At 45.1% G+C, this 62,049-nt stretch overlaps 4 protein-coding genes and 1 pseudogene across 4 annotated transcripts; 1 reads left to right on the forward strand and 4 right to left on the reverse strand.

Annotated features, from left to right (window-relative positions):
• Positions 1 to 18,401: 18,401 nt before the first annotated feature.
• LOC125550280 (protein NRT1/ PTR FAMILY 8.3-like) lies at positions 18,402 to 21,689 on the reverse strand. The gene is made up of 5 exons (XM_048713243.1): positions 21,363 to 21,689; positions 21,150 to 21,252; positions 20,843 to 21,060; positions 20,231 to 20,760; positions 18,402 to 19,553 (listed from the first exon to the last, which is right to left on the reverse strand). The coding sequence occupies exons 1-5, from the start codon at positions 21,420 to 21,422 to the stop codon at positions 18,725 to 18,727; spliced, it is 1,740 nt and encodes a 579-aa protein (XP_048569200.1). The 5' UTR covers positions 21,423 to 21,689; the 3' UTR covers positions 18,402 to 18,724.
• A 4,346-nt stretch (positions 21,690 to 26,035) lies between these two features.
• On the forward strand, positions 26,036 to 27,370 carry LOC125554520 (agmatine coumaroyltransferase-2-like). Its single transcript, XM_048718051.1, has one exon. The coding sequence runs from the start codon at positions 26,036 to 26,038 to the stop codon at positions 27,368 to 27,370; it is 1,335 nt and encodes a 444-aa protein (XP_048574008.1).
• Positions 27,371 to 30,128: 2,758 nt separating this feature from the next.
• On the reverse strand, positions 30,129 to 32,589 carry LOC125554521 (annotated as a pseudogene).
• A 7,368-nt stretch (positions 32,590 to 39,957) lies between these two features.
• Positions 39,958 to 40,754, reverse strand: LOC125553417. Its single transcript, XM_048717202.1, has 2 exons — positions 40,613 to 40,754; positions 39,958 to 40,521 (listed from the first exon to the last, which is right to left on the reverse strand). The coding sequence occupies exons 1-2, from the start codon at positions 40,738 to 40,740 to the stop codon at positions 40,221 to 40,223; spliced, it is 429 nt and encodes a 142-aa protein (XP_048573159.1). The 5' UTR covers positions 40,741 to 40,754; the 3' UTR covers positions 39,958 to 40,220.
• A 13,461-nt stretch (positions 40,755 to 54,215) lies between these two features.
• On the reverse strand, positions 54,216 to 60,700 carry LOC125554523. Its single transcript, XM_048718052.1, has 5 exons — positions 60,593 to 60,700; positions 57,503 to 58,068; positions 57,141 to 57,192; positions 56,272 to 56,351; positions 54,216 to 55,255 (listed from the first exon to the last, which is right to left on the reverse strand). The coding sequence occupies exons 1-5, from the start codon at positions 60,698 to 60,700 to the stop codon at positions 55,150 to 55,152; spliced, it is 912 nt and encodes a 303-aa protein (XP_048574009.1). The 3' UTR covers positions 54,216 to 55,149.
• Positions 60,701 to 62,049: the final 1,349 nt, after the last annotated feature.

Below are 62,049 nucleotides of genomic sequence, written 5' to 3' on the forward strand. Positions count from 1 at the left end.
AAGTATTTCCCTCAGTTTTGAGAACCAAGGTATCAATCCAGTAGGAGGCTACACGCGAGTCCCTCGTACCTGCACAAAACAAATAAATCCTCGCAACCAACGCGATAAGGGGTTGTCAATCCCTACACGGCCACTTACGAGAGTGAGATCTGATAGATATGATAAGATAATATTTTTGGTATTTTTATGATAAAGATGCAAAGTAAAATAAAAGCAAAGTAAAAAGCAAAGGAAATAACTAAGTATTGGAAGATTAATATGATGAAGATAGACCCGGGGGCCATAGGTTTCACTAGTGGCTTCTCTCAAGAGCATAAGTATTCTACGGTGGGTGAACGAATTACTGTTGAGAAATTGACAGAATTGAGCATAATTATGAGAATATCTAGGCATGATCATGTATATAGGCATCACGTCCGAGACAAGTAGACCGACTCCTGCCTGCATCTACTACTATTACTCCACTCGTCGACCGCTATCCAGCATGCATCTAAAGTATTAAGTTTATGAAAACAGAGTAATGCCTTAAGCAAGATGACATGATGTAGAGGGATAAACTCATGCAATATGATGAAAACCACATCTTGTTATCCTCGATGGCAACAATACAATACGTGCCTTGCCGCCCCTACTGTCACTGGGAAAGGACACCGCAAGATTGAACCCAAAGCTAAGGACTTCTCCCAATGCAAGAAAGATCAATCTAGTAGGACAAACCAAACTGATAATTCGAAGAGACTTGCAAAGATAACTAATCATACATAAAAGAATTCAAAGAAGATTCAAAGAAGACTCAACAAACACACCGCAAAAAGAAGATTACATTGAATAGTTCTCCACAAGAGAGGGGGAGAACATTGTATTGAGATCCAAAAAGAGAGAAGAAGCCATCTAGCTAATAACTATGGACCCGTAGGTCTGAGGTAAACTACTCACACTTCATCGGAGGGGCTATGGTGATGATGTAGAAGCCCTCTGTGACGGATACGCCCTCCGACGGAGCTCCAGAACAGGCCCCAAGATGGGATCTCGTGGATACAGAAAGTTGCGGCGGTGGAATTAGGGTTTTGGCTCCGTATCTGATCGTTTGGGGGTACGTAGGTATATATAGGAGGAAGGAGTACGTCGATGGAGCAACAGGGGGCCCACGAGGGTGGAGGGCGCACCTGGGGGGGTAGGCGTGCCCCCCTACCTCGTGGCCTCCTCCTTTGTGTCTTGACGTAGGGTCCAAGTCTCCTGGATCATGTTCGGTGAGAAAATCACGTTCCCGAAGGTTTCATTCCGTTTGGACTCCGTTTGATATTCCTTTTCTCCGAAACCCTAAAATAGGCAAAAAAACAGCAATTCTGGGTTGGGCCTCCGGTTAATAGGTTAGTCCCAAAAATAATATAAAAGTGGATAATAAAGCCCAATAATGTCCAAAACAATAGATAATATAGCATGGAGCAATCAAAAATTATAGATACGTTGGAGACGTATCAATCTGCATAATTGTTGATCTGACAAAAGAGCCCATATTGCCTTGTCTTCTCCTGTTTATTGAATGCTTGCAGATTCCAGCTTAGTCCAATGCACGCGCACTATTATTATTATTCACATCATTCGGTCGTGCAAGTGAAAGGAAATTATGACGATATATGATGGACTGACTGAGATGAGAAAAGATGGTATGAACTCGACCTCTCTTGTTTTTGTAAATATGATTAGTTCATCGTTCCTGATTCGGCCTATTATGAATAAACATGTTTACAATGACAACTAGAGATCATAGTTTCTTGTGCCATGCTTGATTAGCTAGGAGCTTATAATGGTTTACCTTGCGTGCCAGCATGCTATTAAAATGGTTGTGATGTGGTATGATAGGGTGGTATCCTCCTCTGAATGATTTAAGTGACTTGACTTGGCGCATGTTCACGCATGTAGTTGAAACAAAATCAACATAGCCTTCACGATATTTATGTTCATGGTGGATTATATCCTACTCATGCTTGCATTCAGTGTTGATTAATTTTAATGCATGTTCATAACTATTGTCGCTCTCTAGCTGGTCGCTTCCCACTCTTTTGCTAGCCTTCACCTGTACTAAGCGGGAATACTGCTTGTGCATCCAACTCCATAAACCCCAACGTTGTTCCATATGAGTCCACCATACCTACATATATATGGTATCTACCTGCCGTTCCAAGTAAATTTGTATGTGCCAAACTCTAAACCTTCGAATAAATCCTGTTTTGTATGCTCGGATAGCTCATGTATCAACTAGGGCTGTCCGTATCTTCCATATTAGGTGGGTTATTCTCAAGAGGAGTGGACTCCTCTCCTCACTCACGAGAAAAGGGCTGGTCACCGGGATGCCCAGTCCCATGCTTTATGGAAATCAAATCAAAATAATTGCAAACAAAACTCCCCTTGAGACTCTTGTTAGTTGGAGGCACTCGTTGTTTCGAGCAAGCCATGGATTGATGCTTGTTGGTGGAGGGGGAGTGTAAACTTTACCATTCTGTTTGGGAACTGCATATAATGTGTGTAGCAAGGAAGATATCGCCATCTCTTGGTTGTTATGTTGACAATGAAAGTATACCGTTCAAAATATTATTCACCTCTATTTCAAAACCGAGCTAGCTCTGGCACCTCTACAAATCCATGTTTCCCTCTGAGAAGGGCCTATCTATTTACTTTCATGTTGAGTCATCATCCTCTTATTAAAAAGCACCAGTTGGAGAGCACCGCTGTCATTTGCATTCATTATTGTTAGTTTACATTGAGTATGACTTGACTGGATCTCTTTTACCATGAATTACAATGTCTAGTCAGTCCTTGATCTTTAAAGTGTTGGGTTTCGTAGTAATTTCAAAAAAATTCCTACGCTCACGCAAGATCATGTGATGCATAGCAACGAGAGGGGAGAGTGTTGTCTACGTACCCACGCAGACCGACTGCGGAAGCGTTGACGCAACGTAGAGGAAGTAGTCATACGTCTTCTCGATCCGACCGATCCAAGTACCGTTACTCCGGCACCTCCGAGTTCTTAGCACACGTACAGCTCGATGACGATCCCCGGGCTCCGATCCAGCAAAGCGTCGGGGAAGAGTTCCGTCAGCACGACGTCGTGGTGACGATCTTGATGTTCTATCGTCGCAGGGCTTCGCCTAAGCACCGCTACAATATGATCGAGGTGGAATATGGTGGCAGGGGGCACCGCACACGGCTAAGGAACGATCTCAATGATCAACTTGTCTGTCTAGAGGTGCCCCCTGCCTCCGCATATAAAGGAGCCAAGGGGGAGGGTGCCGCCGGCCAGGAGGAGGGCGCAGGAGGAGTCCTACTCCTACCGGGAGTAGGACTCCCCCCCCCAATCCTAGTTGGACTAGGATTCCCCGAGGGGGAAAGAGAGAGAGGGGGGCCGGCCACCTCTCCTAGTCCTAATAGGACTAGGGGAGGGGGGAGGCACGTGGCCACCTTGGGCTGCCCCTTTCTCCTTTCCACTAAAGCCCATTAAGGCCCATATGGCTCCCGGGGGGTTCCGGTAACCTCCCGGTACTCCGGTAAAATCCCAATTTCACCCGGAACACTTCCGATGTCCAAATATAGGCTACCAATATATCAATCTTTATGTCTCGACCATTTCGAGACTCCTCGTCATGTCCGTGATCACATCCGGGACTCTGAACTAACTTCGGTACATCAAAAAGCATAAACTCATAATAACTGTCATCGTAACGTTAAGCGTGCGGACCCTACGGTTCGAGAATAATGCAGACATGACTGAGACACATCTCTGGTCAATAACCAATAGCGGGACCTGGATGCCCATATTGGCTCCTACATATTCTACGAAGATCTTTATCGATCAGACCGCATAACAACATACGTTGTTCCCTTTGTCATCGGTATGTTACTTGCCCGAGATTCGATCGTCGGTATTCCAATACCTAGTTCAATCTCGTTACTGGCAAGTCTCTTTACTCGTTCTGTAATACATCATCCCGCAACTAACTCATTTAGTTGCAATGCTTGCAAGGCTTAAGTGATGTGCATTACCGAGAGGGCCCAGAGATACCTCTCCGACAATCGGAGTGACAAAACCTAATCTCGAAATACGCCAACCCAACATGTACCTTTGGAGACACCTGTAGTACTCCTTTATAATCACCCAGTTACGTTGTGACGTTTGGTAGTACCCAAAGTGTTCCTCCGGTAAACGGGAGTTGCATAATCTCATAGTCATAGGAACATGTATAAGTCATGAAGAAAGCAACAGCAACATACTAAACGATCGGGTGCTAAGCTAATGGAATGGGTCATGTCAATCAGATCATTCGACTAATGATGTGATCCCGTTAATCAAATAACAACTCTTTGTCAATGGTTAGGAAACATAACCATCTTTGATTAACGAGCTAGTCAAGTAGAGGCATACTAGCGACACTTTGTTTGTCTATGTATTCACACAAGTATTATGTTTCCGGTTAATACAATTCTAGCATGAATAATAAACATTTATCATGATATAAGGAAATAAATAATAACTTTATGATTGCCTCTAGGGCATATTTCCTTCAGTCTCCCACTTGCACTAGAGTCAATAATCTAGTTCACATCACTATGTGATTTAACAGCAATAGTTCGCATCACCATGTGATTAACACCCATAGTTCACATCGATATGTGATCAACACCCAAAGGGTTTACTAGAGTCAGTAATCTAGTTCACATCGCTATGTGATTAAATCCCAAAGAGTACTAAGGTGTGATCATGTTTTGCTTGTGAGATAATTTTAGTCAACGGGTCTGTCACATTCAGATCCGTAAGTATTTTGCGAATTTCTATGTCAACAATGCTCTGCACGGAGCTACTCTAGCTTATTGCTCCCACTTTCAATATGTATCTAGATCGAGACTTAGAGTCATCCAGATCTGTGTCAAAACTTGCATCGACGTAACTTTTTACGACGAACCTTTTTGTCACCTCCATAATTGAGAAATATTTCCTTATTCCACTAAGGATAATTTTGACCGTTGTCCAGTGATCTACTCTTAGATCACTATTGTACTCCCTTGCTTAACACAGTGTAGGGTTTACAATAGATCTGGTACACAGCATGGCATACTTTATAGAACCTATGGCTGAGGCATAGGGAATGACTTTCATTCTATTTCTATCTTCTGCCGTGGTCGGGCTTTGAGTCTTACTCAATTTCACACCTTGCAACACAGGTAAGAACTCTTTCTTTGACTGTTCCATTTTGAACTACTTCAAAATCTTGTCAAGGTATGTACTCACTGAAAAAACTTATCAAGCGTCTTAATCTATCTCTATAGATCTTGATGCTCAATATGTAAACAGCTTTACCGAGGTCTTTCTTTGAAAAACTCCTTTCAAACACTCCTTTATGCTTTGTAGAATAATTCTACATTATTTCCGATCAACAATATGTCATTCACATATACTTATCAGAAATGCTGTAGTGCTCCCACTCACTTTCTTGTAAATACAGGCTTCACCGCAAGTCTGTATAAAACTATATGCTTTGATCAACTTATCAAAGCGTATATTCCAACTCTGAGATGCTTACACCAGTCCATAGATGGATCGCTGGAGTTTGCATATTTTGTTAACACCTTTAGGATTGACAAAAACTTCTGGTTGCATCATATACAACTCTTCTTTAAGAAATCCATTAAGGATTGCAGTTTTGTTATCCATTTGCTGGATTTCATAAAATGCGGCAATTGCTAACATTATTCGGACGGATTTAAGCATAGATACGAGTGAGAAACTCTCATCGTAGTCAACACTTTGAACTTGTCGAAAACCTTTTGCGACAATTCTAGCTTTGTAGATAGTAACACTACTATCAGCGTCCGTCTTCCTCTTGAAGATCCATTTAATCTCAATGGCTTGCCGATCATTGGCAAGTCAATCAAAGTCCATACTTTGTTCTCATATATGGATCTCATCTCAGATTTCATGGCTTCAAGCCATTTTGTGGAATCTGGGCTCATCATCGCTTCCTCATAGTTCGCAAGTTCGTCATGGTCTAGTAACATGACTTCCAGAACAGGATTACCGTACCACTCTGGTGCGGATCTCACTCTGGTTTACCTACGAGATTTGGTAGTAACTTGATCTGAAGTTACATGATCATCATCATTAGCTTCCTCACTAATTGGTGTAGTAGTCACAGGAACAGATTTCTGTGATGAACTACTTTCCAATAAGGGAGCAGGTACAGTTACCTCATCAAGTTCTACTTTCCTCCCACTCACTTCTTTCGAGAGAAACTCCTTCTCTAGAAAAACTCCGAATATAGCAACAAAAGTCTTGCCTTCGGATCTGTGATAGAAGGTGTATCCAATAGTTTCCTTTGGATATCCTATGAAGATTTACTTCTCCAATCTGGGTTCGAGCGTATCATGTTGAAACTTTTTCACATAAGCATCGCAGTCCCAAACTTTAAGAAACGACAACTTTGGTTTCTTGCCAAACCATAGTTCAGATTGTGTCGTCTCAACGGACTTAGATGGTGCCCTATTTAACGTGAATGCAGCTGTCTCTAATGCATAACCCTAAAACGATAGTGGTAGATCGGTAAGAGACATCATAGATCGCACTATATCCAATAAAGTACGGTTATGACATTCGGACACACCATTACACTATGGTGTTCCAGGTGGCGTGAGTAGTGAAACTATTTCACATTGTTTTAAACTGAAGGCCAAACTCGTAACTCAAATACTCTTCTCTACGATCAGATCGTAGAAACTTTATTTCCCTTTTACGATGATTTTTCACTTCACTCTGAAATTCTTTGAACTTTTCAAATGTTTCAGACTTATGTTTCATCAAGTAGATATACTCATATCTGCTCAAATCATCTGTGAAGTTCAGAAAATAATGATACTTGCCGTGAGCCTTAACACTCATCGGACCGCATACATCAGTATGTATTATTTCCAATAAGTCAGTTGCTCGCTCCGGAGAACGGAGTCTTAGTCATCTTGCCCATGAGGCATGGTTCGCAATCATCAAGTGATTCATAATCAAGTGATTCCAAAATCCCATCAGCATGGAGTTTCTTCATGCGCTTTACACCAATATGACCTAAACGGCAGTGCCACAAATAAGTTGCACTATCATTATTAACTTTGCATCTTTTGGTTTCAATATTATGATTATGTGTATCACTACGATCGAGATCCAACAAACTATTTTCATTGGGTGTGTAACCATATTAGGTGTTATTCATGTAAACAGAACAACAATTTATTCTCTTACTTAAATGAATAACCGTATTACAATAAACATGATCAAATCATATTCATGCTCAACGCAAACACCAAATAACACTTATTCAGGTTCAACACTAATCCCGAAAGTATAGGGAGTGTGCGATGATGATCATATCAATCTTGGAACCACTTCCAACACACATCGTCACTTCACCCTTAACTAGTCTCTGTTTATTCTGCAACTCCCGTTTCGAGTTACTAATCTTAGCAACTGAACTAGTATCAAATACTGAGGGGTTGCTATAAACACTAGTAAAGTACACATCAATAACATGTATATCAAATATACTTATGTTCACTTTGCCATCCTTCTTATCTGCCAATCACTTGGGGTAGTTCCGCTTCCAGTGACCAGTCCCTTTGCAGTAGAAACACTTAGTCTCAGGCTTAGGACCAGACTTGGGCTTCTTCACTTGAGCAGCAACTTGCTTGCTGTTCTTCTTGAAGTTCCCCTTCTTCCCTCTGCCCTTTTCTTGAAACTAGTGGTCTTGTCTACCATCAACACTTGATGTTTTTCTCGATTTCTACCTTCGTCAATTTCCGCATTACGAAGAGCTTGGGAATCATTTCCGTTATCCCTTGCATATCATAGTTCATCACGAAGTTCTACTAACTTGGTGATGGTGACTAGAGAATTCTGTCAATCACTATCTTATCTGGAAGATTAACTCCCACTTGATTCAAGCGATTGTAGTACTCAGACAATCTGAGCACATGCTCACTAGTTGAGCGATTCTCCTCCATCTTTTAGCTATAGAACTTGTTGGAGACTTCATATCTCTCAACTCGGGTATTTGCATGAAATATTAACTCCTGGAACGTCTCATATGCTCCATGACGTTCAAAAACGTCTTTGAAGTCCCGATTCTAAGCCATTAAGCATGGTGCACTAAACTATCAAGTAGTCATCATATTGAGCTAGCCAAACGTTCATAATGTCTGCATCTGCTCCTGCAATAGGTCTGTCACCTAGCGGTGCATCAAGGACATAATTCTTCTATGCAGCAATGAGGATAAACCTCATATCACGGATCCAATCCGCATCATTGCTACTAACATCTTTCAACACAATTTTCTTTAGGAACATGTCAAAATAAACACAGGGAAGCAACAACGCGAGCTATTGATCTACAACATGATTTGCAAAATACTACCAGGACTAAGTTCATGATAAATTTAAGTTCAATTAATCATATTACTTAAGAACTCCCACTTAGATAGACATCCCTCTAATCCTCTAAGTGATCACGTGATCCAAATCAACTAAACCATGTCCGATCATCACGTGAGATGGAGTAGTTTCATTGGTGAACATCACTATGTTGATCATATCTACTATATGATTCACGCTCGACCTTTCGGTCTCCGTGTTCCGAGGCCATATCTGTATATGCTTGGCTCATCAAGTATAACCTGAGTATTCCGCGTGTGCAACTGTTTTGCAACCGTTGTATTTGAACGTAGAGCCTATCACACCCGATCATCACGTGGTGTCTCAGCACGAAGAACTTTCGCAACGGTGCATACTCAGGGAGAACACTTCTTGATAATTAGTGAGAGATCATCTTAAAATGCTACCGTCAAACTAAGCAAAATAAGATGTATAAAAGATAAACATCATATGCAATCAAAATATGTGACATGATATGGCCATCATTATCTTGCGCCTTTGATCTCCATCTCCAAAGTACTGTCATGATCTCTATCGTCACAGGCATGACACCATGATCTCCATCATCTTGATCTATATCAATGTGTCATCACACGGTCGTCTCGCCAACTATTGCTCTTGCAACTATTGCTATCGCATAGCGATAAAGTAAAGCAATTATTTGGCGCTTGCATCTTATGCAATAAAGAGACAACCATAAGGCTTTTGCCAGTTGCCGATAACTTTAACAAAACATGGTCATCTCATACAACAACTTATATCTCATCACGTTTTGACCATATCACATCACAACATGCCCTGCAAAAACAAGTTAGACATCCTCTACTTTGTTGTTACAAGTTTTACGTGGCTGCTACGGGCTTAAGCAAGAACCAATCTCACCTACGCATCAAAACCACAACGATAGTTTGTCAATTTGACTCCGTTTTAACCTTCGCAAGGACCGGGCGTAGTCACACTTGGTTCAACTAAAGTTGGAGAAACTGTCACCCACAAGCCACCTCTGTGCAAAGCACGTCGGGAGAACCGGTCTCGCGTAAGCGTACGCGTAATGTCGGTCTGGGCCGCTTCATCCAACAATACCGCTGAACCAAAGTATGACATACTGGTAGGAAGTATGACTTATATCGCCCACAACTCACTTGTGTTCTACTCGTGCATATAACATCAACATATAAAACCTAGGCTCGGATGCCACTGTTGGGTTTCGTAGTAATTTCAAAAAAATTCCTACGCTCACGCAAGATCATGTGATGCATAGCAACGAGAGGGGAGAGTGTTGTCTATGTACCCACGCAGACCGACTGCGGAAGCGTTGACGCAACATAGAGGAAGTAGTCGTACGTCTTCTCGATCCGACCGATCCAAGTACCGTTACTCCGGCACCTCCGAGTTCTTAGCACACGTACATCTCGATGACGATCCCCGGGATCCGATCCAGCAAAGCATCGGGGAGGAGTTTCGTCAGCACGACGGCGTGGTGACGATCTTGATGTTCTATCGTCGCAGGGCTTCGCCTAAGCACCGCTACAATATGATCGAGGTGGAATATGGTGGCAGGGGGCACCGCACACGGCTAAGGAACGATCTCAATGATCAACTTGTCTGTCTAGAGGTGCCCCCTGCCTCCGTATAAAAAGGAGCCAAGGGGGAGGGTGCCGCCGGCCAGGAGGAGGGCGCAGGAGGAGTCCTACTCCTACCGGGAGTAGGACTCCCCCCCCAATCCTAGTTGGACTAGGATTCCCCGAGGGGGAAAGAGAGAGAGGGGGGCCGGCCACCTCTCCTAGTCCTAATAGGACTAGGGGAGGGGGGAGGCGCGCGGCCACCTTGGGCTGCCCCTTTCTCCTTTCCACTAAAGCCCATTAAGGCCCATATGGCTCCCGGGGGGGGTTCCGGTAACCTCCCGGTACTCCGGTAAAATCCTAATTTCACCCGGAACACTTCCGATGTCCAAATATAGGCTTCCAATATATCAATCTTTATGTCTCGACCATTTCGAGACTCCTCGTCATGTCCTTGATCACATCCGGGACTCCGAACTAACTTCGGTACATCAAAAAGCATAAACTCATAATAACTGTCATCGTAACGTTAAGCGTGCGGACCCTACGGTTCGAGAATAATGCAGACATGACTGAGACACATCTCTGGTCAATAACCAATAGCGGGACTTGGATGCCCATATTGGCTCGTACATATTCTACGAAGATCTTTATCGGTCAGACCGCATAACAACATACGTTGTTCCCTTTGTCATCGATATGTTACTTGCCCGAGATTCGATCGTCGGTATTCCAATACCTAGTTCAATCTCGTTACTGGCAAGTCTCTTTACTCGTTCTGTAATACATCATCCCGCAACTAACTCATTTAGTTGCAATGCTTGCAAGGATTAAGTGATGTGCATTACCGAGAGGGCCCGGAGATACCTCTCCGACAATCGGAGTGACAAAACCTAATCTCGAAATACGCCAACCCAACATGTACCTTTGGAGACACCTGTAGTACTCCTTTATAATCACCCAGTTACGTTGTGACGTTTGGTAGTACCCAAAGTGTTCCTCCGGTAAACGGGAGTTGCATAATCTCATAGTCATAGGAACATGTATAAGTCATGAAGAAAGCAACAGCAACATACTAAACGATCGGGTGCTAAGCTAATGGAATGGGTCATGTCAATCAGATCATTCGACTAATGATGTGATCCCGTTAATCAAATAACAACTCTTTGTCAATGGTTAGGAAACATAACCATCTTTGATTAACGAGCTAGTCAAGTAGAGGCATACTAGTGACACTTTGTTTGTCTATGTATTCACACAAGTATTATGTTTCCGGTTAATACAATTCTAGCATGAATAATAAACATTTATCATGATATAAGGAAATAAATAATAACTTTATTATTGCCTCTAGGGCATATTTCCTTCATAAAGGTGCTCTGCATTTATGTTTTGCGGTCTCAGAAAGGGCTAGCGAGATACCATCTTGTTATATCATATTATGATTGTTTTGAGAAAGTGTTGTCATCCGAAATTTATTATTATTGCTCGCTAGTTGATTATGCCATTGATATGAGTAAACATGAGACCTATGCGTTGTTGTGAATATGGTTAGTTCATAATCTTTGCTGAAAACTTGAATGCTGGCTTTACATATTTACAACAACAAGAGCAAACAGAGTTTGTAAAAGTTTTTCTTTATCACTTTCAGTTTATCAACTGAATTGTTTGAGGACAAGCAAAGGTTTAAACTTGGGGAAGTTGATACGTCTCTGTCGTATCTACTTTTCCAAACACTTTTGCCCTTGTTTTGGACTCTAACTTGCATGATTTGAATGGAACTAACCCGGACTGACGCTGTTTTCAGCAGAATTACCATGGTGTTATTTATGTGCAGAAACAAAAGTTCTCGGAATGACCTGAAACTTCACGGAACGTCTTTTTTGAAATAATAAAAAATCCTTACATAAGATGAAGACCAGGGGGCCCACACCCTAGCCACGAGGGTGGGGGCGCGCCCCCTACCTCGTGGGCCCCCTGGAGCTCCTCCGACCTCGACTCCAACTCTATATATTTGCTTTCAGGGGAAAATAAAGGAGAAGGATCCATCGCGTTTTACGATACGGAGGCGCCGCCAAGCCCTAAAACCTCTCGGGAGGGCTGATTTGGAGTCCGTTCGGGGCTCCGGAGAGGGGAATCTGTCGCCATCGTCATCATCAACCATCCTCCATCACCAATTTCATGATGCTCACCACCGTGCGTAGTAGTTCCATCGTAGGCTTGCTGGACGGTGATGGGTTGGATCATATTTATCATGTAATCGAGTTAGTTTTGTTAGGGTTTGATCCCTAGTATCCACTATGTTTTGAGATTGATATTGCTATGTCTTTGCTATGCTTAATGCTTGTCACTAGAGCCCGGGTGCCATGATTTCAGATCTGAACCTATTATGTTTTCATCAATATATGAGAGTTCTTGATCCTATCTTGCAAGTCTATAGTCACCTATTATGTGTTATGATCCGTTAACCCCGAAGTGACAATAATCGGGATACTTACCGGTGATGACCGTAGTTTTAGGAGTTCATGTATTCACTATGTGTTAATGCTTTGGTCTGGTACTCTATTAAAAGGAGCCCTTAATATCCCTTAGTTTCCGTTAGGACCCCACTGCCACGAGAGGGTAGGACAAAAGATGTCATGCAAGTTCTTTTCCATAAGCACGTATGACTATATTCGGAATACATGCCTACATTACAGTGATGAATTGGAGCTAGTTCTGTGTCACCCTAGGTTATGACTGTTACATGATGAACCGCATCCGGCATAATTCTCCATCACTGATTCATTGCCTACGAGCTTTCCATATATTGTTCTTCGCTTATTTACTTTTCCGTTGCTATTGCTATCTGAAGGAAATATGCCCTAGAGGCAATAATAAAGTTATTATTTATTTCCTTACATCATGATAAATGTTTATTATTCATGCTAGAATTGTATTAACCGGAAACATAATACATACATAGACAAACAGAGTGTCACTAGTATGCCTCTACTAGACTAGCTCGTTAATCAAAGATGGTTATGTTTCCTAACCATGAACAATGTGTTCTTATTTGATTAACGAGGTCACATCATTAGTTGAATGATCTGATTGACATGACCCATTCCATTAGCTTGGCACCCGATCGTTTAGTATGTTGCTATTGCTTTCTTCATGACTTATACATGTTCCTGTGACTATGAGATTATGCAACTCCCGTTTACCGGAGGAACACTTTGGGTACTACCAAACGTCACAACGTAACTGGGTGATTATAAAGGAGTACTACAGGTGTTTCCAATGGTAGATGTTGGGTTGGCGTATTTCGAGATTAGGATTTGTCACTCCGATTGTCGGAGAGGTATCTCTGGGCCCTCTCGGTAATACACATCACATAAGCCTTGCAAGCATTATAACTAAGATGTTAGTTGTGAGATGATGTATTACGGAACGAGTAAAGAGACTTGCCAGTAACGAGATTGAACTAGGTATTGGATACCGACGATCGAATCTCGGGCAAGTAACATACCGATGACAAAGGGAACAACGTATGTTGTTATGCGGTCTGACCGATAAAGATCTTCGTAGAATATGTAGGAGCCAATATGGGCATCCAGGTCCCGCTATTGGTTATTGACCGGAGACGTGTCTCGGTCATGTCTACATTGTTCTTGAACCGTAGGGTCCGCACGCTTAACGTTACGATGACAGTTATTATGAGTTTATGCATGTTGATGTACCGAAGGTTGTTCGGAGTCCCGGATGTGATCACGGACATGACGATGAGTCTCGAAATGGTCGAGACGTAAAGATTAATATATTGGAAGCCTATGTTTGGACATCGGAAGTGTTCCGGGTGAAATCGGGATTTTACCGGAATACCGGGAGGGTTACCGGAACCCCCCGGGAGCTATATGGGCCATAATGGGCCTTAGTGGAAAAGAGAAGGGGCTGCCCTAGATGGGCTGCGCGCCTCCCCCTTCCCCTAGTCCTATTAGGACTAGGAGAGGTGGCCGGCCACCTCCTCCTCTTTTCCCCTCCGAGGAATCCTAGTTGGACTAGGATTGGAGGGGGAATCCTACTCCCAGAGGGAGTAGGACTCTCCTGCGCCTCCCTCCTTGGCCGGCCAGCCCTCCCCCTGGCAACCTTTATATACGGGGGCAGGGGCACCTCTAGACACACAAGTTGATCCTTGAGATCGTTCCTTAGCCGTGTGCGGTGCCCCTGCCACCAAATTCCACCTCGATCACACCGTTGTAGTGCTTAGGCGAAGCCCTGCGTCGGTAGTACATCAAGATCGTCACCACGCCGTCGTGCTGACGGAACTCTTCCTCGACGCTTTGCTGGATCGGAGCCCGAGGATCGTCATCGAGCTGAACGTGTGCTAAGAACTCGGAGGTGCCGGAGTAACGGTGCTTGGATCGGTCGGATCGGGAAGAAGACGTACGACTACTTCCTCTACGTTGTGTCAACGCTTCCGTTGCGATCTACAAGGGTACGTAGATCAGACTCTCCCCCTCGTTGCTATGCATCACCATGATCTTGCGTGTGCGTAGGAAATTTTTTGAAATTACTACGTTCCCCAACAACTATCATCACTATAAAATACCAAAAACACTACTTTTGCTACTATTATCTTTTGCTAGCATTACCACTACTATCATATTACTTCGCTACTAAATACTTTGCTGCAGATATTAAGTTTCCAGGTGTGGTTGAATTGATAGCTCAGCTGCTAATACTTGAGAATATTCTTTGGCTCCCCTCATGTCGAATCAATAAATTTGGGTTGAATACTCTACCCTCGAAAACTGTTGCGATCCCCTATACTTGTGGGTTATCAGTGAGCCTCAAGCTAGACGTCCTTTTCACGTTTTTCTTCTTCTTTCTGCTCCGCTTCTTCTTCCTCTCGCCTCCTGCTGATTCCATCTCGTCTCCTGTGCTACGAGTTCGCCAGCGTTAAGGGTGTGCCCCCTTGCTGCTTGCACAAGCACCTCCTCCCCCTCCGCTGCAAGCATCTCCTCTCCCCCATGAAACCTAAAAGCTACCCCTCCATGGTGCTGCAACCGACACCATCGACGACCTTTGGGACTGCCATCTCCCTCCCCAGGTGGATGTGCTAATTTGGCACTCAGTCCTCCTCATCATACTGTGGAATATTTGGGATTCCACGAACGCTATGACTTTCAAGCAACAGAGTCACCACAACATCTTCACCCTCAAGCGAATCATCGACGACCTCATACTCTGGACGCACCAGATCAAGAAGCCAGAGCATAAACAGGCCGCCTCCTCATGGTGCTCCTATCTCTCACCACGTCTACACATGCTTATGTAATTCACCTTTGTAATCAGACAAACGTTCGGTTACAAAATTGAGAAATGTATTCAGGTGGGGAGCTCCCCCCCCCCCCCCCGGTTTTTCAAGAAGAAGACGACCAAAATATGTGGTTAGCCATTGCTCAAAACATTAAAGCTGCATAGGGTGATCGAGCAAGTTACAACCAGTGTCACCAAAAGCTTCAATTGATGGAACCAATTTTGGGGGGTGTTGGCACTACGCAAATACGAAAGCTTCAACCGGCGATGATAAAGGCTTCAACTGGCGACGAGAAAAGCTTCAACCGGCGACGAAATAAGTTCCAACAATAGACAACGCAAATTATGGGTGACGAAGAAAGCTACAACTGTTGGTGACAAAAGCTACATACGGCAATGGAAAAAGCTTCAACCATTCATGTCACAGCTTTGACCTGCGACGGCAGATGCCATTTTTGTTGCATCCATCGTCTTTTTTTGCTATGACCCGCGTTGACATATGCTGCAACCATTCATGATGATGATCCCAACCTGTGACGGCGGCAACAACATTTTGCTGCATCCATCGTCGTTTTTCGCCATGACTGGCGTCGATGATTTCTTCGACGGGGGCTCGTCATGGGAGGTGGAGCTGCAAGGATTTTGGGAGGTGGAGCTGTGAGGCTATTGGACAAGTTCTTCCAATGACAGCAATGGACAGATAAGATACATCGACGGCCTCCACGTTTTTTGCGGCGATGACCTTGGGTGTGGGCGTGGCGAGCAGCGGTGCTCCAAGCGGCCGGCGACGGGGTCGTGTGCCGTCGTTTGCTACGAAAGGTGAGCCCCAAGGTGCTACAAGCTGGAGGACACGAGGTGATTTTCAGGCGTCTTCTGTCATGCGCGTGGGAAGGAAGCTTCACTCGCAGGAATCGTTTTCAGATTGGAGGAAGAAGATAAGGCCTAAGCGTTCAGATGGTGCCAATCCGACGGGTGCTAGGCGACCGGCCGAAATGTTGGGCCGGCACACCGGCGCCCAATACTGCCCCTGTTTGTTTGAGCTTTTGCTTATGCTTTTGTACCTTTTTCACTTTGATCAAAAAACCATAAAAGCTCCTAAGGCCTTGTACAATGAGAGATGCTTAGAGAGATGCTTAGAAAAATAAAGCAGGTTTTTCTGAAGCACCGGTGCCTATTTCTACAGGAGAGACGCTTAGTTAACCGTCTATCCTATACAAATAAGCACCGGTGCTTAAGAAAAGTCTGGTTTATTTCTCTAAGCACCTCCCCTAAGCACCTCCCATTGTACAAGGCCTAAATAGGTGCTTTTATAGCTCTTATGGCTTTTGAAGCTAAATATTGTTATATTGATTCATCAAAAGCCAAAAAAAGCTCTAAAAGCATCTATTTAGGAGCTTTTATGGCTTTTTAGTCAAAGTGGAAAAGCTGCAAAAATAAAAGCAAAAGTCCAAACAAACAGGGCCTAAATAATTTTGGTTAGATATATAGTCCTGCCAAAATTCTCAGAACTGTTTTTAAGGCATTTTGGATTCATTCAATGCAATTTCAGGGTCCTTGCCCTTTATTTAATATTTTCCGAGCCTTTTGAAAATTCCCTTGACTCAATTTCCTTTGAATTTAACATGATGCATGGATAAAGATGCAACTATTTACAAACAATTTATAGAGATGTGACAGCAAGTTGACATGAGGTGGCGGCTTTACTTGTTAAAACATGGCAACTTTGTCATAGTTCGTTTTTTGTCAGAAATATTGTCATGTTTGTCAACCTTGCGTGAACTAAAGTTGTCATAAAAAACGATCGGATGGTCATGCTTAAAATATGAACGTTCATGATTTATCATTTTCGTATTTTTTAAATAAACATGATGAGTTGTCTACATTTTGTTTTACTTTTTTTTACATTTTGTTTTACAATAAATATGAATTTATGCTCCATAATACTCCCTCCTCCGTCCTACTCCCTCCGTTCCGAATTACTTGTCTTAAATTTGTCTAGATACGGAAGTATCTAGTATTAAAATGAGTTTAGATACATCCGTATCTAGACAAATTAAGACAAGTAGTTCAGAACGGAAAGAGTATAATGTAAGATGTTTTTTGACAGTGCACTAATGGGGCGGAGGAAGAAAAAAAGCCATTACTGTATCCGTGTCGACACGGTTGTGCTCGTACAGAGGCCCAAGCCGGCCGTGCGGCCTCCGCACTCGCCATGGCGAGAGCGTGCGTGCCAGACCGACGCCGCCGCCACCCTCGTGGAGGAGCGCTCGTTGCAACGGCCTTCGCCGCAGCCGCCACATGCTGCTGTCGCTGGATGAGCATCACCGCCGCCGCATCGCGCCTCTCGGCAGCACCCAGCAGGAGCAGGTTACTTTTGCCCTTTCCACGGAACGCGCCCAACGTGTTCAGCGATTTGCCTACGCACGGACTGACGCTTGAGATGCTTGGAAGAAGTTGCACCTGAGGCTCAGGTAACTGCAGGACTCGTATATGCTCATTAGAAAAATCCTGAAATTGTCATTTTTCTTAATGGTAGTTTTGGAACCCAACAGATTTTTTTTACAAGGTTTGTGTTTTGTGCAAATAACTCTGCAGCCATACCTACAGTTTATAGTTCCAGAGAAGTGCACAGAACAATTTTATTGCTCCCTCCAATCCACATTAATTGTCGCTGGTTTAATACAAAGTTAACGATTAATATGGATCAGAGGGGTACCAGATTACATTCTCGAATTATTGTCCTACTAGATTATAAGCGGACGAGAAGCCCTACCTGAATATATTTCTCATACCTGCAAAGCAGCAGAAAAATCCCACTGCATAGGGGGGGGGGGGGGGGTACAAGTGGTAAGGTTTCAGATTACAGGGGAATCAGAGGTTCTAGGTAGGGGATCCAGGCCAGCATGCCTCCCTGTTCGTGAGCTTCAGTCTACTGTCCTGGTACAATTGACTATGAAAGTAGCCTTAAAGACGATCAGAATATTCTATCACAACAACCCCCTAATTGGATCATCTTTATTAAAAGAAAACCACTTGGGGTCCTTTATTTTTTGCATGAAAAATACCACTTTGAATGATCTCATCAGTTAACCATACTCTGATTTGCATCAAATGATCTCTTGAAGTTGTGGGGGCATAACCAGCTCATCCGCCCACACCAAAGAACTTATTTAATTTTGTCTCAAATTCTTCTCTTGGTTTGAAGTTGGCTGCTAAGTACAGAGAATAGGCGGAAGTAAAACCATATATACAATGATAAAAATTGAAGTTTCAGTTTATTATCTATCATTCTGATGGATAATGCTGTGCGCCATCCACAGATACTGCATAGAAGCCATCTTTGTTGTGATATGATAGGAAAGTCAATAAGCTTCTGTCCAGTGTTCACCATTTTGTGTCAAGAAGTTGTCTTCTCTCTATGCCTCATGGAGTAGTGCACAAATTGCGCCAGATTCAGTAAGCTAAGAGCAGCCATCATCCAGAAGAAATAGTCCAAGTGCCCTTCATTCAGATTATCCGGGATCCATCCAGGCGCACCACCGTGCTTCGTGGCCACCGCAACAACACTAAATACGAGTGCGTTGAAGTAAGCCGCGGACGCAACTGCAAGCTGCGAGAATGCTGCACAAAGGCTCTTCATGGTGTAAGGGGCCTCATCGTAGAAGAACTCCACCATTCCGATTCCTGTGAAAACCCCAGCTGTACCTTGCATTACATATGCAGGAACTTGCCACAGAATGCTCACTGGCACAGGCACATTCTGGTCTGCCAGGCCACTGGCTTGCGCGATGGCCAGCCTTTTCATCTCAAGCATTGCTGAGTACACCATGGTCAGCATGGACAGTGCAAAGCCAATTCCAAGGCGCTGCGTCTGCGAGAAGCCCTTCGCCTTGCCGGTATAACGCCGCACGAGTGGCACTAGCACGGATTCGTAGATGAAAACCCCAATAAGGACGCTGAACACGTTGACAATAGAGAGGGAGGCAGGTGGGATTGCGAACTGGCCGACGTGGTTGTCCATGACCATCCCCTGCTCGATAAATGTCGATGCGCTCTGCCCAGCGACTGAGTAGAAGATCACGAACGACGCCCAGATGGGTAACATCCGTAGCAGTATCTTCAGCTCCTCAACTTGGGTCACTGTGCAGAAACTCCATGAACACATCGGCAACGCCGTGCATGTCTTGTCTAACGGGGGCAGCACTGCGGCAGCCTTGTCTAGAAACCTGAAGAATGCAATCACATAATTATAACTTATATATAAGAGGTAAGGTCTCGCACTTTAAGTTTACTCATAGATGCAGTTTCTAGATATCGTTTTGTAGCAAATTTTCTGACGAAAATGCCTTTTGGAGCTCGGCCTCCATGGAGGCCGGTTTTTGAAAAACACAAAATTCATGAAAATTCATATTTTTACAATTCAAAAAAATCTGAAAAAAATTACAGATATACATGGAGGCATAACACACATGTGTGTAAATTTTTAGGACGAAATACGTTGAAATGAAGGCTGTGCAAAAAAGACAAATCTGAGGCTTTTTAACACATGTTACTATTCATCCTCAAAGTTCAGAAATTTGTCTTTTTTGTGTAGGTCGCATTTCGAAGTATTTCATCTTGAATTTTTACATGCACATACATTTCATCCGTATATAGTTGCATATTTATTTTCAGAAATTTTTGAAGTCAAAAAGTTTGAATTTTGAATTTTTCAAAAATAAAGGGCTTCATGGTGCTCGGTCACCAAAACGCCCTACTCATTTTCTGATATCTTTTGTGCTTGCAAAAAAGATGTCACACCTCACAATTGCACAAAAAGATGTCATAGCTCAATGAAATAACTTGTTTCTAAATGTCAAATTTAGACTATGGATTGATTTTAGTAATGCAATAATTGAAGTACCTGAATTGATTCGTATGCTGAATATTGTGACTTGATTCAGGTGCTGATGACGAACTGGTCGGCTCGTACAAGGACGATATATCATCTGGCAGTTGCACATGCCACTTCCTGATGGCCGCAACGAGCACCTGACAGATGCTCGTGAATGGGCTTGCTCTCAGTTTCCTGAACCTGTACACTCTGGAGCCACCAACAAACACTGCTAGGCCCAAGGCCATGAGCACCGTTGGGATCGCGAAACTGAGCCCCCACCAACCATTGTCCTGCAGCCAAACAAGCAGTGTGCTCGACAGAAGGGAGCCGAGATTGAGCAGGAAGTAGTACCAGTTGAAGAAGGAGCCCTTCTTCTCCAGCTCTGTCAGGTCCCCGCTGTCGAACTGGTCGGCGCCGAAGGCCGACGCGCAGGGTTTGATGCCAGCGCTCCCAAGCCCGGCAAGATAAAGTCCTAGGTACACCACCACAGCATGATGAACATCACCATGGTAGTAGGATGTCGGGACTGATGCTGAGACCGTGAGCACGAGCATCCCCTGTCAAATTTGCAGTGTTGAGAGTCGCAATTATCATTACAGAGATCTGGTGGGTTAGCCGTGCTGTGCTAGCCGTACTTACAATGGTGTAGACCGGAAGGGAAACAACCATCGTCCAGTATCTTCCCAGATATGTGTCAGCCAAGAAGGCCCCAATAAGTGGCGCGAGGAAGCATGCGCCAACCCAGGCAGAGACATCCCGCGCGGCGGCGACCTTGCTTTCGTGGAGCACCGTGGTGAGGTAGGTCACCAAGTTGGACGCGATTGCAAAGAAGGCGACGCATTCGCAAAACTCGACGCCTGAGATGCGTTGAGGGGGTCAGCAGCAAAAAGAGAAGAAGAGAAAAAACAGGAGCAGTTTGCATGAGTGAATCGCTCTTGTCTGGTACCTAAAATCATGTAGCACGCCCTCCAATTGCCTGTGTTGTGCTTCAGAGCAGGCTGATTGTTGATGTCAACAGATCCATCGCTGGTGTATTCTGAACCTACATCCTACATCACAGTACCAGGACATCCAGTTTGGAAAATTGAAACTGTAAATCTCTCGCGGAGGACTGACAAGGAGTAAGAGAAGAAGAGAAGTGGAGTGTAAGACAGTATACCTGATTAAGCAGCGGTTGCAGATGTAGCAGGGGCCTCTCCTCGTCTGCTGCTGCTTCCATGTCTGCTTACAAGATGGAGCAGAAGGAGGGTCGAGGAAAGGAGCTCGGCATCGCCTAAAAGTTACCTGCATGTGCTCTTGTCTACTTTTGGTCTGAAGACTGGTAGGTTGCTTCCAAATCAGTGGTAGGGTCACTAAGATATATGGTAAAAAGGTGGCAAGTTCATTCCAAATCAAGGGATCGCGTGTGTTGTGACTGCATTTTCTTTTCTGGTGAGTGAACTATGATTGCAGGGTCGATTTTGGCTACAGACCACAGTGGTGTCTCCATTCGCCTACATCAGGACCCACGCCCATGACATATCCCCCCCCCCCCCCCCCTCTCTCCTCTCTCTCACTCACTCATTAGCAACAGTGTTATTCTCCAACTTTTGTACTCCTTCCGTTCCGAATTACTTGTCGCAAGTATCGATGTATCTATATGTATTTTAGTTCTAAATACATCCATTTCTGCGACGAGTAATTTGGAACGGAGGGAGTAGGAGGCTAGGAGGTAAATTTGTTTTTCTTTGATTCTGTTCAACACCAGTATATATGTGGACCTAACAATTTTTTATTTTTTTACTTTTGAAATCACAAGGAGCAGACACACACCGTTGCAAAGACAATCAATGGCGCTGGTGGTGGCCTGAGGAACCAGTTACTATGAGTCTCTGACTATTGATTGATTATGTCGGAGGGATGGTTAAAATAAAGAGATGCGACGAAAATTTGAAAGGTGGAGGGATGGCGATGGTGGTGTCCATATGCACATAGGGCCCACAAGACGTTCCCACCTGCAGCACGCAGCCAACTCTTTTCTGCCCACTATTGCCTCAGGTATTTGCATTTATAAGAGATATATGACTACATAGGATAGGAACACGTGTGCAGGCTTAACAACACTCATCAGAATTATCAAACCACCCTCTAAACTTGGAATTAGGGAGTGATAAACAACAGATGTGATGCTGTCCTGTCCTACTCCTTCCAACACCTTTAGGCTCATCAGTTAATTCCATCTTTTACTCCATAATTTTACAGTAATTACTACCCATTGAGAAGAGCATATATGCAACCTATGAAATTTATTAGAGCATCTACAGCCGGAAGAGGTTTTGTAGCACCGGGGTGCTCCAGCCCCTATATGAATGTTAAGTTGAAAAAAATACCAAGAAAAGAAAAGGGGATTTAGGGATATCAAACTTGGGTCTCCAATCTACTTTCGTGTGAAATTTCATGAAAAGAATACCAGAAAACATATTTGTGGCAAAAAAGACGAAAAATTGCTATGTATAGAAGAAGCTGTTTGGATGGATTTTAGTCCGAGCTGTATTTCCTTAAACAGAGTCACACGTGTCTGTTGGGTTAATGTTCAACCGAGCTAGTATAACAATCGGAGGCATGAGGCGCACCACGTGCCCGGTCCATACTCCCGCAAACATCCTCTAACTTTGCATTCGGTTTATGGGAATTCGGACACGAGAACGCATCCGACATTTTACACCACTTTGGATAGTAAAAAAACGTCCCGATGCGTCCGTTCAAACGGTTGTGGGTGTTTTATGGCACCACCATGGAGATTCCCTAAGAGCATCTACAGCCGGGTGCCCCAAACCTGCTTCTAACACCCGGGCGGACAAGCCGGTTATTGATCGGCCACGAAATTTCGATCCAGACGGGCGCCTTAAACGAGCCTTCAAACGCCCGGGCCAGTCCTGTCAGTTTTCTGTTTAAATAGTCTAAACGATCATCAACTGAAACTGGTAGTTTCTAGGGACAGATTAAGAAATTTTCGGTAGTTTTCGGTCAAATTTTTAAAAGTGGTAGTTATGTGGGACGCCGACCCCTAAACTGGTAGTTTTTTTTTGTCAAACACTCCAGAAATTTTTGATAGTTTTCGGTTAAACATTTTGCAAAAACGTCATCCTAGTTTGAAAATTACGCGCAGATACAATACGTTCTTAGATGTCATCGGATATGAGATCCAATGGCTCTCGGATGCCCGTATCACGGTAGCACCTAAGAGCCGGTAGCACCAGATATTTTCCCCTCGATCTTACTACATCCAACTGTACGTGTCGGGTTCATTCGAAACCTCACTGCAATTGCCTCCGTCGTGAATGAGTCAAAGCAAAGATCAATCTTTTCATTTGCAGCTGCAATGAACTTTTCATGATGGTCTCGTATGACTGCTCCAACCGTCCCTCGAGCGTGTCCACATCAAAACCCGCATCAATGTTTACCTTAACGTAGTCATATCTTTGTTTCAACCAAGCGGCTGATCTCACTTCGGCCTTAGGACTGTATGAGATAATATAGTTAGCTGCCAAACATCTCACTGCCATATTAATTTCAGTAGCATTTCGTGTTTCTTCTCTGTGTGTCAACTTACAGTGCTCATACCACTAGTAGTAGGCTGTCGTCGGTGTCGCCATTGTTTCTTTCAACTTTGGTAGCCCAAGCAAGCACTTGGACATCTTGCTCAGGAACGCACAACAGATGCTCCAAAGTCACTTCACCTGCCTTGTCGACTAGCAAGGCCTTTTTGACGATCTCATCGATCCCAAGGAGCTTCCAAACCTCCACGTCAGCCTTGCATTCAAACAGTAGGTGTCTTGTTGTATTCGGGCCAAGTTGCACGCAGGACGGCTCGGGTTTATCTTCAAATGTTTGTTCGTCAAAATAGCACGACAGAGAATAGTGCTATGGAGCGCCGTCCGAATGAAGATTTTAAACTTGGCTGGACAGGTTAAGTTCCAAACTGAGTCCCACGTGTCTGTTGGGTTAATGTTCAACAGAGCTAGTATAACGATCAGAGGCACGAGGCGCACCACGTGCCCGCTCCATCCTCCCGCAAACCTCCTCTAAATTTGCATTAGGTTTGCGTGAATTCCCAGATTTACGGAGCCGTTTTGAACAGTAAAAAACGTCCAGATACGTCAGTTGAAAGGCTTGCGGGTGTTTTATGGCACGGCCGTGGAGATGCCCTTTAGCTCGCCCCGGCCGACTGCCCTGCCTTGCCTGCCAAACGAGCGCATGCAAAGTCTCAGGGCTGTGTACCTTTCTTGGCCCTGCATGCACCGCAGCAACAAACGACCAACGCTTTTCTAGATACATTCATTTCTGCGACGAGTAATTTGGAACGGAGGGAGTAGTACGAGAGTCCAAGTTCACCACCCATGCATGCTTCTTCTTCAGCGAACCAGTCACTTGAGACTTGACCTGCACACACACTTGATTCAGATTTTCAGGCATGCATGCGCGCACTGACCAGACGACGCATGAGTAAGCTGCACGTGGTGCATAGTGGATACGTACAGGTGGCGGTCGTGGCCCCAATTCTTTGACCCCATGCATTCAGTTTTGTGCCCAGCTCGGACAAAGCTACACCAACCAGAGTTGACAATGTGCAGCGTCTGGTCCGGTGTGTGACGCAACAGCTGCGATTTGGGACTCGGCGAGGGGAGACCTTGCTGTGAAAATGTTTGGCACAAACGTATTTGGCTACAGGTCAAATCAAGTCGGCGCGACGCGACTCTTCATCTTCTTGTTCCTGTATACTCCCTCCGTTTCTAAATATTTGTCTTTCTAGACATTTCAAATGACTACCACATACGGATGTATGTAGACATATTTTAGAATGTAGATTCAATTTTTTTTCGTATGTAGTTATTTGTTGAAATGTCTAGAAAGACAAATATTTATGAACGGAGGGAGTAGTATATATATCCTCGATCAACTCCTCACTGCCTCAATGCTTGACTTGTTTGCTTAAAGTTTGACTGCTGCTCCGGCCGTACGTACTAGTAGTCTAGTACTACGTAACCGTATCGAATCCATGCATGCATGCATGCATGCTCTCACAGTTTGCTGCACTAGCTAGCACTAGAATTCGATTTTTAGATCGTGTGTGTGTCTGGCAGCGGCATGCATGCAATGCACCATCGCATCGTTGTTTCCCTGGAAAACTCCGGAACGCCGCCACTCTTTCAGACAAGACAAGCTAGCCAACCTCGGACACTCCGTTCCCACGAACGAGATGTACTAAGCTACCTGGCGAGAGTTAACAATGGCATGCACCAGATGAAATTTACGTAAAGTACGTAATTTCCTGCACTAAACTCTATCGTTGTCTGCTGCGGTAAGCAAACAGGCGAGAGTCGCCGATCGAGAAGCTAACTAACTAATGAGAGAATGGCGCACGCGAAATACAGTATATATATGGTTGAGACTTGAGATATCGAATTAAACTAATTAGCCAGACGTTTAATCAGATCAACATGTGAAACTCCGAAGACGTACGTAGACGATCGAGCTGGGCCAGTTCGATCATGTCTTCAAAAGCAATGTCTTCTACGTAAGTACGGGATACATACGCGTCTCAATTTTCCGTTCTACGTTCACATTTTTGTCCGCAAAAAAGAGGCTACATAGCCTGGCCTTGCTTCCATATATAGCATATCGTCTCTGTTGTAAGCTACTACAGCTAGCCAGTGACACGGACTCAAAGGAGTGAAGCACGTACGCTCCTCACTCGGACTCAGATCAGAGTACGTACGTCATGCATGCATGCACATTGGTGCAAGCAAAATCAAACAGAGATCTCGAGAGGCTGACAGTGTAAGCACCAGCATGAAGGTTAAGATCGAGAGCTCCAAGATCGTCAAGCCGCTGTACGAGGACGGCGAGGCGCCGGCGCGTGCGCAGTGGGTGCCGCTTTCCGTGTTCGACAAGGTGACGTACGGGGAGCACGTCGCCATCATCTTCGCGTTCCGGCCGCCGAACCCGCCCAACAGCGAGGTCGAGCTGGGCCTGGCCAAGGCGCTCGCCGTGTACCAGGAGTGGGCCGGGCAGATCGGCGACGGTCCCGACGGGCGCCGGTCGGTGCTGCTGAACGACGCCGGGGCGCGCTTTGTGGAGGCCAAGGTGGACGCGCCCATGGCGGTGTCCGTGCCGTCCGGGCCGTCGCCTGAGGTGAGGCGGCTGCACCCGAGGATCGACGACGGCCCTGTGGAGCTGGTGCAGGTGCAGCTGACTCGCTTCTCCTGTGGGTCGCTGGCCGTGGGCTTCGCGGGGCACCACCAGATCGCCGACGGGCAGGCCACGGCCAACTTCCTGGCGGCGTGGGGCCTCGCTACGCGGCAGCTCCCGGTGTCGCCGCTCCCGGTCTGCGACCGCGGCACCTGGTTCGCGCCGCGCGAGCCGCCGCTCGTGGAGTTCCCGCACCGGGAGGTGGAGTACAGGGCGCCGGCACCAAACACGATGGACGAGAAGGAGGAGATCGGCTTTGGCGCGGCGGGGCACGACAAGGTGAAGGTGCACATGATGCACCTGAGCAAGGATTTCGTGGCGCGGCTCAAGGCGCGGGCCTCGTCGGGGCTCCCGCCGTCGAGGCGCGGCTACACGACGTTCCAGAGCGTGGTGGCGCACCTCTGGCGCGCGATCACCGCGGCGCGCGGCCTGGGCGCCGACGTGACGACCAAGGTCCGCATCTCCGTGAACGGCCGGATGCGCATGCGCCCGCCCATGCCGCGCGACTACTTCGGCAACGTGGTCCTGTGGGCGTTCCCGCGCACGGACGCCGGCGACCTCGTGTCCCGGCCGGTGGGCCACGCGGCGGAGCTCGTCTACCGCGCCGTGGCGGACGTGGACGACGCCTACTTCCGGTCCTTCGTGGACCTTGCCTCCTCCGGCGTCGTGGAGGCTGAGGGGCTGGTCTCGACGGCGGACAGCGAGCAGGCGGTGCTGTGCCCGGACCTGGAGGTGGACGCGTGGCTGGGGATCAACTTCCACGGCCTGAATTTCGGCGGCGGCGGGCCCTTCCGCGTCATGCCGACGTACTACCCCATGGAGGGCAGCCTGTTCCTGGTGCCGTCCACCCTGGGCGACGGCAGCATGGAGGCCTACGTGGCCCTCTTCGACGACCACCTTGCGGAGTTCAAGAGGATATGCCACAAGATCGATTAGCTTGCAAGCAGGTCACGAAACTTAATAATCATAGAAATACAAGGGGCCTAATTATGCAACAGAATATGTATTTCGGTGATCAATCCCTGTACTTGCTCACTAGCTATGTGGTGCCGCTATAGTTTAACGATTTGGATATCAAACGACCTCTAAATGCGATGAAATTTGACAAACGGTCTATCTACAATATATTAAGACCACACGTCAACTTTCAACCCATTTCGAAGACGTTTTATTCCCACTTAAAAAATAATTATTAGGCGATGCCGCAGGCACGTGCAAATGTGGATGGTCTCAGAACGGGCAACAACGTCAACGGGGGAGAACCGGCAACTATGAACGTATCCAAGGGGGAGAACCGACAACTATGAACGTATCCTCCGGAGACACACCTCGACACACCCACCGACGATGCTGCAAGCACCACCGAAACGAGGACTAGACGGGGAGAATTTTATTCCATCTTCAGGGAGCCGCCGCCGTCCCGTTTTTTTGAATAGGACACAAACCCTAACAAAACTTGAAGAAATATCTAAAAATGGAGCCCCTCTCACGGCAAGGGCCGGGATCCACTCTGCTCTTATGGCCCTAATTAAGGCCACCGGAGATAGACGAACTGACGGCGGCGCCGACAGGAGGCAAGGAAACCTTAACTTTTTAGGGAAGACGGCAGCTATAGGTTGCTTCTTGACGAGTTCCGGTGAATCCTAACTGATCATGACGCAAAATTCGTTCTGATTAGCTAGGTAATCTAGTACGTACTTACCAGCTGGGTAGTGCAAACTGTGAGATGAAGAGTAGAACCAAAGCAGCAGTCAAACTTTAAGCAAAGCAAGTCAGGCACTTAGGTAGTGAGGCCTAGCTACAGCTAGCTAGTGGACTATAGAGGAGCAATAGATGAAGAGTCGCGTCACGCCGACTTGATTTGACCCGTAGCCAAATACGTACGCATGCAAACATTTCCAGCGCAAACGCATGCAATCTCGTCCGGCCGCCGTAGCCAAGTCATCTGGAGCTCGCTCAAGTCCAAAGCCAGGCGCATGCAGTCTCGTGGATCGTGTGCTGGTGAAATCGTGACAGGACATGCATGCAGCGGCCGCTAGCCGAGTCCCAAATCGCAGCTGTTGCGTCACACACCGGACCAGACGCTGCTCACGTTCACCATTCATCAACCTAGCTAGTAGCTAGGTGCATCGTCAACTCGAGTTGGTGTAGCTTAATTTGTCCGAGCTAGGCACAAAACTGCACGCACGGTGTCAAACCGGTACGTGGCTCTCCTCGTAAGTGGTCTGGTCAGTCCGCGCATGCCTGAAAAATCTGAAATGAGTGTGTGTGCAAGTCAAGTCTCAAGTCACTGGTTGGCTGAAGAAGAGGTAGGGGTGAACTTGAACTCTGCAGGTACGTATCATTGGTCCTTATTGCTGCGATGCGTGGCCAAGAAAGGTCCACAGCTGTCAGACTTTGCATGCATGCATTTGGCACGCATGGCAGGCCGGACCAGCAAAGAGAACCTAGGGCATCTTCAACGCCGATGCGTGGCCAAGAAAAGTCCACAGCCCTCAGACCGGGTGTTGGGTCTGGCCGAGGTTCCTTCCTCCTTAGCTTCCTTGGATTCCTCCGCCTTCTTCACGTTGCGTGCGAGACCGATACATTTGAAATGACACATCACAGAGATTCCTCGTTGTTGCTCGGTGGCCAACTTCGTAAGAAGGTTGGTTTCTGCAAAGAGCTTGGTGGTAAAATCAAAGAGGGTATCCATCTTACTGTAGAGACTATTCACCTTGGCTTCGAGATCTTTGCTCATCATCCAATAAAAATCAATCTCTGGACCAATTGTATTTGCACATGGTTTGGAGACTTTCTCAAGTTCATTGATCTTTTCCTTGATCTCATCAGGCGTTGTCATTTCCGTCTCGGGGTCGCGTGGTCCCATCCCCCGTGCAAAGGAGAGGAGGAGGCGCTCGCGGCCTGTCACAAGGCCCGATCCAAGGCGCGGCATGCAAAATCTGTGCCACCCTTGATCGGCCTGCCCAATAGAAGAAGGTGGGTAGGATGAGATGCGGCCACGCACGCTTCTATGCCAACGAGAAAGCCAAGATCGTCAGTGCCACACCAGTCGCCTCTTGGGCCCCAGCTGCTCCAGCCGACACCGAGTTTGCCCACTCTGATGTGTCCAATGAGGTGTTTTCCAGGACTCCTTAGATTAATTAGTTTATTAAATATTGTATATTTCCGTGTCAAATGTAATGGTGGATATCTACTTATATTTAAGATGTTACATTTTGATGAGAAAATGATGATATTTGAGTGTTAGAGTTGGAGGATTTACCGTTGGATATGCCCTAAGCCCCCTCTCTTTCCCATCCACAACGACAATGCAACCTACATGCACCGTGTGCTGGAGCTAGCAGCTATACAATGGCATCTTGCTCAAACTGATTCTGTTTCCATGGCTAGGTTTATGTGAGACTTCACCTGCGGCAAGCGTGGTGAACAACCCCTACATTGTGTTTGGCCGGTCGTCGGAATCGGAATCATGCGAGACACTCTAAAATCTGAATTGCTGCCATAGACAACACCTCTTATAGTACTAGTTGGTCATACAATACATTGAGAGGATGTAGGCATGACGATGTGGGATGGCATTAACCATCATTTGAACAAATATAATTTTAGCACTAGTCTGCCTTGCATGGCGCTCATGTAAGGTAAGCATAGCACCGCTCCCTAGTCGTATATGTCCATTAACGACTTGTGATCAATTGCCAGCAAACTGTGTTTGTGGCTTCACCGTTCCCGTGACGCTTCCATGGGCATTCTGAACAATAGCTTGTGCCGGGGCAATGTGGTTGGCCCCAAGAGAGGTTGACGTTTTTGAGGTAGATGTCGTGGCATGGCACACTCTTGCTGCACATGATCTTGATGGCCTCTCGTTCTGAGGACGTCCCCTGGATGTCGACGAATCGAGCGTCTGTTATGGCCACACCACCATCCTGCAAAGGCAAAAGCAATATATAGGGTTTCGTTCAATTTCAGAAATTGTTCCCTTCTTTCTTTAAGGCAACCATTGATCAAGTGGTGGTGCGGACAGGATCCCTCACCTGTGGTGGACAGTTTCCTTGGGGGCAATAGAACTGGTCGATATCGATAGGCAACCGGACGGCAGTCATTCTGTGTTTGATGAAAAGGAATCCGGTTGCTAGTGCCTTGCCATCCCTGTATCCATTGAATCATACCATATGTATATATTAGGGGATATATATACCTACTATATATGGTTTGCAGGTAACCTATGATATGTACATGGAACATGCATGTGTATGCATGCCACCGTCAGTAACTATATCTTTAAACACATGCAAGGCACAACCATGTACGTACTAGTAGATGCTTGTTTTTTGACGTGAACAATAGGAGCTCTGCCTTTGCATTATAGTAGAAAGAAGTCATACAGGTACAGAAACGGATCGACCATCAGTAGATGCATGTTACCTGCCTACCATCAGTAGATGCATGTTACCTGCCACGATTTGATCCTCACACCGGTCGTGGTATTGAAGAAGCTGCAGTTGGACACTAATTTTTTCCACCAGCGTTGGGCCGTCAGCAACACCTCCAAGACTTCCCACACTACATACGTAGATACAGAATACAAAAAGGTCAACGTATGCTACTCACTAGAGAAGGTTATGAGCATGCACGTGCGTGCATTAATATACTACTCCTTCTCCGTCCTATAATATAAGACTTTTTTGACGGTCAATGTATACTACCGTCAAAAAACATCTTACATTATGGGACGGAGGGAGTACAATATACGCATGGGTGTGGTATGTATGTATGTATGTATGTTTGTTTGTATACCTGATGCCATGACCAGGCCCGCAGGTGGTGTTGGTGATGTTAACATTGGTGGTTCCCGATAGAATTGACACACAATCATCACCTGCATGCACAAAATACCTACGTTCGAGGCCAGACAGAGTGCAATATATACTAGTACCATCTGAAGGAAGGAGGGTGGTTGTCGATCCGTACATACCGGTGTGCATAGAGCAAGACGAGATATTTACATGGTTGGAGGAGCCCATATTGATCCCGTCCGTGTTGGGGCTGTCGCCCGGCGCCGTGATGGAGACGTTGTGCACCTGCACCTGCGTGCACTCGTACAGGATCATGTTCTTTTCGGCCCCGTCCTTGAGGCGTATGTTGGTCACCCGTAGATTGTTGCAGTGTGCGAACGACAGCGACTGCGAGAGGGATCTCTATTTTAGTTGGACAATGGGAGGAAGTATTGTGTGTCTGTAAGTGCACGCTTACATACCCTTGGCCGGTCATTGCATTTTTGTCAACACGAGAGAGATATCAGATCAGATTGTTGCAAATATATGGAGATAAATATATATATTGAAGAAGCAACAGCTATACTCTATATATTTGGGGCTTAATTACCTTTTGGTTGTAGCAATCTCACCACTGGGCGCCTCGCCCGTCTATCTGGCCGCTCCCATTCACCGTCAGGTTGTCGACGCCATAGAAGGTCAGGACGTCTGATGGCTTTAGATAGAAGGAGTTTGGCGCCACCACGTCGCCCTCCAGCTGCACAAACACTAACCTCAATTCCAGTATGCTCTTATATTTCTTTATGAAGGGAGTACTACACAATTAAAAGATAGACTATTCAGAGTGGACCGATCGTCAAGTCAACCGACCTGTACGGTGATGGGCGACTTGCAGGGTCCGTTGAACCTCGTCTGGTTCAGCAAGAATGTCTTTCCTTTCCTGCGGGGATGTACGTACATGATCACCTCGCTGCTGTGGCTGCTGCAGGCTACTTTCCATGTCTCCTCGAACGCCTTTCAGCGCACAAATAAGCAAAAGATTAACTATCTGAATCTGATGGGCAACATACATGATAACGATTTCAGAATCATAGATAAAGGTTATGGTGTTCCAATTGTTACCTCGACATCACTCGTCGCGCCGTCCCCAGCTGCATGGAAATCCATGACGCTGTACCATTGTCCTTGCTGCACTCCGGCGGTCGATCTAACTGCGGCCATTGACACAAGGAGCAGCAGCAGCACGAAGGAGACATGTTGTGCTGCAGTCCTCTGCCGTTTTCAATCAAGAGTATACATACACAGCTGATCGGAACAAAATTTACACATGCATATATACTTTTGAGATATTGAGCTGATGAAACCTACGCATACCATGGTTGGTAGTACCACCAATATGATCAGCTGTGGCACACTCTCCTGACTTGATCGAAGAAGAGCGCTAGGAACGATGTGTCTCAACGAACTATCGTGGTAAGCAACCAATCTTGTGTGTATTTATACATGCTGTAAATTAATGGGTAAAATCAACGTGATGTTTTTTGGGGGGGTTTCTCGGTTAATTTGAAAAAGAGGATAGCTGTGTACGAGCGTACGTGCAAGCCAAAAATATCACGCGATTATTTAGCACATCGATCTGCATTTGTGTGTTGACATAAATACGCCCAGGGTAATTGATTCACAACCAAAATTTGGCTAGCCAATGTGTTGGCAAAATTTTTTTTGAACACAGTACAAACGCAAGCGCTCATATACACGTGCATACACTCATCCCTATGAACGCATACACGCACACCCTACCTCTATGAGCACCTCCGAAAGACTAAGCCGGCATAACATCTTGAAATTTACAAAGTCACCGAAGGGACCTCGTCGTCGACGGGAATATCTCCTCCCACTGAATGCGCATCGCTGGAAATTCTGAAATAAATCCAGGAATAAATGCGAGCACCAGGACTTGAACCATGGTGGGCTGGGATACCACAGTCCCTCTAACCATCCAACCACAGGTTGGTTCGCACGTGTTGGCAATTGCAAGACTTGCCATAAGTTGATAACTTTATATTAGGTTGACAAAATTGCCAAAAATGATAAATTGAACACAACGCTCATATATATACGTACATATATTCACCCCTATGAACGCACATATGCACACCCTATCCCTATGAGCACCTCCGAGAGACTGAGTCGGCATATGATCTTGATACCATAGGCGCCTCGTAGTTGACGAGAACGTCTCCTCCCACGGAACGCGCATCACCGAAAAATGCACCAGGACTTGAACCCTGATAGGCTGAGGATATCACTGTCAGAATCAAATATGTTAGGTTGAAAAATTGTAAAATATTGACATGTCAATTTTTGGCATCAAACCAATCATCATTTTCATTTTTATCATCAAAATATAAAAAGACCAAAGGGGCAGATCCAATTAATCTTAAACATCAAACCACTCAACATGTTTAACATGCAATTAATATCATAAAAATATCAATGTTTGTGCTAACCACATAATTAATGTGTAACTAATTTTCTATCAAATATAAACATGCAATAAGGTGAATTGGTATCCTACCTAATATAACTCTTATATTAACATGCATTGCACGTACACATTTATTAATTATCAAAATGTCACCGCACCCCGCCAGGAATGAAAGTAATTAAAGAGAATCGAGTGGCTGCAAGCATGCACATATTGGAGGTCTCTAAAAGCAAAATGAACAGCTTGGATCGCGCAGCCTGTTCAGTTAGCATCTTCTAAGCTAATGTGTCATATTAGCCCATCACGCATGAAGAAGGTCGCCGCTCAGGAGGAAAGTGAGAATTGGTTATGCGCAGGATGGTGCCTCCACCACCGCCAGGATGGCGGCTTCCACGGGCCGGAGCCGGCTGGGTTGGAAGGTTTAGGCCAGTCGACGAGGAAATCAGCCAGCGCCTGGGATTTGACAGCCGTGCGAGGCTCGTAGAAAACCGTGTGGGCAGCCAGCTCGATGGCCCACATGGTGACCCGGCCAATGGCGTCCCGGCGGCCGATGATCTCTCCGAGAGGAGCCATGCTCACCATGGTGATGAGTGCTCCTAGAAGTACTGCTTCAGCTTGTTGGAGGCCAGATACACACCGTAGTATATCTTCTAGTAGTGGGGGTAGTTTTGCTTGGAGAGGGAGAGCATCTCGCTCAGATAGTATCATAGTACACGGGCCGCTAGACCGGCTGCGCCTTGCCTCCTCCGGGCGCTCCACCACTAGCACCACGCTCACCACGCGGGTGGTGGCCGCAATGTACATTAGCATGGGCTCCTTCCCTGCCGGCGCGGCTAGGATAGGTGCGATGGAGAGCATGCACTTGAGGTCACGGAAGGCTTCGTCCGCCTGCGGGGTCCAGTTGAACGCGGTCGTCTTCTTCATCAGCTGGTACAAGGGCAAAGCCCTCTCGCCCAACCGGCTGAGAGAGGCCATGCAATCGGTGAACTTCTGAGCTTCGCGCAGTCAAGCTGGCTTGCGCACGCGCTCGATCGCCTTAATCTTCTCGGGGTTGGCCTCGATGCCACGCTCTGAGACGAGGAAGCCACGGAGCTGGCCAGGTGGCACGCCGAACACGTACTTCTCCGGGTTCAGGTTAATCTGGTACTCGCGCAGGTTGGCGAACGTCTCCTTGAGGTTGTCTAGGAGGGTGAGGTGATGCACTAGGGGAAAAAAGGGCTAGCCACAAATTTAGTTGGTGGCGCCTCATTTTCAATCCACGTCATCACTATTTTTTTTAATAGTGGTGGCATTGGCATATTTGGTACGTCACCACTATATCATTACTGGTGGCATGTCACTAAAAATCTATGCCATTGCTTTTTTTTTTGCGGGTTAAAAATCTACGCCATTGCTATTTGGATCCAACAGCCTACCGGATCGCAAGTTAGTGATGACGTGTAACTTTTTGTCTAAGAGCAAATATTTTGCTATGGATGGTTGATTACAACTTGGAGGACCAATTTTTTTCTTCTTCTGAAACACAAGATCAGTTTCTTATTGATTGTATTTGGCTGCATATCTCACTGGAGTTAAGGAGCACTATAGCTCTGGTCACCCAAGACATATGATTCCTTGTAAACCAATCGCAACTATAAACTATTTTTCCCATTTTATTTTGTTTTTCTGAAATGTTCTGCAATTGGATCACTTCATGTATAATTGAACTTTCCATCTCCATTATGCTACAAGTGCAGACCCTCTACTAGTCAATTTTTTTGCTAGATATGTGTTGTTATGCTACAGAAAGGAAAAACGACTTGGCTATGTGTTGGGGATTTATTTATTCCCAACCTTGCATAATACTCCCACAGTAAAGAAATTTATTTTTTGTGTTTTGTTTACTGCGTTACGCTCTTATATTTTTTTTACATAGGGAGTACGTGCGTGGGAAATCATGGATTCCCTTATATGTGTATATCTGTTTCCGACATAGGAGTGTTGGACTATTCATTATTTCCGAGATCTCCAAAAGAATATGGCGCCTAAGGACCAGCTTCTTTTGGCTGTTGGTGGTGCTGTTTCTTGTAGCCAAGCCAAGCCAAGCCATCGTGGGGCTGTTTCTTGTGTGAACCATTAATAAGCTAGCCAAGCCATGCATCGTGAGGCTGTTTCTTGTGTGAACCGAAATTCCAAGACTAGCTTGCATCGTCTATCTATCTATCTATCTATCTATAAAAAGGACCGGACCGGACCCGTCGACCTCAGTCTCCTCCATGTTCCTTTGCTCTAGTGAGCGAGCGAAACCTTTTTGCCCAAACCAGTTGAGCAATCCATGACTGACGCGGCCGTGTGACGTGCCAAGCATCCATCTTCATACCCTTGACTCGTATCAATGGCATGTGCTATGTGCGTTCCATTTGATCTTAATTTGCCATCGTGGTCTTGCCCTCTTCACTGCTGGCCAATGCAGTGCACATGCATGGCGCTGGTATGATCCAGTCGGGAAGCACAAGGACACTGACACCACCCACGGCCATCCTCGGTCCGCTGCTGGCTATTTCCTTGTGTTTTGCCCATCAGTTCATCCCGATCTTGTCTGCAGCCTCCGATCCCTGCCCTAGAGAACCTCATCGACATACGCCAGCCTAGCCCTTTGATCTTCGAACCCCAAGTTTAATCTTGGATCTTGTTTCCTTTCAGTAGATTAGATGGGTTAGTTGGTTTTTTATTAGACTAGCAAAAAGATCCGTGCGTTGCAACGGGAGAAAAAAAATCACACACTCTTAATTTATAAAAAAATCTATAATCTGAGAACTTGTAGCTACGGTCCAAACAAAGATGGTCTTAACCTATAAAAGCGCAGTTTAAGATTCTACATGTGTTCTATTTCAACATGGCTTGCATGTAGATTTAATCCATACAAAGAAACGGGTAAGATCATGCATTTATTCATGTCAAGTTCAAGAATCACCAACTTAGGGTAACTCTTGAACACTTTTTTCACATGCATATTTCTTAAATACATGAAGAGTTGTTAAAAGATACATGATTTTTTAATCATAAAAGGAGATTTTTTTTTGTCTGGAAAAGAACATTTTTTGTATGGTCTCCTGTGGACGCAGGTACTTGCGCCCCTATTTCATCACTATTTCTTGCCATACATGTCATAGGTATTGGTCTCTGTTTCATCACTATTTATATCTTATCAAACTTGTCTTTTATTTTATTTTTTGTCATGCATGCCTCCTTTTTACCTTTTTTTCATGCATCTCCTCTCTTTCTTCTTCTTATATATAGGAGAATAGCGCAACATCTCATCTTTATCGGACCTCCTCCGCATTTTCCCTTTTATTTCTTTTATAGCGGACATCCCATCTTTATTGGGTCCTTCTTTTATTTCTTGTCATGCATATCCTTATTTTTTGGGTGTCTCTAGCAAATTTATCTTCAATTTCATGTTCAATCCTGATTTTGCTGAGGTGTTCATCCACAATCTGAACTTGTACCGGTATGAAAAAAGACGGATAATGCATTGTTGATTAACATTACAGCCTAAATAGTATTTTTAAAATTGTTAACAGGAAAAATAACATCATATTCAGATTCTACATATTTTTCTAGTCAAATTCCATATATAACATGTTAAATTTGAAGTTACGGTTTAAAAGATATGAGTATTTTAAAAAACATTTAATATGTATTGCGGATTTAATGTCAAAAACATTAGGGGGTTTTCTATAAAATAAGAAAACGGATTAAAAATACCTATTTCTTTTATTAGTAGGTATAGATTATAGATTAATAACACTCATCTTTTGCTCGTTAGTTATACCATAATGAGATATATTCTCTTTGTGTTCCCATCGAGAATGATGAGGGTGTAAAAATCATTGTTCCCAAATAGTTCCGGTTGAATCGAAACATGGATGTATGTTCTTGCCAAGGTCTGTGTTGCTCCCTTTTAGTTTTCGTACTTGCCCTACCGATGTTTTTCCTTAAACTGGAAACTACAACTTAACTTGATAGGTGCCGCAGCATCTGTGTTTTCGAGTCATAGAACCTGTTCAAACATTGCAAGTTGCGTAACATGTTGGAATTATCTTAACCGCTTATTGACTGAAATCAGTTCTTTTTTAGGGCATCTCCAAAAAGGACACTCAAACCGCCCGCATACAGTCGGATCGTCTTTTTTAGGGTATCTCCAAAGTGAACCCTCAAACCGTCCGGATTGTGCGGTCCGCCAGACGTGTATGACACCCTACACGAGCATGTATCGATCGGCCGAGCGGTCCGGACGTACTTTTTCGGAGAGCAGACACGTAGGACTCCGACACCCAGCCCATCAAAAATCCCTCTCAGACACCACGCCTCCATCCTTCCATTTTCTCTCGTTGCCTTTTTGTCTCTTGCCTTTGCCGTCACTCCACCACCATTGCACACCCCTGCTGGTACCCGACATGTCCGTCACCTCCAGCTGTACACCCGGGATCCAAGCCGGTTCTTCTCTATTGTCGGGACGAGCCTTTCCTCCGACCACCACTCAGGTACCATCCGCTCCTACGCTACTCACCATGCCCGGCAAATGTCCGTTGAATTGGCTGAGCTAATTTTTTTGTCCCTTCTTCTTTGAAGCAATGGATTCAGATACATAGTACATATATGAGCACTATGTTGAGTCGTCAGACGGCTTGTCAGACGAGAAGAGCTACACGGATGAGATGGCGATGATGCAGACTGTCCTTGGAGAAGAGGAGCGTGCGGAAGAGCATGTTCTCAATTTCAAGGGATTGATTAAGGATCATCGAGTGCTCAACCGCAATAGGGCGTGCGACCATTTGACACTGATGTCTGGATACTTTGCCCCCCAATGCCCTCTTCGCTGACAATTTCCGCCGCCGGTTTCGGGTGCACAAAATTGTCTTCGATCGTACCATGGGGTCCGGTTCTTTGATGACTACTTCATCTTGAAGAAAGACACCGTGGGAAGGATTGGATTCTCTGGTTATCAGAAGTGCACGGCCGCACCACGGATGCTTGCATATGGCACGACCGCTGATTCGTGGGACGAGTATCTACTGATGTCTGAGAGCACATGCGGAGATGCAATGGTCAGGTTTGCAACTATCGTGGTCTTGGTGTTTGGACCTCTATACCTGAGAGAACCAAATGGCGTAGACACCGAGAGGCTCTTGGCAATATCGGAAGCAAGTGGGTGGCCAGATTTGCTCGGTCTCTTAACTGCATGCATTGGAAATTAAAGAACTGCCCAAAAGTTCTACAAGGGCAATATCAGGGCCATGTTAAGAAGCCCACCATCATTCTTGAAGCTGTTGCATTACATGAACTTTGGATTTGTCATGTTTTCTTTGGCATACTCGGGTCTCACAACGACATCAATATGCTACATCGATCACCATTGTTTGTGAGGCTAATTGGAGGAAAAACTCCTCTTTGCCACTATACTGTCAATGGACATGAGTACAACATGGGTTATTGTCTGATTGACAGTATCTGTCCTCCGTGTGCTACCTTTGTCAACACCATCTCTAACCCAGTTGGCCAGAAAAAGGCTCCCTTTGTCCAAAGACAAGAAGCGGCTAGAAAGGATGTTGAGAAGGCATTTGAAGTCCTGCCGGCACGTTTTGCAGTTGTTCATGGACCAACTAAATAATGGGATGCAGAGACCTTGTGGGAGGTGAAGGCCTGTTGTGTGATTATGCACAACATGATCGTCGAGGATGAGGATGACGTCGCTGCCGTAAGTCTTGAATTTGAGAACGTGGGTGATCTTATCAATCTTCTTGATCAGAATCCGACCACACTTAAAAAGTTTGTTAAAAGACATCAACGTATCTGGCATTGAGCAACTCATGAGCAACCCAAGGAAAATCTGATCGAGCATTCATGGGCGGTTAAAGAGGGCAATAATATTTGAGCGTAATATTTGAACTTATTTAAGTACAACTACCGCTATATTTGAATATTTGAAATATAAGTCTTATGCTCCTACTCTCTCCACTCCTAAATATAAGTCTTTTTAGAGATTGCAATACGAACTATATACGGATATATATAAACATATTTTAAAATGTAGATTCACTCATTTTGCTCCGTGTGTAGTCCGCATTGGAATCTCTAAAAATACTAATATTTAGGGACCGAGTGAGTATTTAGGAACATAGGGAATACGGAGTGCACATCAATTAATGCGTACAGTACAAGTTGAGAATGGAATAAAAGCACGCAGCAATCAATCAATCAATCCCGTGCTTATACAACCAACCATTCTTTTGTTTTCCATTTCCAACTTCCTTCTGATGAGATCAGTACAAGGAAGGCTCAATGCTTCTCACTCTATTTTCTTTTTCCAGCGAAATCATCATCAATCATCAAAACAAAAATCCGAGAAATATGGCACAACCATACCATATTACTACTACCACATACTAAATCACACACACACAGACAAACCCCTTTATTGTCGGCAAGCAAGCAGTTGATCATGGTGTAGGTGATGGAATGAAAATCCTGACAACGATCACTGTGGGGTGCACATGAGGGCTCTGCCTTGGAAGCACCCGATGAAGGCGGGAGGGATGTACCCGGTGAAGCTGTTGTAGCAGGTCCAGGCGCTATCTCCAAGGCATTGCAGCAGTTGGTTGCTGATCTCTAGGCCGATGCAGTGGTTCTTGCTGGGCTCCTCCTTATCCTTGGCCAAGCATTCCGTGCCGGCGGCGGTGACGAAGCATGGCGTGAAGGTAAGCTCGTCGGTGACTGCATTTTCGGCGAAGCACGCCAGTGCGACGTTGGCGACGCAGACCATCTCTTCGTTGGTAGTGCTTTATGCGACACACAGATTATCCTGTGTCAATACTTACTTTTCACGTGCCCTCTCTGAAATGAATGAATTGTAGAAAAGCAGGTACTGACCTTATGCCGACACACAGATTATCCTGCGTCAGCAGCGCCGGCTCCGGCGCCGGCGCCGGTGTGGTGGAGCCGCCTGCTCCGCATATGAGCAGCACTAGGACAATGAGCGACTGCTTGATGATGGCCATCGTCGGGCTTTGGTTTGTTGGGTTGGTTGAAGAGGCTCACTTCTGCATCAGATGAGATATATTTATAGGGGGTAGGAGCAGAGCAGAGGCAGAGCGTAAAGTTTAGATTTTTGTGATTGCGACACAAGCCCAAGCTAAGGGCAACTCCAACGCACGATCCTAAACGGACATTCCTTTCATCCGTTTTTCGTTTGTTTGGGACAAGAAAACGGACACATTCGTCCGCTTGCAGTTGTACTTGCGACGGTCGGTGCGTTCAACGGGCCAACCGCACCTCAAACGGCCTGCCTTGTCGGACTTGAATTTAAACCAAAAAAACAAAAACATGTTAAAAATAACTTAAAACATAAATTTAAACATTCAAACGTCCACATTACCCAAGTTCAGCACATAAACATAAAAAAAAACATAGAAAAAAGATAATGGCCGCTTCATGGCCGCCTTCGTCTTCTGTGCCCCCATGGCCGCTGTTTACTCCTCCTAGTCATCATCTCGAGTGAGGTCGGCGTACGAAGGTGGCTGCCAAAGGTAGGCTGGTGGCCCCTGGCAGACTGGAGGCGCCGGCGGCGCCTGCACTACCTCCTCCCGTGGCTCCTACTCCTGCTCTGGTGACCGCAGCGGCGTGGCTGACCATGGGCTGACACCCACCGAGTCGGCCATCTCCGGCGCCGTGCATGAGCAGCTCCACCGCTGGCCCACCAGATGAGGGTTCCACGCGGCGACGGGCGGCTCCTCCAAGACCTCCTCCTGCACCTCCTCCTTGACGTCGAGGTCCAGCTCCGGGATGGCCACATCGCCGGCCGCGGAGAGGGCCAGCGTGGTTTCTAGGCCATGCCATTACCGCTCGTCGCACGTGTTCATGGAGTCCTCCATGATACGCCTCATGAGATGGGCCTCCTCCTCTCGGTCATGGGCGGCGTCGGTGGCAGGGACGGAGACGGAGAAGGCGTTGGCGTGATGCCGTGCACACGCCTACGGCCCCGCATTTGGGGAGGGCTGTCAGCACGAGGAGGACGCGGGTGGCGCGGGCTCGGAGGACGACTGACAAAAAAAGATTGCCGCCGCAGGTCATGCTCGTCGCGGAGCCACATATCCCATAGCGGCGCATCTACGACGTCGTCCAGCAGATCCGATGGCAGGCGGGCGCATCATCAGTTCATCTCCAGGCGGCGGGCGCGCCGCTCACGGGCACTGGAGGGATGGGCACATGGTTGGCGGAGAGATGCCAGTTGTTCAGCAGGTGGACATCTCCCCACGGCAATGGCGTCGCCGTCTCCCAGTAGCGCTAGCAGACGTCGACGTGGATGTACGACCTGTCCCGATGCCCGGCCGCCGTTGGCGCGATCTCAAAAGCTGGCGGGGCAGGCGGTGCGGGCTAGAGGAGATAGGCCGGCTAGGAAGTGGAAGCTGTGGACTGGCCAGTCCATGGCTTCTAATTTAAGAAGGACGACGACCAAGCGTTGTGTGACTAACAACCGGGGCCCGCCGTGTGAGCGCATTTACTTTGGGCAGTGGACGTAGGTGGACGGTCGCCACGCGTCCCTGAGACAAGCGACGAGCAAGCGCGTGCCCGTCCATTCCACGTCCATGTGGATGCAAACCGGGCTCATGTTTGTGTCGGAAATGGGACGGGCCGTATACCAAACGGGAAAAAATACGGATGCAGCCGCGCGTTGGGCCGATCCATCCATCCGTTTTGGCCCGAACGGACAACCGGGAATAGTTTGGAGGTTTGCGTTGGAGTTTCCCTAACACTTATAGCTTAGATTTTGGCGAAAGCAACACTACAATAAGCACAAGGAAAAGGAGGCCATACTAGTTTAGATTTGGTTGGTGGAAGCGACTTTAGGCACTCTACGATCGGGTACGGGATCGGGATCCAAAGGTGTTATTGTGCCAAACATAAATTTACGATTGAACAATAAAACCCTCATATAATCCATCTGAACCGTACAAGTAGGTAGAACCTACCTATCCTAGATAGGGACTAGTGGTTGGGGCGCCACCTAGTGGCGCCTCTTGAGGCGGGATTATACACACTAATCAAGCTAGCGTATTAGTTAACGTCTATGTATGACATGATTCTTACTTCAGCAAGAAGACATGCAGTCCAAAAGAGCGATAGTTGCATGTTGGTTGTTAAAAATACAAGACATAGCAATAGAACTGCAGCAACAAGAGTGTTGATAAAGCAGAGCAAGCATAGAAGTTCCATGCATGCGTATTTCTTTTGGTGATTCTGCAGAGCATAAAATGCCAAATTTAAAGAGTTGGAGAGCACATATATCCTTCGGCATAAAATTCTTGTATTCTTGCAAGTTAGGGATATGATCGACCGGTTGATCTCATATTTCTGAGGTAAGGTTGAGGTGAAGAATGTCCTCAATCGGTGAAAGAGACACATCTACATACTTGCGAAGCGTAAATCCATCATTGAATTCTTCATCAGTAGGTCATTTCTGTGTTAGCATTTTTAGAAGAACAATGTCATGGCCCATGGTTGAGATTTCACTGCCCATTTCATACTTTGCAACAATGTTTTGAAACATAAATTTCAGCACACAAAATATGAAACATGCTACCAACTTTAAATACTTGTGCGGTGCGCACGCCTCAGTGTGTGCGCCTCCTGAGACTTCTGATTTCTATGCTTTTCCCAGCAAGCTTGGGAGTTAAAATTTTCTTTACTACAAAACTTAATTGTGAAGGTATATGTGAATAAAATGTTATGAAAATTGAGTTAAAACTTCTGATTTCTTTGCCTATTATTTTAGTAAGCTTAAGAATTAAATCTGCAATAATCTCACAGCAAATATAGGTTATCTGACAGGTCATACACTCGCATAGTAATAGTATGTAAAAAAAGATTGCTAGTCATGGTATGAGAACAAATTATAAAGAAAAAAGATGGACCGCCAAAAATCAAATTACCCGCACTTAACAAATTTGGCAAAATATTCTTTGAAGTCCTCCCTTAAAACTGTTTCCAACTATCAAATTGGACATGAACGGAAGCACACGTTGTATATCAATTAAAACTTAGGATCTCTGATGTCTGAAGTGTAGCAGTCATAATACATATAGCCGGTTAGTACCTGCTATTCGGGTCTTCGGGTTCTTTCTTCACATCTTCAGGAAGTTTGGTAACTCTGATAGACAGCAAACAAGAGATATTGGATAGATGTTGATATATTTTAGCACTGAAACGAGAGTCGAGAGACACACACATACCTCAGCGCCAAGCACATGAGTGTTCGCCGCATAACTGAGCTGGGAAATCTGGCACCTGAACGAGCAAAATGCAAAAGGCACGCTTAAAATTCAGTTTGGCTGAAGAAAGGAACCTCATCAGGGCATGACTTGGCTCTGTCAGAAGCAAGCTGCACGCAATCGCAAGAGAGGACCAGCAGTAGCGCACTTAAATCCAAATGAAGATGCATCAAGAAATAACAACCTTCCCCCCGCCGGGCTCTACGGCCTGCTCGCCCTCCCCTGCCCCAGGCTCTCCGACCGGCTCCTCCATGCCACCCCGTCTAAAAAACAAGTCTTTGATTGTGTTTTGGTTTGATGTCGTGGAACGCGCGCGAGGTGCTCGACTGATTGATTGTGTCATGCAAGAGTCATGGATCACGATGGTGGGCCAGGTGACACGGTTGTCGCTTTGCATGGGTTCGCTCGGGGGTGGTGCTCCTGTTGTTCTTGTTTTCGCTCCGGTTTATCTTTCCCATGGAGGTAGTTCGTAAGACTGGAGGCGCACCTGTTGAGGCGTTCATGTGCGCTCCTATCTTTTCTCAACACATTGGGCTGCCTTGTTTGATCCCTAGTTCCGCTCGGAGCAATGCTATGCTTCAGATCAGAGCCAAAATATAGATTATGGAAGCAATGGCAGATGCAAATATAACAATAAGATAGAGCAGTACAAATGCAATGCACTCACGCTTTGGACGAAAGAGATACAATAATTAGAAAAGTAGCAGCATAAAAATGATTCACGAAGTAAATTTACAAGCATGCAGATATCAATATTTAGGCATTTCAGAAGTAATTTCATGTTTATACTATTGAAATCTGTATCAGTATGAGTTAAAATAGAAGTAAAGATTGGGTGTTGTCTCTGCATGCATACATGTCTAAAGGAGCAGATTGGGTGTTGTCTTTGCATCCATACATGTCTAAAGGAGTAAAGATTGGGTATGCATATATCACCATCTATATCCATGTCTAAAAGAGCAGATTTTGTAAGGTCTTGAAAACAGAACCATCCTTGGGTGAGCAAATAGGAATCTTCATGGAGAAAAGAAAATTGAGTTTAGAAATAAAGAAAAAGAAATTTACTCATACGTAAAGAGCATTAAGTAACCAAAGGATCATCTCCAAAGAATGACCGAAATACAAAAGTATACATTTTGGGAAATCTCAAAGTTAGGCCAGGCTCTGATTTAGAAGTTTAGTACCTTATAATCTTGAACCCTGATTGTATCAGGTGAAATGAAACAAGGAGAGATGTTTAGTACCTTCTAATCATGAACCCTGATTGTATTGAGGTTAAATGAAACAAGGAGAATGTTCTCTGGCTTAAGATCCGTGTGATTAAGCTGCAGGTCATGCATAACCGCAGGAGTAAGAAAATTAGAATTTTTATGTATAGGTACAAAATAAGTAAAAACATAGGCACTTAGAACAGGCATGTTCAGACAGAAAGAAACAATTTAGCACACCATGACAAGGTTAAAACAAAACAATAATTTGTCTAATCAACAAACTGCACAATTAAATTGATACTCTCATTATTCCTTTAAAAGGTTAGTAAAGAGAAATAATACAAAGTTAATTCCACACATGGTAAGATTCCATCATTATAACTGAGAGTAAAAAAAACGCCTTCTGTTCGATGGCTTCATCTATTAATGAGTTGTTCAATCACTATAAACGCATTTAACATGTGGATACTGATGTAATAGAAATTAACTTTGATGGTCTAATGCAAGCATTCCCCTAGTGCAGAGGCAAGCCAACTGCAAGGTTCACGGAAAACAAATGGAAGTTATATCTACCAATATTATTTTTTAAATCTTTGTAACAAAATATACTGCAGAAGAACAAAAAAGAAAATACTGCAGAAGATAGCAGCAAAAGTGCAGTTGTGCTTTATGAGACATCTTACCTTTAGTTCCTGAATAATTCCTCTGTCTAGAATATATTCAGAATCCACCCGCAAACAGGAAAAGAGAGCATACGGTGATAAGATTATCAAACATACTGCATTTTTCTGTCTGTACTTACAAAATTGTGTCGCACCTCCCATCCATCCCATCCTACACAAAATATGTTATGGTGATGGGATCAAGGATGGCTAGCCTCTGCACAAAGTACTTACTGTGTACCCTCTTCTATTGTATTTGAAGCTTTCCTGAACCACTTAAGTATTCGACTCTCAGTTCATTCTGGATAAATTCAGGGAAAAGATACCATCATGAATATTTAGTAACTTGACTTCAATAAAATCCCGCATTTGTCGTTTATTAATCCAATTAATGCATACAATAAATAGGTTGGTGAACTGTTGATTGCTGAAAGATGTATTATATATATAAGCAATATAAATAGTATTGTTATTAAATTAGGACAACTAAAATTTAGATTAAATCATATGCATGAAAATGCTAATGGATTAATTTCTCTAGCTTCTATTGTCGAGATAATAGGTCAACTCGAGATGAACCTGCATCTAAAGAAACTGAGTTGAGACCTCTTTTTATTTGGTCCGGCATCAAGGTAGGCTATAGAATCTGGTAGACCAACAACACACCATCTAATCAACTTAGGTAAACAATTTTCAAAAACACAAGGTCATGCACAACCCATCTCACCCCCTCTGCCTGACAGACATCAACCAAACATCTAAGAACGGCAACTATGACAGGCATAATCCCTGGAAATAAGCATCCATGTAATTAATCCTCAAGCCAAAGAACTAAAGTAGGGACCAACCCAAACCAATATAGAAATACATTTGACTAATCGATCAACTAATCCTCAAACCAAACACCTAAAACAGGGACGAACCCAAACTAATAGACATGCCAATGAAATAGTTTTGAGTGACAGACAAAGCCAGCACTAATATATTGAAGGTGGTGAAGAGGCTCTTATCTTGCGCGCAATCAGACAAAGCCAACACTTATAGCACAGCCATGCATCGAGATTTCAAGGAGGCAGCCCCGTGTCAGACATGGAGATTATGTGCCTTAACTCTGAATTTTTTTATTCTTTCGGCATCACTATATCAGGAAAAAACACTTTGGGACGTAGCAGGATGTGTGTCCTGGTTGTAGAAATCCAACCAAGAAAGAAAACAGAGCAATGTCACAGCTTGTATACAGCAGCAATAAGAACAGAGAGAGTTTTAACCTACTGAAACAATCATCCAGATTGTTTATAGAAGAGATTACCAAAATTGTACGTACAGATTTAGTTGTCATTCTGTTGCTACTTATAAGTATTTCAGTTCTTATGTTCCTTTATGACTTTATGAAAAGATTTTTTTTAATTTGTTTCTAAGAACTTAAGCATAACATGTATGGCAAAGAAAGATAATATCTAAATCTTAGATCAAAATATGAACCTGGAACATTTCTTTCTAAGTAATAGAAGTGTATAGATGCGGTAAATAGGACTTACCCATCACATTTGGGCTTATTGTCCCCATCAAGCCACTCTACAGCAATGAACTGAATTTCAACAATCAAGTCCATCCGTCATATTCTCATAGCAATTTGAGACCATTCTACATGCAGTAAGGTGAACCTGCACATGCCATTCAAAAGTTAGGCATATGATGAATTGTAACATATGCATAGTGAAAGACAGATCCCTTAAGAATTTAGAGCTGATTAATGTTCAATATTGTGAAAGATAGACAAAAAGCAGAGTTTCTGTATGGAGAGGAAGAAGCTAGAAGTAGAGGGTTACATGGGCCTGGGCCTTACACGGCTCTGGACTACAGCCTATACATGTGTACACAGGGTGCTCCCTTAACACCCCCCCCCCTCAAACTCAAGGTGGGTCAGTAGCATCTGATACACCGAGTTTGCAAATGTGAAACCTATGCTGATCTCTAGTTTGAGCCTTTGTGAAGAAATCTGCAACTTGAAGCTCTGATGGGACATACTGGAGATTAATAGTTGATTGTTGGCAATGAGATCGAGTGAAGGAGGCATCCACACCAATGTGTTTGGTCAGCTAATGCCTCACTGGATCATTAGCAATCTGAATGGCAGCAGTATTGTCACAAAGAAGAGTTGTGGGTGTAGGGCATGGAACACCAAGATCAGCCAATAGCCAACGAAGCCACACAATCTCAGATGTCGTAGTAGAAAGTGCCCGAAGCTCTGCCTCAGCGCTAGAGCGTGACACTGCAGTTTGCTTCTTGGATTTCCATGCAATAAGAGACGTCCCAAGAAATATGCAATAGCCAGTGACAGAGCGACGATCGACTGGGTCACTTGCCCAAGTGGAGTCGGAATAAGCATGAAACTGCAGCTGACTCGAATGAGCATAGAACAAGCGGCGGGATGCAGTCCCCCTTAAATATCGAAGCACTCGAAGTAGATGTCCATAATGAACTGAGGTAGGAACACTGACAAATTTACTGAGAATATGGATTGCATGAGCAATGTCAGGCCTTGTCACTGTAAGATACACCAGACTGCCTACAATGTGACGGTACCGAGAGGGATCCTCAAGAGGAGTGCCATCAGTAGGACGCAACTGCAGATGAATCTCCATGGGTGTCACAGCAGTGCGTGAGTCGGTAATACCCGAGCGAGAAATCAAATCTTGAGTATACTTTTGTTGGGAGATATAGTAACCATCATCTGTGTGCTCGATCTCAATTCCTAGAAAATAACTGAGAGGCCCCAAATCTGACATCTTGAATTGCTCACTCAACTTCTTTTTAACAAAAGCAATATACCCAACATCATCTCCAGTGATCAACATGTCATCTACATAAAGCAGAAGTAATGTACGACCATGCTTAGATGTATGAATGAAGAGTGCAGGGTCATGCTCACTAGGAGAAAAACCAGCGGCTTGAACCACTGAACTGAACCGCTCAAACCAGGCACGAGGGGCTTGCTTGAGCCCATAAAGAGCCTTTCGAAGGCGACAAACATGACCTGGTGGAACCTCAATACCCAGAGGTGGCTGCATATAAACTTCCTCATGCAGGTCGCCATGAAGAAAGGCATTCTTCACATCCATTTGAGAAATCTTCCATGACCTATTCGCAGCCACAGCAATCAAAGTGCGAACGGAAGTCATATGAGCAACTGGAGCAAAAGTCTCATCATAATCTCTCCCATGGGACTGCTGAAAACCTCTTACAACTAGTCGGGCCTTATAGCGTTCAACAGAACCATCTGACTTGGTTTTCACCTTGTACACCCATTTGCAAGTGATAGGGACAGACCCATGAGGTAATGGTACCAGATCCCATGTACCAGTACACTCTAGGGCTTCAAGCTCATCAGACATCGCCACTTGCCACTCAGGTGACACAACTGCCTCATGGTAAGTGCTAGGCTCATACACTTCCCCTACACAGAAGTCCTCTTTGTATATGTCAGGAATCTCAAGAGAGGAACGATCACGAAGAGCATACCTTGTTGTCTGGGAGGAATCGCCAGTGCAATGATCAATAGTACTGGCCGGAGGAGAAGAAGACAAGGGAACAGATGACTGTATATCAGATGGAACTCGAGGGCGGCGGCTGTAATGGAAAGGAAGGCTATCTAGAGGTGGAGCTGATGGAAGAAATTTTGGAGTTGGAACTGGCAAAAGGGGAGATGACACATGTGATGAAGGTGGATCTGATGTCAAGACAGATGATGGCTGACCAGAGACAAATTCATCTGAAAAGATTGGTGGAAGAGAAAGAAAGGAGGTAGACTCTAAAGTGGTCGAGGATGATGATCTAGTTGAATCGGAATAGAAGAAGGGTTGATCCTCAACAAAAGTGACATCACGAGAAAAGCGAATGCGGCGAGCAGAAGGATCGTAACAACGGTAACCCTTATGCTCAAGACTGTATCCAAGGAAAACACACATAACAGATTGTGCAGTTAGCTTGGTACGCTCACGAGGCGCTAGAAGAACATAGCAAGTACAGCCGAAAACACGAAGATGGTCATACATGGGAGGAGAACCGAACAAAACCTCACCAGGACACTTTCCCTGAAGACGAGAAGAAGGTTGCACATTTATAAGGTAGACAACAGTTGAGATAGCTTCACCCCAGAAATGAATAGGGACAAATGAAGAAATCAAAAGGGTGCGGGCTGTCTCAATAATATGGCGATGCTTACGCTCAGCAACACCATTCTGAGCATGAGCACCAGGACATGAGAGCTGAGGGAGAGTACCCTCAGAAGAGAGAAACTCATGAAAAGCAGTAGATAGATACTCCCCTCCAGAGTCAGAACGAAAAACACGAATAGCACTAGAGAATTGAGTACGGATCATACGCACAAAAGCCTGGTATATAGAAATCAATTGAGAACGATGCTTCATAAAATATACCCAAGTATATCGGGAGTGATCATCAACAAATATAACATAATGTTTGTGACCACCTTTGGAAACAAAGGGAGAGGGACCCCATACATCAGAGTGCACTAAATCGAAAGGATGACTAGAATGAGTAGTGCTGGAAGAGTATGGAAGTTGTATTTGTTTCCCTAGCTTACAACCCTTACAGTGGAAACCAGCACCTATACGTACACGACCCAAAACACCCTGTTGAACAAGAGTGGATAAACGAGAACCACATAGGTGACCTAAACAATGGTGCCACTGGGCAAAAGAAAACGACAAAGTGGATCTCCTTGTTGATGCAGCAGACGGAATCACGGAAGCGGTGGAAGCTGAAGGAAGGTGTAAGTAGTCAAGAACGTAGAGGGACGAGGATCCTCTACGGCGATGGCCAGTTCCAATGATCCTCTTGCTCTGACGATCCTGCACATAACAAAAAGAGGGATCAAAACCAACAAAACAGTTCATGTTGGTAATTTGACCAACTGACATAAGATTCATGGACAATTGAGGAACAAAAGATATGGAAGAAACAGAAAATTTTGATGTGGAAAGTGAACCCCGATGAGTGACAGAACAAGGTGTACCATCGGCAGTCTGAACAGAGGCACCATCTTGCGCAGGCTGGCAAGACACAAGCTGTGAGCGATCAGAGGTCACATGAAAAGATGCTCTAGAGTCCAAGACCCAAGGATGTGCAGAAGTAGATGCAGACTGAGTGAGAGCAGACACAGAAGCACTCATTGCAGGCGGCTCGGTGACAGTCGCTGTAGACGGCCTCAAAGACCGAGACTGAGATTTGGTGGCTGCACGACGCTGCAGGTCTCTTCTTGCATGATACTCGTCTAATAGCTCTGGATGAAGCTGGAAGCAATTATCAGGTCGGTGTCCTGTCCTCTTGCAGTGCGAGCAGAAAGCACCTGAAGGTGCAGCCCTAGAAGCACTTGGCCGCTGAGGAAAAGCCAGAACACTGTGTAGAGAAGGTGTTGAAGTGGTAGCAAGGGAACGAAGACGATCGAGTCTCCTCAGCAATCAAGCTAGCAAGTGCCTCTGTCAAGGTAGGAGGAGTCGTACGACTAAGTAACTGAGTGTGAATGTTCTCAAAGTCTTGTTTCAGACCCATCACAAACTGAAAGACAAGAGTCCGATGCTCATATTCTTCCTTGGCCACACACGACTTACATCCAACACTACTCTTCAGAACCATGGAACATAGCTGACCAGTAATGCGAGTAAAAGCCCCATAATATTCTTCGATGGACATGTCTTGCTGCTGCTGAGTGTTGTGTAAATTCTGCAACAGTGAAAAATGGAGAGCACCGCTAGGCTGAATGTACCGCTGCTCAAAATACTTCCACATTTCTTTGGCTGAAGTGTGATGCTCAAGACTCATTCTGAGTGAGGGATGAACACCCAGAACTAAAGCGCCCATGACACGATCATCAATCTTTTGCCAAGATTTCCCAGCTGCATCATCAATAGGACTAGGTGGATCATCAGACAAGTGTGAGACAAAACCTGCTGCCCTTAAGATTGTTTTAGCCAAGAAAGCCCATTCCCTGTAATTTGTACCATCAAGTTTGATGTCTATGGACATTGAACCAGCTCCTAATCCAAAATCATTCTTCGCCATGGCAGCAAGGACCTCTAGCAAAAGGGGGAAAAACTAATCCCAACAGCCACACCAATGATTGAACAGAGTAGGAGCAAGTTCAGAGGCCAAATTAGCAAAGCACCACAAGGCAACAGCTAACTGGAGAGCAAATCAAGCAATTGAAACCTCTTCAGTTACTGGAGCACAACAGAATTAAGCAAACCAGCTGATAGGGAGCAGGTTCCCAATACGTACAGAGCAGCTGCTGCTTGATAGAGGAGCAGCTGCTTGATAGAGCAGCAAACCTCCGATGCGAAGGCAACGGCTTGGCGGAGATGTCGCACCGGCTTGCTGGAAGGCCGGCGATGGTGCAAGAAGCCAACCACAGGTCAGCGGGGAAGACGCACGGGGAGCTACGGGAGAGCAGTTCCCACGAGATGACGACGAATACAGGGGGAACCAAAGTTGAGGACGTTGCTGGATGAAGGATCTCGCCGGAATCACCTCGCTGACGACAGCTCTGTGTGTGGCGGCGGCGGACGGAAGCTAGGGTTCGCTGGCTCTAATACCATGTTCAATATTGTGAAAGATAGACAAAAAGCAGAGTTTCTGTATGGAGAGGAAGAAGCTAGAAGTAGAGGGTTGCATGGGCCTGGGCCTTACACGGCTCTGGACTACAGCCTATACATGTGTACACAGGGTGCTCCCTTAACAAGTAAAAATAGAGCAATCAGAAAGGTAGACTCGTTGATTATAGATTGAAACATTAAATCAAATGTGAAAACAAAGGGGCCCTGAGATTGCAGACGACCACTAAATGTGTGATGAATAACAGTTGTCTCTTGGGTGCTATGATCTACAACCTTCTAACCTCCAAATCGTGTTGGACGCCATAGCAGACAAGCAAACAGTCGTTGTCATTGAAATGACAGCCAACATAGAAGGCCGCCGCTTGGCCACCGGGATGAGCTCCCAGGACATAACCATGCCCTTTTGCCACAATCTGAACATGAACGCCGCTGCGAATCATAGGAATCCTGAGAAAAAAGCAAAAATTCAGAGCACTAAGCCATCAACACGCCACACCAGAATCAAACCTACACCGCTGCTCTACATCACAAACAAAGCCACACGACCGGTGCAACATAAGAAGGAATAGGTGACGAGCATGAGCCCACCACAAAAAATAACTAATAAAACACCACTGGAGCAGCACATGCATACATGGAGAGGATGAACCACACCTCAATGGCAGGCGAAGCTCAACTTGGATGAAACTAAAAGGAACACCCGCTGCCGATCTGGTAATGAGAACAAACAGCCAGCTCACCTCACATGAACCTGGGCAACACAAAACACACATCAGAAAATACACAGGCAGCAGCACCAGGAATCAAAACACAAAGAGAAGCTTACCCTAAAAAACACAAAGAGAAGCAATCTCCAGTCATACGAACAACCTCCATGGGAAAGATCAACGGGAGCGAAAACAAGAACAACAGGAGCACCGTCCCGAGCGAACCCGTGCAAAGCGACAACCCCGTCACCTGACTCACCATCGTGATCCATGAGTCTTGCAGCACACAATCAATCAATCGAGCACCTCGCGCGCGCTCCACACATCAAACCAAAACACAATCAAAGACTTGTCTTTTAGGCCGGGGCGGCACGGAGGAGCTGGTCAGAGAGCACTACAAGAAATATGTCAACTTGTGACCTTGACTAGTGGTCACTGAAAGGTCATTGATTTTCATTTGCGACCTTTTTCTGACCAAAACAGATGGTCAAAAGCTGACGGTCGTAAACTGAAATTAGAGAAGGTCGTGGACGTTTACGACCAAAACAGAAGGTCGTTGAACCCATGACCTTTTGTTTTGGTCATTGGCTGTCTGCCCAGGCCACGTCGGATCCGACGTGGCAATCTGACGTGGCAAAGTTGCGACCAATTGAAAAGGTCAAAAATTAGAATCGGCTTGGTCCAATTGGGTGTTTATATGGGCCGAGCCCATTAATTCAACCAATTTAGTGTATTTTTTCTGTCAATTTCTGCACGGGCCATACTTCCATATTAGGGGGCCTCGGCCTTTTTTGCAATATATTTATTTTTTTATTTTCTAAGGCTTTTTTTGTTTCACTTTTTAAACAGACCAATGCTTGTTGGGTTGTAGCCTTTTTCAGCCCAATTAGTTGTCCAGTATTAGATCTCGAATTTCGAAATAAATGTTTGGACAAAATTGTTTGGGCACAAGACCTCTTTAATCCAGTTACACACACGCATCCGACATTGTTTCATATTCAAATCAGGAAAACTCAATGTCGAATTCAGATCATCCATCATATCACATCACATAACGCATCTCCCAGGTTTAGATAACATAACAAAATCATCTCAGGAATACATTTCCTTACACAGGAATTATGGCACATCTGCTACTATCCTAACATGCACGTATATGCATGTGTGCTTGCTTGACCGGCGCATGCATCACTGTAGCAGCCAAGCAAGTAGGCATCGTTGACGTCTACTCACAGCTTTCCTCGCACCAAAGAAAGAATCAAAACAAAAAATATTAGTAACTTTAAATCAGAAAGTATATCCACATCACCATAAAATAGTCGCAGACAATCACACAGAAGCCAAATACTATGAACTGATGATTAGTAGACACGGACATGATTCAGCTACGTAATGGCTACCACAAGCAAAAGCGACAAGTGTGTAAGCAAGCTGCTAGTGTACACAAGGTGATTGAGCTCCTGCTGTTTAGTGTGTATACACGGTAGGCTACTGCTGCTAGTGTTCTAAACCAACAGAGCGTGCTATAGGAGCAGAAAATAGGGAGCTAGGGCTAGAAGATGGAGCCGACTCACCGAAGAGCTTGTGGTCGCCGCCGTACACAGCCACCATCACGCCGGTCGCCTCAAGAAGCACCACCGCGCTAGAGACGGTGCCAGACGTGTGCAAGAGCAGAGCACCTGCTGCATCCATTTCCAAATAGAACAAAAACAAAAAATTAGGAAGGGCTGCAAACAAATTAGGAAGGGTTCCACACAGAACCACATAGGAAATGGTTAACGCCAACAGATGCAGCGGGCCTATCAGAAACCACAGAAACTAACATATCATCTGAATATCTGATCGTTTCTAGTGCCGAGGATCTAGCAGTGATCCCGAATCTAGAGCGACTCACGGAGGGGCGGCTGGGCAGGGGGAGCGCGACTCACAGGTGGGGGTAACCGAGCATGTCGTCGCTTGCCTCGCGCTGGCGGAGCTTGTTGGTCGTGTTCGCTGTTATAGTCAAGCAGCAGCCTCTTGTACTCGAAGGCCTATACAATAAAATGGATAAGTTAGATTGATTATTGTAGGTGCAACACATTTTCTGGAAGAGGCATAAACATGAAATGAAATAGATGTAGTATCATCACTACATGAAAGGAGCATTATACTTGGAAGGAAAAAATAGCATCCTGTCACCAAACAAACACTACTTGACAGGAAACTGTGCATTTCATCCCTGTATCCATTAGTAGCAGGATAGCAGCAATGATTCACATGGCACGAATAATTCATTATGAGGAAACATGTTACTAGGTATGAAACAAACTATTTACACAGATAAAATGGACACATGTACAATACATAGCTTGCTGTAAGAAGGAAACACTAGTGCTCATATATCAAAATCAACGGCAATACTTATGGACGATAGTAACAAGGTTAAACATCGCAGAAAGCACTTGCTAAGATATCATCATTTAGGAGCATTTACATCACCAATGTGGCAAACTGCAAAGCTGGTCTATTTGTCACCAGTTACAAGCATATTCTCGTTCATACATAACTATAGTCAGCTCTGTTTCAAAAACCAGAAGCAAATCAACCGCCCTTCAAAATTTATGTACTATCTAAACCAACAAAGATGTCAACTCAAATACTTCTAGAAATCAGTGCCCATACGCACTTGTAGGTTGCAGAAACACTAGAGTTTCACCACAACAGTGCACATACTGCAACAAATGAATAAACAAATTAAACAACATGCCACAATTTCTTCGGTGCCTACAGTACCACTATGATTCATTGACATTGCCAGGGGCAAGGGAAGCACACAGCGAGTGTTTCTAATGCAGGTTATTTTTCAATTCTCTAGTGTGTCAGCTACAGTATTGAGCATTTGAAAGGTGATGTACTGTATGTCTTTTGCTTCTAGTTCTTTGGTCAGTTACAGTATGGGTATTTCAAAAGTATTGTATGTCTAATAACTTCACGGAAACACATTGAACAAGTATGCATCAGGTGAATGAGAGGAAGAATTTTTGGAAATGTACGGTAGAGTACATACTCAGGGTAGTGAAAACTTGGGAACGACCAACACGCGAGCATTGGAATTTGGAAAGTGTAGTGGCCTATTAGAGTTACTACCTGCACGGAAACATTGCGGGTCAGTCTTCAGGTTTTCCTCTAAAAAACATGGAAGTTGGATTTATAAATAAACAGACTTAACAGAAGATCAAGAAAACATGTATTTTTTTCAAAACTAAAAATTACAACGATGAGAAACATGATTGTCACGCAGTCAACAGGATTGATCCTCATGCATGCGCCACATTTTTTTTGAAAGAGAATTCGCTGCGTAGTTGGAACCAAGGAAAATAAGCATATTGCCATACGAAGAGGATAACTATCCTGCAGCAGCAGCATCTGATCTTATCCTACGCACATGGTAGCAACTAGCAACTAATCTTCTGCAGCCTCAAAGGACATTGTCCTAAGTCTTATCCGACTCAGGTGTATATTATGCCAAATTGCCAATACTATATTCTCATTTCTACTGGTTGCAATTGCACCAGCTGGTGACGTTGTGGCAGTACACTCGTACTGCCAAAACCCACACCGATGTGATGGAGTACCAAATTAACAGTCCAGCTACAACTACATAAGACCTATGGTTATCTAAAGCAGCTAAAGGGAACTACAGAAGAACTATGATGAAGTCCTACTAATTGTTATTAACCTAAGTAGTAGTTATCTAAAGCAGCTAAACTATGGTTCATACAGCTTGCTACCAGATCCACAAACAATTGCAGAATCGCTTACAGTAGTTAACTAGTTCAATTTTTATTAACCTAACCACCGCAACGCGAGCACAAAAGGCAGGAGGCAACACGCAAACCAGTTCGTCCATAGCCGCAAAGGGAGGGGGGTTCTCACCGCCGGTGACGCTGCCGAGCCGTCCAGATCAACCTCGCCGGAGCTCAGGCTGCTGCAAGGAGAGCACACAACCAACCTTATTAGCTTAGGAATCATGATGGTCGAGATTGACCCATGTAAATAATATAAGATCGTTTTTCTAGCAAATATAGTTTGAAAAACATTCTGGAACTGGGATTCTGCATTGCCTGATTGAACAGTGAAGTAGAGAAGTACTATTTCATCAGATATATCAGGATTAAAACAAGTCCTTGAGCAGAGCACATGGCCTCTGTCCCGTGCCGCACCAAACGGCCACTCGTCGGCTTCTCTCAGATCTCATCAACTCGAGGAGAGGGGACGGAGGGAGCGAGGGAGCGTACCATGCGAGCGGTAGAGCAGGGGATCGAGCCGAGAGGCGCTGGCGATCTTCCCAGGCAGGGGCGCGGTCAACGCCCTTGACCCCACGCGCGTGAGTGCGCTGGGTGTCATCCACCCGATGAGGCAAAAGAGCACCAACGCTCGATGCGTCTGGGCGAGGGCGGTGCTTGATGCAGGGGGACTTGGTGCGTTCGAGGAGCGACGGGATGCAGTGGAGGAAGACAGCCAGGGAGGTCCGGCGGGCGGCGGGACGGCGGACTTGGGCGGTGGAGCTCGACGCGGCGACGGCTTGGTGCGCGCTTGGCGGGGCATGGAGGAACAAGGGCCGATGGAGGTTGAAGACGGTTTCGAGCGGCGCGGACTTGGAACTCCGGCGACGGCTCGATGAGGAAGTCCATGGCGGCCTCCTTGCAAAGAGAAGTACAGAGGGGGGTTGAGACTTGAGAGAAAAAAGGAAGAGATAAACAGAGGGAGGAAGAAGAGCGGGGGAACATGGAGACCTGCGCAACTTCGGCCGACGGTAGAGCTGCTCCGGCGAGGCGCGAGGCCGAGGCAGTGGAGGTCGAGGCTAGATCACGTTGGATCTCCCTCCCTCGGGTTCTTCTCTCCCTCCTGGTGAGGGAAGGGGAGGGGTGAGAAAAGGAGGGCATGGAGGAGGCCATGGACGGCGGCGAGCTCCACCGGAGGGAGGTGGCGGTAGCGATTTGTAAGGGAGGATGCGAGCTCTCGCTCTGTCTCGATCTGGAAGGGGGAGGAGGTGGCGGCGGCGAGGAGCCGAGGGAGGAGGAATGCGGGTGTGGGTTAGGGTTTGGGTAGTTGGGTTGCGGTTGGCTGAGGGGGTGAGGGCTGCCGTTGGATCCGGAAGCATCCTACGACGGTTGATGCATGATCCGCGTGATATGCTCATGGACCAATCAGAACGTAGCAAACCATTTGATGACCTTATGACCATATAAATTGGCCGTGATCGATTCAAGATAAAAATTTCATTCCATTTTTCAGTGCTTAAAATGAGTTTTTTTGTGAAAGTCCTATCAAATATTTGTTCAAATGATATCATATTTTGCACAAGTTTACATCTTGGATTTGCAAACAATATTGACAAAGGGAGTTTTTATTTCCTTTGCACGAAAAATCAATTTTCCATTTTCCGAGTGCCCGAAATGAGTTCTTTTGTGAAGGACCTACCATCTATTTGTTGCAAAATTAGACAAAATCAATTTTCTAAAATATTAGGACAAATTTAATGCACGGTTGACCAAATGGTTGGGTGTCAAAAGTTTCGATCCACCTCCCGTGAAAAAGACAAATTCCTGCCGATTCAGTAGGGAGCGGGTCAAATTTGAACTACAACTGTCTCATAGTTTGCTCTTTATTTTTTCCAAAAATCATTTCTAGGTACATAAGTATCTATTTAATCAGAGAAACGTCAAAAAATTTCCAAGATTCAACCACTAGCTAGGAACGGTCAAGCCCGCCGTTTTGACCGCATTTTGAAACGGGCATAAAAAATTCAAAAAAAATCAAAAAATTGGAAAACCTTCGCATTGTGTCATTATATGTGACCAAGTTTTCAGGAAAAATAATAAACTTGTAATACGGCAATTATTTTAAAAAAGTGTTCTCAGAAATGAGCTATTATGCGTGAAGATTCATGGCTTTCAAGCCAAATGATCAATCTTATGGCCACATTCATGGCATAGTTTGTTCAAATGATCTCATGTTGTGCACAAGGGTGCATATTGGAATTCTAAACAATGTTTCCTAAGGGAGTTTTTATTTTCTTTGCAAGGAAAATTCATTTTCCATTTTCCGAGTGCCCGAAAGGAGGTTTTTTTGTTAAGGACCTCCCAAATAATTGTTGCAAAATTAGACCAAATCATTTTTCTAAAATACTAGTCCATATTTAATGCACAATTGACAAAATGGTTGGGTGTAAAACGTTTTGATCCACCTCTCGTGAAAAAGACAAATTCCCGCCGATTCAGCTGGAAGCGGGTCAAATTTGAACTGCAGCTGTCTCATAGTTTGCTATTTATTTTTTTCCAAAAATCATTTCTAGGTACATAAGTACCTATTTAATTATAAATACATGGTTTGATGGCGATACGTCGAGGTTTGGGCGGTGGCCGAGGGCCCCAACTCTAGAGCGCGTAAACTCGCATGCCCGCCGCGTGGTCACCGCGTGACCCTGGTGTTGCCATGTGTTCTGGGCGGCCTAGGCATGTCTAGTGGGTTGGGCACTCCCCAGGTAGGTGCTAGGAAGAAAATTACAACATAATATTCTCACGCGGAGACCGATCGATGCTCGAACATGAATTAGCAGCCAAGTGTTTGATTAGCGATACGGAAATGTACATGGCTAATGGGCGTGAGTTTTGGCTGAGGATGATCAGTTACTACGAAGACCGTCTTCACAAATTTTCAGCTCAAAAGGAGGAGCCTAGGTGGTACTTGCTTTGCAAACTACCACACTGGACATAACTACGAATGTTGAAGCTCGGCTGAAAATAATGAATGGATTGAGCTGGCATTTGGTGGAGGATGGTTATTTGGGCATAGGAAAGCACTGTAGAAAATGGATACTATTTGGACATGCCAAAGTGGTACTTCCTTCACAAACTGTTGTTTTGAACAGAATAGGAAAATGAATATTTTTGAACTATTTTTGAACTAGGCAAGGAAGGTTTTTACATATTTGACGAAGATATGACCCAAAGAATTTCTGAGCTTTTTGGGAATTTTGGGAATGACAGAAATATAGGTTGTTTCACAACCTAGGGCAAAAACTGTCACATGGACATGACACATAGGCAAAACTGATGAGGTGGCGCCTAGTCATAGCAACCCACCACAATTTACAAGGCTATGACCATCTATATTGGTCGTTAACAACTAGAAATAAGGCAGCGGACTAGCGATGTTTGCTTTACGACCATTTCATGTAAGGAAATTACGACCTTTCTGGCCAAAATGGTCACAATGGTTTAGGGTTTGGAGCCCCCTGAACAGCTTTTGACCAATTGGTCTGAAATGGTCATAGATCTATGACCATTTCTTCCAGGGTCACTAACAGAAGGTCACTAGTTGACATATTTCTTATAGTGGAGCCTGGGGTAGGGCAGGGTGAGCAGGCTGTGGAGCCCGGCGGTGGGAAGATCACTGCCGTCGAGGGGCCGCGCCGGCGTCCAAGACAGCATAGTGCGCTACTACATTAGCGGTGGAGGAGAACACGAGGGAGTGTTAGGCGGGGCCGGAGACAGCCGGTAACGGCCGGAATCGGCTGGCGGCCGAGAGGTGGAGAGAGGATGAGAGAGAGAGAGAGAGAGCGCTGGAGAGAAAGGCGAGTGACAGCGACCAGAGGAAAGGTCGTGTGCTTGGGGAGGAAAGGGAGGTGGGATGTGGGGATCGATGTGCTTTTCCACTTCCAATGGCTTTATTTTTTTTACCTCGACATAGTAAAAACGAGGACGTGGCTCTTGCCAGCGTTCGCCCTTTGTGCCACTCTTATTGTGTTGTACTAGGGGCAGGGGCGCGCCCAGGGCGCGCCTCCTCTGCATGCCTATGCATACTAACCTTGCTGTTGCATTTATCCATGGTTCATAGTCCTCTTGAATCGTTTAACAACTTATTATATTGGTGGTGCATCGGTGCTTCTCAAAGACAGACAGGAGCAGCAGAAACAAAATTCCAACTCCTGCAACTGCATGCTATCTTTGACTTCTCTTTATTTAGTTCAAGGGCTAGTCTGAATAATACACACCAGAAATTCACTCAAAATATAATTAGCACCATCTTATTCATAATCCCACGATGTAACTATGAAGGCTTAAAGTCAACAGTTAGGAAACTCTTCAGAATGAAAAATCATCCTGTTTATTCTTACATAAGTTCAAGTTGCCACTACTGAACTTGTAATCTTGAAAGCGTCCTGGATCACCACAGTTACTGCAAATGATGCCAATCAGAGAATTCTTGTCAGCACAAAGCACCAAACCTATACATGAATTGCATTGTACACCAAAAATGATTAAGACAGTGAGAATTTAGCATGCTCTTTATCAGCTCCTTCACCTTCTAAATCTTTCCTTTAAACCTATTTCCAGATCTGCAGTAAATATATGTGTAGAAATCAGTCCTCGTCTCATCGACAAGAAGGAATAAAGATCTATAAACTTCGGGTACTATTTTCGCTACAAAACTGAAGAGCGAATTATTGGCATCTACATCATACAAAAGGAAAGTACTTAATGAGTTCTTAACCATTTGAATGGTCTAAATAGGACAAAGAAATCAGACAATTTGTATAAGAGAAAAATAAGAGATAATGAGTTCTTAACCATTTGTATGGTCTAAATAGAACAAAGCAATCTGAGAATTTGTATAAGAAAAAAAATAAGAGATAACGCAAAAAACAAAACAAAAAGGTTAGGTTCAGAAAGTAAGGAAGCAGTGAACGGAAAATCATTATCAGATAAAAAACGAACAACGAAAAAGAAACATTACCTATGCATACTTTTTTGGCTCTATAGGAAATCAAGACCCTTAA

Source organism: Triticum urartu, chromosome 4 (genome assembly GCF_003073215.2).
Source record: "Triticum urartu cultivar G1812 chromosome 4, Tu2.1, whole genome shotgun sequence".
NCBI lineage: Eukaryota > Viridiplantae > Streptophyta > Magnoliopsida > Poales > Poaceae > Triticum > Triticum urartu.

Excerpts from the sequence above, each read along its gene's own strand:
- LOC125550280 (XM_048713243.1), bottom strand. The coding sequence starts at position 21,422 with ATGGAAGCAGCAGCAGACGAGGAGAGGCCCCTGCTACATCTGCAACCG. Across the intron at positions 21,253-21,362 it reads TGCAACCGCTGCTTAATCAG|GATGTAGGTTCAGAATACAC; the intron begins GTATACTGTCTT and ends ACTGTGATGTAG. Across the intron at positions 21,061-21,149 it reads GGCGTGCTACATGATTTTAG|GCGTCGAGTTTTGCGAATGC; the intron begins GTACCAGACAAG and ends AACGCATCTCAG.
- LOC125554520 (XM_048718051.1), top strand. The coding sequence starts at position 26,036 with ATGAAGGTTAAGATCGAGAGCTCCAAGATCGTCAAGCCGCTGTACGAG.
- LOC125553417 (XM_048717202.1), bottom strand. The coding sequence starts at position 40,740 with ATGGCCATCATCAAGCAGTCGCTCATTGTCCTAGTGCTGCTCATATGC. Across the intron at positions 40,522-40,612 it reads AATCTGTGTGTCGGCATAAG|CACTACCAACGAAGAGATGG; the intron begins GTCAGTACCTGC and ends TGTCGCATAAAG.
- LOC125554523 (XM_048718052.1), bottom strand. The coding sequence starts at position 60,700 with ATGCTGTCTTGGACGCCGGCGCGGCCCCTCGACGGCAGTGATCTTCCC. Across the intron at positions 58,069-60,592 it reads GGCTCCACTATAAGAAATAT|CCTCGACCTCCACTGCCTCG; the intron begins GTCAACTAGTGA and ends AACGTGATCTAG. Across the intron at positions 57,193-57,502 it reads CCTGCTCTACCGCTCGCATG|CAGCCTGAGCTCCGGCGAGG; the intron begins GTACGCTCCCTC and ends CTCTCCTTGCAG.